Genomic DNA, 72089 nt, shown 5'->3' with positions numbered 1-72089 from the left:
AAACCAATCTTTCCTTCAAGTGTTCTTCCTAGTTACTGTTATTATATAATAATATAGGGACAACAATGCAGTCCACATCTGCCATCACAAGAAAACTGATAAATTTAAATATTCTAAACTACAATATTGGTACATCACGATAACCCAAAATTTCAATTGGCGTTTCATATACATAGGTTTGGTCTTTAAAAAACAAAGCCTTGAGATTCGAGAGAAACCAAGATGGCGGCATAGGTAAGCACCTAAACTGCTGCCTCGCACAACAATTTCAAAACTACAACTAAAAGACAGAATGGACACCATCCAGAACCACAGGAAAGCTGGCTGAGTGAAAATTCTACAACTAGAAGGAAATAGAAAAGCTCACAGAGAATTTGAGGTACAGCAAAAGGTCTTTGTGTGCACAGAAGGAAGGGCGGCTGAGAGCCTGGCTGACTTTCTCTGGCGGAAGGGGGAAGGAAGCCCCCGACCGTACTGAACCCCAGTTCTGACTGCACTGAACCCCAGTCCCGGGCGAAACCCCGTGGACCCAGGCTCATACAGGGGGAGTCTGGTCTGTCAGGTAGAGAGAAAGGCACCCAGAGACTCGGAGACCCTGGGGAAACCCGGGGGAGCCCCGGTGGGCAGCGGTCTGCAGGCACGCGTGCCAGTGTACACAAAAGCTGCGGAGGTTGCCACAGGCTTTCCCTAGTGGAAGGGAGTCAGAAGCTCCTGACTGCACTAAGCCCCAGTTCTGACTGCACTGAACCCCAGTTCCAGGCGAGCCCCTGGGGACCCACGCTCTTGTGGGGGGAATCTGGACTCTCAGGCGGAGACTCAGGAGCCAGGGAAGGCAGAGGTCTGGTGGCGTGCGCGCGCGCCAGGGCAAGGCTGACTGGAAGCCAAGACTGTCTGCTCCGCCCTGAGACCCAACCCCATCCAAGCTGAGCACAGAGGCTATTGCAATTTGGCAAGTCTAATCCTATAAGGCTGTCTCCAGCACCGAACCTCTCCCAGCGTAGACACAGCTGATCCTCACAGCCAACTGGCCTGGAGGTCAATTCCTCCCAGTGATACCAACAACAATCAAGACTTAACTACAACAAGGCTGTACACACAGTCCACAAAGGGGTGCACCAAGAGTGTCCACCTCAGGTTAACTGGGGAGGCTGACCCACTGGGCCATATAGGAAACCTAGCACACAAATCTACCCTACCAACTCAGGGAAGCAGTGAAAATGCGATGTCAAAGAAACAGATCACAAACGAAAGAAATGGAGGAAAACAAACGACTGGATATAGAATTCAAAACCACGGTTATAAGACTTTTCAAGAATATCCTAGAAAAGGCCGATAAATATAACGAGACCCTCGAAAATATGAAAAAGGACCAACTAGAAATTAAACATACACTGACTGAAATAAAAAATATTATACAGAGACCCAACAACAGACTAGAGGAACACAAGAATCAAGTCAAAGAATTGAAATACAAAGAAGCAAAAAACACTCAACCAAAAAAGCAAAAAGAAAAAAAATCCAAAAAGTTGAAGATAGTGTAAGAAGACTCTGGGACAACTTCAAGCGTACCAACATCCGAATTATGGGGGTGCCAGAAGAAGAGAGAGAGCAAGATACTGAAAACCTATTTGAAGAAATAATGACTGAAAACTTCCCCCACCTGGTGAAAGAAATAGACTTACAAGTCCAGGAAGCGCACAGAACCCCAAACAAAAGGAATCCAAAGAGGACCACACCAAGACACATCATAATTAAAATGCCAAGAGCAAAAGACAAAGAGAGAATATTAAAAGCAGCAAGAGAAAAACAGTTAATTACCTACAAGGGAGCACCCATACGATTGTCAGCTGATTTCTCAACAGAAACTATGCAGGCCAGACGGGAGTGGCAAGAAATTTTCAAAGTGATGAATAGCAAGAACCTACAACCAAGATTACTATACCCAGCAAAGCTATCATTCAGAATTGAAGGGCAGATAAAGAGCTTCACAGATAAGAAAAGGCTAAAGGAGTTCATCACCACCAAACCAGGATTACATGAAATGCTGAAGGGTATTCTTTAAGAAGAGGAGGAAGAAGAAAGTAAAAACAAAATTATGAACAACAAATACATATTTATCAACAAGTGAACCTAAAAATCAAGTGAATTAAAAACCTGAGGAACAGAATAATCTGGTGAATATAATAGAATCAGGGGCATAGAAAGGGAGTGGACTGATAATTCTCAGGGGGAAAAGGGTATGGGGGGGTTCAGGAAGAGACTGGACAAAAATCATACACCTATGGATGAGGACAGTGTGGGGGAGGTAAGGGCAGAAGGTGGAGTGGGAACCGGGTGGAGGGGAGCTATGGGGGGGGGGGGGAGAAACAATTGTAATAATCTGAATAAAGATTTATTTAAAAAAAATAAAAGTTAGATTCAAGTTCTCAAAAAACAAACAAACAAAAAAAAAAAAACAAAGCCTTGGCAACCAACTTTATTCAAAAGCTTTACTATCAATTTTGCTTTGACTTTTAAACGTGTGAGATTATATATATGACATTTATTTAGTCTCTCCACTCATCCCAAGGCAGAGAATAATTGTTCCTTGAAACCCGAATAGATGCCAATTCTTATTTAAGCAAGTTTCCTGCTTTATACCACACTTAATGACCAAATCAAGTGGAGACTAAAATGAACACAATCCCTTTCTCACCTCAACTAATTTTGGAGAAACAACGAGGTTACATAGGAAAAAGTACAAAGAAACCTCTCGTCTTGAATGTGGCTAGACCGAGTGACTTATATATAGAATGTGGCAAAAACAACCGAGTAGATTAGAGCGCAGAAAAGTGGTGTCCCCATCTAGATGGCTCTCTTTCCCTTGCTCTATTGGAGCCTTACTCTGGGAGAGGTGAGATGTATTGTGGACAGGCCCACATGCCAAGGAGCTGGGGAAGATCTCTGGCCAATAGCAAGCAAGAAACTGAGGTCTCCACTCCAACAATCTGTGACACACTGAATCCCGCCAACAGTCACATAAATGAGCTTGAGAAGGATCACCCCACAATCACAGCCAACACCATAACGGCAGTCTTCTGAAAGACTCTGAGCCAAAAGCACCCAGCTGGACAAAGGCCAGATTTCTGACCACAGAAACTATGAGAAAATAATGTTTGTTGTGTTAGGCCATTAAGTTTTGGGACCATTTGTCTCACAGCAATAGATAATTAATACAAATACATCCTGCTACATTATTTTACAGATGAAGAACCTGAGGCCCCCGAGGGAAAGGTTCACAGAGGTGACGGGACCTGCCAGAGGAGACTCAGTTAGCTACTGAGAAGGCTAGGACCAAACCTTCAATCACTTCTGTCCATTTCCTTTTTTCTATGGCCTGGGGTGAGTATTTGCTGAACATATTTTCAGGAGGATATGGCTTAGCTATATAAACACTTAGTGTAATCAAATGTTAATATTTATGCCAATAGCCAATATTAAGGATAAAAAAAACTATGCTCATCTGTGGTTTATATTGCTGTGGGGTCAGGTGTCACTGTGAACTCAACTTCAACTAGCAGTTTTTGCTTTTTTCTTTAAAACCCCACTCAGATGAAACTTCAGTATAACAGGAAAAGAGAAGGTTTTGAAAGGGGTGTTGAACACAATGGTTCCTGTATGCTCCCCAGAGCTCAACGATTTCTTCCTTAAAGTGCAAAGACAAAGACCAAAGAGTGGCCAACTTGAATACACAGTTCCCGTAGTGGAGCTGAGCAGCTACGAGGAGAAGTGGGAAGAGAAGCAGAGCATATCTCATATAAACACACGAGTAATCAGTATGTGAAACCCAGGAAAGTACTTGTAGAGAGAAGCTCTAAAACATAACTACCTGAATTGGACAGAAAGCACACAAGAAGAAGGAGACCCAAGCCACAAATGTGCCCCTTTAAGTTGGAAAAAAAATGTATTTCAATTATCATGTCTTAAGTACTTAATTTAAAAGATAAATACTTTAAAGATAAAAACATCTGATTGCATTTAAATTCAGCTAAGTTGCTGTAAGGAGGCACACTCAAAATTTAAGCTCACCAAAGCACTAAGAGTAAAAGTGTTTGATTAAACAGATACGTGAGAAGAATGCTAAACAAAGGCTAGTATAACTGAGTAATATCAGACAAATAGACTTGAAGTAAAAATTCATTATTAAAGAGACATTGAGACACTACATGATGATAAAAGGTTCAATTCACCAGGAAATTTTATATGTAAATAATAATAAGGACTCAAAATATTTATAGAAAAAAAAATTTTTTTGAAATATGGAACACTTCACCAATTTGCATGTAATCCTTGTGCAGGGTCCATGCTAATCTTCTCCGTATTGTTCCAATTTTAGTATATATGCTGCCAAAGCAAGCACTTACAGAAAAGTTTTAAAGACTGACAAGGTACAATTGAAAAAGATGGTAAACATGATGAAGTATTTTTAAAGAGCTCCCTTTAGTAGCTGATAAAGCAGACAAAAAGTAAAGATATTTTACTTTTCACATAATGGACATATAGGCTCCTGCACAAACACAAAGAGAGGAACTGAATTGCTCTCAGAGGTGGAAGCCAGATCCTGAAGACAGTTTAAGATGTAATCAAGCTCTGCTCTACCCATGTCCTAGACTCCTCCAACCCCAGTGCTTCTTCCACTTAAAAGAGAAGAGAAGAAACAAGCAAGTATTTCATGCTTAAGTCAGACATGACAGATAAAGGAAAACTCTAGAGCCCAGTCTTATGCATGAACATAAATGCAAAAGCTTAGAAAAAAAAAAAAAACACTCGGCTTTTTCGGAAATCAGCAACATAGTCAATAATGACAGAGTAGTATTCTTTCCAGAGATATAAGGATCCTTTAATATTAAAAAAAAATCCACTTGTGTGTCCCTCACAATAACTTATTAAAGGAAGTAAACCATATAATCATTTAAATGCATCAGTTGTTCATGATAAAATTCTTAGCAAATTGGGAACAAACAGTAACTTCCTTAGTTGACTAGTGGGTATTTACCAAATGGTGAAATGTTAGAAACATTCCCTTTAAAATCAGAAGAAAAACCTATGTGACCCGTGTTTATGAATTCCTGTAACTAAAACTATATTAGAGGTCCTAACAATACAATAGGACAAGAAAAGAAAGAAAACTTATTATAAAACTGGAAATATAAAACCAAATTATCATTATTTTCAGACGTAATATTTAGATAGAAATCCAAGAAAAGTTATAGAAAAAAGTCGAAAATAAGTTAATTACTATTTTATATAAGACTAGAGGCCTGGTGCATGAATTCATGCACCGGTGGGGTCCCTTGGCCTGGCCTGCGATTGGGTCAGATCGGGGCTGTTTTGCCCAGTCCCGATTGGGGCCGATGGCGGCTGAGGAGGGACCGAGGGAGGGCTCCAGGGTGTGTCTGGCCCATCTTGCCCAGTCCCAATCGGCTGGACTCCAGCAGCAAGCTAACCTACTGGTCAGAGCATCTGCCCCCTGGTGGTCATTGTGCATCATAGCAACTAGTGGAACAGTCGAACAAATGATCGAATGAACAGTCGTACACTTAGCATATTATGCTTTTATTACATAGGATCCTTTATTTTCTTCTTAAAGTTGTAATTTTTTTCTGAATGCAAGGGGCAAAAGGTTAACAGTTGCCACTATCAAGATGGGTGAGTCTCCAGGAAGAGCAGGTTTCGGTATGTGCACAAGTGTGGGAGATCAAAAGTTCAATTTTGATATGTTTGTTTTGAGGTACTTATTAGACATCCAAGTGGAGATGCTGAATTGGCAGTTACATAGATAAATGTGGAATTCAGGGAAGTGATTTAGGGTAGAGGCATTCCTCTGATATGTAGGCACATAGGGGTTACCATTTATAGACATGACACTGGATGAAATCATCAAAGGATTGAGTGTGGATAGACAAGATATTTATAACATTTAGATGTCATATAGAAAAGGAAGAATCATGAAGGGGTTCAAAAGGTACAAATTTCAAGTTATAAAATAAAAAAGTCATTGGGGATATAATATACAGCATGGTGACTATAGTTAGAAAATTATGTATTCCATATTTGAAAGTAGATCTTAAAAGTACTCATCACAGTAAAAAACAAATTTTGTAACTATGTATGGTGGCAGATGTTAACTAGACTTAGTGTAGCGATCATTTTGCCATATATACAAATATTTAAATCATCACTTTGTACACCTGAACCTAATTTAATGTTCTGTCAGTTATACCTCAGTTTAGGAGAGAGAGGGGGAGAGAGGAGAGAGAGAGAGAGAGAGAGAGAGAGAGAGAGAGAGAGAGAGAGAGAGAGAGAGAGAGAGAGAGAAGCAAAGGAGACTGAGAACAGTAGTGGATTGTATCCTCTGAAGAAAGGGCGTTTCCCTAAAAATGACTCTCATGTAAAGACTTAGGCACTATCAGCAGCTATAATTGAGCTGAGAATTTCTTCTCCTGTTCAGGTTTAGGCTACCCATACTTTAGTTCTTTTTCAATCATCCATCTTGCTTCAAGGTATGGTGTTCATAAATTATGTTTCTGTGGACTGATGGCTAAAGCTGGTGACTCACTCAGGCCCAGTCTCCTAGCACCTGTCTTAGACAACACAATGAAGTGTTTGAATGTGACCCAATAGACAATAGGTGCTCAAATTAGGTAGAAATATAATAAAAGCAAGACATTCAAGACAGCAGTTTCAATCAGGCATATAATGGAATAAATGGGATTCAGAAGAGATGCTGGGAGGCTACTGGAACAATCCAAGCATGCGGTCGCAATGGCCTAGGCAGGGGTCCTCAAACTTTTTAAACAGGGGGCCAGTTCACTTCCCTCAGACCGTTGGAGGGCCGGACTATAGTTTAAAAAAAAACTATGAACAAATTCCTATGCGCACTGCGGGCCCGGGACGAGTCGGCTGCTAAGCAGGACAGGCAGCGGCACCCGGCGGGCCGGATAAATGTCCTCGGCGGGCCGCCTAGGTGTGATCGCAGTGAGAATGGGAATCAAGTGCTTGTTCTGGACAACATTGTTAAGGAAAATGTTCTAAACTAACTAAAATTCATGAAACACTGGTCAAAGGGATAAAGGGGAGAGAGAGCCAGGCAAAAGTTCTGTTTCTGCCCCAGAGACTAGAAGCACAATGGAACTACTAACCAAAATCTCATGGTTGAGAAGGGAGAGCAGATTTGGTGAGGAGTTCAATACCTCACAGCATTTATTAAAAGCTCTTATAATAAAACACTGAAGAAACATTACTGAAACAGTAATGACATCTGAAGTTTACCAATAGCCAGGAACAAGATGGGGTGTGGAGGGAGAGGGAACAGACTTAGGATGAATTGGTCCTCTAGGCGGGCTTCCAAACAACCCATTTCCTAACACACAATGACAGAAGCAAGTAAATGGGGATGGGTCAACTTGCTGCAAGCCTGGTGTGTCAAACATCCTGTTTAGGTATAACATGTCTGGACCACAACTTCCCATCCCTACTGACGAAGCAGCACGTTAAAGGACCTTTATCATCTCTCTCTCTCTCTCTCTCTACCCCTTCCACTCTCTCTAAAAAAAAAATTCAATGGGGAAAAAATATCCTTAAGTGAGGATTAACAAAAAATAAAAATAAAGGACCTCTATCATCAAGCTCCAATCTACCTTTCAGTCTTAAACATTATCTTCTCTCTGGCACCCACCCTATATCTTGGCCACATGGGACCATTCACTATGTCATATATGTGCCCCACAATTTCCTCTTCTGTCACTCAATTTACATCATCTCTTGTATCTTGAAATCACTTTCCATTCCTCCCATCTCTGTCAAAATCCTACGTATCTCTAATTCCAGGCTTTCACATTCTCCTTGATAATAATCTCTTCTGTTTTCTGATCCCAAGAGTATTTTTTTTTCAGATTGTATGAATTTTTGTTTCATTTCCCAGTCATTTACTTACTTAGCTTATCTCCTCTACTAGAATCTATGAAAAGAGGCCTGGTGCCTATACTAGAGGCCTGTTGCACGAAATTCATGCACGGGTAGGGTCCCTAGGTCTAGCTGGCAATCAGAGCCAATCAGGTTCCCCCCACCTCTCCGCCTTCCTGCCTCCTCCTTCCCTCACTCCCTTAGCACCCTGCCACCACCGCTGGCCTCTTACCATGTTCTGCGCTGCCCCCCGGTGATCAGCGCACATCATAGCTAGCGATCGAACTCCCATTCTCCCGGTCAAACTCCGGAGGGGACACTTTGCATATTAGCCATATATATATAGTTTAAGTGAACATAGCTATAACCCCAAATACTAAACTTTGTGGCATTTGGCCCCCTACTGAAGTGGTTTTGTTTTTGTTTTTCTTTCTCTTTTGTATCTTCTTTTTCCTTTGTTTCTAAGCCTTTTTGTCTTTCCTTGTTTCTCATTACATGATTGCATTCAGCCTCTAGCAGCCGTGGGCAAACTACGGCCCGCGGGCCGAATCCGGCCCGTTCGGCTGTTCTATCCGGCCCGCGGAGCCAAAAGAGCAGAGGGTTCTCTTGCTCTCCCCTCCCCTCCTTTACTTTGAATTTATATTAGTTCACACAAACACTCCATCCATGCTTTTGTTCCGGCCCTCCGGTCCAGTTTAAGAACCCATTGTGGCCCTCGAGTCAAAAAGTTTGCCCACCCCTGCATGGCTGCTCTGAGCTGCTGTGTATGAAAAACCAACCTCTGATACCTGACTCCTAAGTCTTCCAAATTCTAAATCTATCTTTCTATTCAGCCTCGTTTCCTCCTACTCCAAGCAGGCAAGTCTCTACACTAATCCAAGAGAAGGTCAGGGTAAGATGCCAGGTGAAGGAAGGGGAGTGAACACCACAATAGTCTTGGTAAAGTAAACTGGTCTAACCAGGATGACACCTACCATAGCAGGCTTGCTCCCCTCTGTGCCCTAACAGCTGGTCAAGGCACTGCTTTATCCTGTACTGGGGATTTCCTGATTACTAACTATCTATCAGATTGGATTTCTCTTGCCTTCAACACAGCCTCTGGGCTTCCTAACTCATTTTGTCCCATCACTCTGCTCCAATTTGCAGTTCATAGTCATTTTCTCTACTTCAATTTATCTGGCTCTGTTTGCCTTATCCACCTTAACCTCCAGCTTCCTCAGAGGCCCAGCCCATCTAATCCTATGTCTTATCTCTAATCTGTTTGTTCTTTCTTTGCTGCCTTAGTTCTCTCTGACTCAGCATATATGCCATTTCAGTCAATACCAAAGGCTCAAGTTGTAACAGTTTCTATAGTTCCCATCTCTGTGACTTTGTCCGTGTTATGGGCTGAATTGTATCCCCAGAAAAGATATGTTGAAGTCCTAATACTCAGTACCTCAGAATGTGACCTTATTTGCAAATAGGATTGTTGCAGATGTAATTAGTTAATATGAGATCCTACAGGAATAGAGTGGGCTCCTAATCCAATATGATCAGTGTCCTTAAAAATGGGAAATTTGGATGTATTTACAGAGAGAGAGAGAGAGAGAGAAGAGAGAGAGAGAGAGAGAGAGAGAGAGAGAGAGAGAGAGAGAGAAAGAGAGAGAGAGAGAGAAAGAGAGAGAGAGAGAGAGAGAGAGAGAGAGAGCGCCATGTAACAATGGAGGCAGACTTTGGAGTGATGCAGCTTATAAGCCAAGGAATGTCAAGAACTGACAGTCATCACCAGCAGCTAAGAGAGAGTCAAGGAACATATTCTTTCTCAGAGCCCTCTAAAGGAACCAACCCTACCCACGCCTCAATTTTGGACAGCTAGCCTTCAGAAGTATGATAGGGAAAAAATAGAAAATGTCTTTTGCTGTTAGAATCTTTATTTTAGATAAGCCAAAACATCAACTCTCAAGCACAGCACAGACTGTACCAGCCCACTGACAACAGGATGGCCACAGAGTGCACCATGTGCCCACGCATCACCTGCAATGAGTATCCTTTGTGTCTGACACAGCTCTGCCGTTTCAGTGGACTTCACTCAAAGGCTGCATTTTTATTTCATTCATGCTCTAAGTGAAAGGTGACTGATATTATAGGTTCAATGTACACTGAGTGGCCAGATTATTATGATCTCTGAATGCATAATAATCTGGCCACTCAGTGTATATCCTATATAATAAAAGGCTAATATGCAAATTGTCCCCTCGACCAGCAGGCAGGCTGGCCAACCACCCATGTCCCCTCCCCCTGGACAGGCTGGCCGGACCCCACCCATGCACGAATTCATGCACCAGGCTTCTAATATATATATACACTGAGTGGCCAGATTATTATGCGTTCAGAGATCATAATAATCTGGCCACTCAGTGTATTTTATAATCATTACATTCAGCTGGACTTCAGCTCCTGATCAAGAAACCCTGCCCTAAAGCAAACATCCAGATGCCTACACTATCTTAATCTGGTACTTATTACCTCTTCTTTCAAAGTATGGCTCTTAATACTTTGTCCTTATTTTAAATGTTTTATGCATGTGTGTGACTTTATTGTAGATCCTAGATAACCTTTTGGAATTGTGAAAGGAGGGATACTGACAGAGAAAGGCCAAGAATAGAGGCAGTAACAGAGTCAGAGAAAACCAGTAACCAAGTAGTGTTGCCAGCTAAGAAACAAAACCAATATAGTATAAGGTCAAGTCTTGCCTGGGACATACTTACACTAAAATACTATTCATTGTTTATCTGAAATTCAAATTTAAGTAGGCAGCCTGCACTTTTATTTGCTGAATCTGTCAACCCAAAAGCATCTTCCAGCACTTCCTCTCCTAAAGCTGTTCTATCATACAAAGAAGGACAGAAGATTAATTTGCCTGAGCCACCAAGAACTGCATTGAAAACTCTCTGGGAGTGATAAAGAGAAAACAAAAACTATGAAAACAAACAAAAAAGCTCTCTAATAGCATAACCTCCTCAATGAAAACAAGACCCAGAACTCAAACCTTTGTGGGCGACTGGTCCGGGATGCAGTTTATCCGCTCCAATTCATTGACCACGGGGCACTCAGGGGGGGTACCCATTCCAGAATCTGAGATTATCCCAAAAGCAAATAAAAAATTACCATTAGACAGACTTAGTATCAGAGACATTTGATATCCCTGTAGTTCACAACCACTCCCATTATATGAACTCCACTACTGATCGGGTTTCTCTCCGATGTCCTTGCAATGCATTCACTTCATAAAGCCTCACTTTGTTCCTGCTGACTGCATCCACCTCCATGCACACCTGCATCACCTTCTACCACCGAGGCCCTCCCCTATGAGACAGTGCATTAAGAACAAGGAGCCTGACCCGGTATTTGATCAGAAACTAAGTCTTCCTCTTCTAGTCCAGGGGTCAGTAAACTATGGCCTATGGGTCAAATCAGGTCACAGCCTGATTATTGAATAAAGTATTGCTGGAACACAGTCACACCAGTTTTTTTTATCTATTGCCGATATCTGCTTTTGTGCTACAATGACAGAATGAAGTAGATGTGACAGAAGACTGCCTGGCCCAAGTAGAGCAAGCATGTCAAACTCACAGCCGGTGGGCTGCGTGCCTCATTTATTTGGCCCTCAGTTCTGCTTGCTCAGTCAACAGGCAGTTCCTTATGGGTGCCAAGCCCCAAGACCAGGATGGTGGCATCCTGTGTAAACATAAAGTCTCCTAAAGGGAGCCCTCTGATCTAGAAACTGGCAGCTAGAATCTGCCCAGGGCCTTGATTCAGATTTTAAAAATTAGTAAAATTTAAAAAGGCACATTTAATGCATTCTAGTATGGGGAAGCGAGATTTCTCTAAGACACTGCAATAAATTAATAATGACATTAAGTTAAAACAATGAGACTTTCAATTAGTTTTCATTATTCCAATTCAAAAGTGCTGGATTAAAAGAATTTCGTATTTGTTCCGGTTTCTGCATAACGTTTTGAGTTCCATCTTCAATCACAGAATTTTAAGGAGTGAACAAACTTTGAGGTTATTCCATCAAACTTCCTATGAAAGCAGAAATTGGCAGGACTGGGAATGAGATGAAGGGCCAAGGTTTCCTCTAGCCACAGACTGACGGAGCTTTCATGGACTGAAGGGTAAGAAAGCATAAATAACAACACAATCCATCCTCTCTTTTAGAATAATACAGTTCAATAGACTTTTAAATTTATTTTTTCAATTATAGTCTACATTTAATATTATTCTGTATTAGTTTCAGGTGTACAGCAAAGTGGTTAGAAAATCATGTACTTTACAATAAACTTTTAATATAAAATAACACTGGTAGTTGTTATTTTTTTTTAAGGAACCAAACTTAAAATACTTTAACTTCTTATTTGACTGCCTTCCCTATAAGGGTATTATTCATTATTACTAATAACAGACCTCGAATAAGTCAATGAAATTTGGAAAATATATTTCATGTTAGTTGTGGAATCCTGCACTATGCAAATTGGGAAATGAAAGTGCCAGAATTTAGGCCGAAAGTGAATCCCTACTGAACTGCCACAGTTTGCTTAGGTGCTCCCCAACACACACTCACACTCACACACATTCATACATACACACACTCACAGCAAAGAACACAAAGCACTCTTCCCTGCCACTTATGAGGATTTTGCTCTGTTAAGAGCAACATGTGGAGGAAGAACACCAGAGTTCCTTGTTACCTTTGGATTTCAAAGACTCTTTGGCAGAAAGCACAAAGAGAGGAATAGTGATGATAAACACAATAAGCAGGAGAGCACTGAGCATAAGCTCCAACGTAGTAAAATCTTTCAGCTTCGTTCTTGCCATCTATAAAAGGAGAAAACAATTTTAGATTTGAAAAGGATTTTAAATTTCCTATATCTATTTATCCTATATAATAAAAGGCTAATATGCAAATCAACTGAATGGCGAAACGACTGGTTACTATGACCACCGGGGGGCAGACACTCAATGCAGGAGCTACCCCCTGGTGGTAAATGTGTTCCCACAGGGAAAGTGCTGCTCAGCCAGAAGCCCTGAGCCAGGCTCACAGCTGGCGAGCACAGTGGTGGTGGCAAGAGCCTCTCCCGCCTCCATGGCAGCACTAAGGATGTCTGACTGCCTAAGCTGTCAGTCAGACATCCCCAAGGGCTTCCAACTACGAGAAGGCCCAGGAACCACCCCCCCTCGACTCTGACTGCACGAATTTCATGCACAAGGCCTCTAGTTTAATATATACAGCTAGTAAGTTTTCTTTAATGGAAAAGCCCAAATGTATTCCTAAGTAGATGAACAACAAATCCCATGTACTCATTACATAGAACAAAAAATTATCAACTCACGGCCAATCTCATCTTCATTCCTACTTACTTCTCTCCCTAACCTTGCATTATTTTTAAGCAAATCTCAGATTTCATAAGTTTTCATTGGAAAATGTTGAAGTATATTTCTTGAATAAGAAATTTCACAGAAGCCGAGACCGGTTTGGCTCAGTGGATAGAGCGTCGGCCTGCGGACTGAAGGGTCCCGGGTTCGATTCCGGTCAAGGGCATGTACCTTGGTTGCGGGCACATCCCCGGTGGGGGGTGTGCAGGAGGCAGCTGATCGATGTTTCTCTCTCATCGATGTTTCTGGCTCTCTGTCCCTCTCCCTTCCTCTCTGTAAAATATCAATAAAATTTATTAAAAAAAAAAAAAAGAAATTTCACAGAAGATGAGAAAAATGCTATCATACCTAAATTATTTTTTAAAAATCCCATAATCATGAACTATCTAGTCAATGTTGACATTTGCATCATTGTCTGATTTTTTAAAAATATTTTTTATTGATTTCAGAGAGGGGAAGGGAGAGAGAGATAGAAACATCAATGGTTCATAGGTCAACTCTCAACCACTGAGCCATACTAGCTGGGCTGATAATTTTTTATAGTTTGTTGTACTCTCATAAGGATGCAAGTAAGATTTATATATTATAATTCATTTATATTTAAGTGTTTTGTAATCAATAGTGTTTGGTTTGTAGATTTTACCACAATTTGGATTTTATCAATTGTATCCCCATGCATGCTAACATGTTTCTCTATAAACTATTAGATCTAGAGTTTTGACCATATATAGATTTGATTTTTTAGCAAGAATGGTGCATAGGTGGCATAGCATCTTCCAGAAGGAGACATAAAATCTATCAGATTCTCCTTTCTTTATGTTAACACCCATTGGTGAGCATTCCTTAGATCCATTATATCATTAGGAGTTGTGAAATAGTAGTGCTGTAATTCTATCATTCTTTATTTATGAGAATTATGCCTCACATGCAGTCCTTTCCAGAAATTTCCTTCAGCACCTTCATCTTAGGACATTGTCCTTTCTTAGGGACAGTTCTGATTCTAGACTGACTTGTGGCCCTGACCTGTATCAGTAGCAAGTAATAGCAAGCCTCTCACTCACATCTGTCCTTCCCATCATTTTCCCTAATGTCTTACTGCCTTTAGCCCCTCCTTTCTCTGACCCTACTACTATCATTCTTTAAAACGCTTGTCCTTTGCAGGTCAACATTCCATATTCTCTCTCAAACAATAACTAAAACATACCATTTGGTCACTTGTGCCAAATTCCAACAGCACTTTTTAAAATATAACGTTTACTATCTTTGAAAGGGAAAACTTGGCATCTCCTGCCATTGGCTTACCTAAGATCTGAGAACCTCAGGATAACCTGCTTACCTAGGACAGCAATACCCTACATTGACTGCATTCTATATTTTCAAAGATACTGAGATATAAGAATAGCCAAGCTTAAGTTTTCCATTGTGCAGCTAAAAGGACTGAGGTGCTTTAATGACACTTGTCCAAAGTTCAGGACAAGTCAGTGGGACAGTTAGTGGCCCGGTCTCCCACCTTACGGATCTTTCTTATGATCTCACGGACTGTTAGGTAAGGGCACATCTGTCTTTCATGTTTTGTGCAAGAATGAATATCTATGAACTTAACACTTCTCCAAAAGTATGAGAAATCATATAAAGCCATATTATAGTGCAGAAATGCGCCACTCAATAGGAAGTGAAGCCAACAACAAGTATCGATCAGAATGGAGGGAGAAAGTTCTCTTAGTGCCATAAAAGATCTTATATATAGAAGAAATAAATAAATCTATTGTCAAGTTGGGTGGTGTAATGGAACGATTTCTAAAATGAGTTTCATTGACCTGCCAGCTTCTTGTATCCCCTTAAGTTGTCTATAGAATCAGACATAAAGAAGCATTTGAAGGAAACGGAGGGGAGAGAAGAGAGAAGTAGAAGAACAATCTATGTGAATGGGGTCGTTGGTCTTGAAGCCTGACAAATGTGTAATGGCTTCATTACTTGTGATACCAAATGGTGTTATCTGCAGTCTAATTCTTAATAATCATCATAGCTAAAATTTTTTGGCTTCTTTGTCCAGGTATTTTCCCAGCATTACTAGTCATCATTATAACCCTGAAATTCAGGTATTATTCATCTTCATTTTATAAGAGGAAACAGAGGTCAGAAAGCTACAAAACTTGTCAGTAATCACAGAGAAATAGTGGAGCTGAAATTCACTCCCAGTCTATGCTCCAAAGGCATGCTTCTTTCCATGACTACATCAGAACACACCTCTCTCCCACACCCACCATCTCCACTTAACCAGAATCGTGTTCCTTCAGGTCAAACAATATCTCCTCCAGGACTTCAAATTAATAAGCCTTCGTCCCTCTTTTTCTCCCAGGCACTTTATCTGCATCTATATTTATAACTAACTTTTGAGTTACTAACGGGCAGTGAGTAAGCATGTCCTACCCTCTCTAAATTACCCCTCTCAGCCTGAGAGCTTGCGATACTGAGTCCCGTGCTCTGTGAGTAGCTGGGCAGTGGAACCCAGGCAGAAAGCACAGTGCCTTCTCCGGCTGAGAGTTGCCTCTTCTAGAAACCCAGACCACTTTCAATTAGCCTAGTGATGCCAGCATTATTTCCATTGTGTTCACAGCATGAAAAGTGTTAGGAAGAACTCTACAATGCCTCACAGAATACCTCCTGGCTCATGCTCCAAATGAGTATTTGCTGATTTGGGAGCAAGACTGAGTGGAAACACCTCAAACACGTTTGTGTCCTATATGCACTGCTGAGATCTCATTCCTCTTTCCCAAGAGGTAAGGGAAGGATAAAATGAGAAACTGTGCCTTCATCCTAGGACCGGCACCAGTAACCATGAGAGTACAAGCAAAAATGAAAGAACAGGAACATTTGGACTTAAAAAATAATGTACATTAGAGGGTTGTTATTTATTTTACAAAAGGATCCAAGTCAAGTTTCCTTCCAAGCAATCATTTTGAAGTACCCAGGAGAGGTCCATTGGTATCTCCAGGGAGGTTTTCTTCAGAATATACAGCCACCTCCCTCTCCATAGGACCTTTGCAACTGTTACTCATACCAGTTTGAGCCTTTACGTGAGTTGTAACATACAAGAAGCAGTTGAAAACCATCTCTTTATAGCTAAAATATACACTATTAAATATACTTTCTGGAAAACAATACTCCACAGCCTCTTCATAAGCCCAGGCACAGCTGAACATTGGCCCCTTCCTCACCCACTCCCTGAGCTCTCCTGCTCTGAGCTCAGGAGTGGTCTCTCTAGACAGGAGTGGTCTCTCTAGACAGGAGTGGTCTCTCCAGACAGGAGTGGTCTCTCTGGATGGAGTAGTGTCTCTAGGCAGGAGTGGAATCTCTGGATGGAGTGGTCTCTCTGGGCAGAACTGCGCCTGGCCCCAGTAGAGACCCACTTCCCCGAGCTGATGAGGAGCTCAGGCAGTCTCTGTTCTGATACACCCAGCACAATGGCCCTGTCTGCTTTTCTTTTTCCATTTCTTTTCAGACATTTATTTTGCTGCATCTTTATAAGAATGTCAATTTGGAAATTTGGAAAGGAAAAAAGGTAAAATCCTATGATCACTCTACCATCTTGGACCCTTCTGTGGAGGTTTTAAAAGTTCTGAAGATGACTTTAATATTTAATTCCCCTCTACTCCTATCTGGGAATCACTTCGGGAATTTTGAGTTCATCAAGTCATTTAATAATATTGTATGATATTAGCCTATGGGGGGAGTGGCCTGTATAAATTGAAGACAATGAAATAAGAGATTAATATGAAGTAGGAGGCAATAATAAAGAAAAATAAAATAACATGTTTGGAGAGAGTAGTGGGGGAATGATTGTCCCTTTGTGAAAGTTTTTAACCCCATCAAAGCGCCCCTCCTAACACCTCCAGTATTTCAATGCACCCTCTCTACTCCTGGCTCACTTGTGACCTAGAATAAGTTTTCCTAAGGCTTTTCCCCCATTGGTGTATCTACTTCCTTAATTTACAGCACCTCTCTTCTCTCTCAAATTGTGAGTTCCCAGGGTAGAAGAGTTATAACTGCTTATTTCTCTTAATTTTCTTCCTAACTACCTACTAACAGTATCTCAATACTTATTGACTGATAATATTTTATTTACCAATTAAACATTTACAAAATACCTACATACTTCCTAATTATAGTATCCATGAAAGTATTTTAGAGAATAAAATGATGGTGCCTACCTTAAGTGAGTTTAAAGTCCAATACTGTTATTTCCTTCTACCCAATACAAGTGATGTAAGTTAGAAAGAGTACTCTTCCTTGAGAACTAGAAGACCTGAATTTGATTCCTCATTCTGCCAGATGACCTTGAGAAATTTACTTAAGGTTTCTGGTCCTCAGTTTCCTCATTTGCAAATTAAAGAGGTTGAACTGGAGGATCTATAGAATTTATATTAAAAGCTGGTATGAGTGAATCACACAAATTGCTTGCTTTTTTACTCCTCCAACTCACAAAAGAGTCCTGCTATTTTCCTTCATCATATTCCCATGTTCTCCTTCTCAAAATATCGAACATGCTAAGTACAACATGAGAAGACCTGAGCGCTCCCATTTCTTGCTGCAATGGCCAAAAGAATGTGCTTACTACTCTAGAGTTTCAGCTTTCTCCTTTCCATGAAAGGAGAATTAATAATACCTACCGTTACTATTGCCTATTGTCACTTTATTGTGAAAATCAAATAAAACCACTTTAAATAATAAAGTATTGTGTGCCATTATGTTATTATGTACCATAGAGAAGATAGTGGGTGCTGGATAAGAAACAGCATGTTCCTAAGAAACACGTCAACCCCACATTCTGTGAGTGTGGCACTGGACCTCACTCAGCACTTTCAAAGGGCAAATGCGTATTCCTGGCTGCTGCCCTCATGAACCTGTTCCCATATGAGGGCTCCTATCTGCTTAAGTGCTTTATGACTGCACGTGTCAGGTGACTCACGCATTATCTGAGACACAGAATAAAAAGCTAGGAAGAAATAGGAGGAGCTTTGAGCAGTCTTGCCCATTCAAGGTCCACTTTCTCCACCAACCCACCCACTGACCCTCTTCCAGCCTGCCTGTAAAACCACACCATCTTTACAAAAAACACACACACACACAAAAAAAAAAAAAAAAAAAAAAAACCCACATCTGTCCTAGCCAGTTTGGCTCAGTGGATAGAGTATCGGCCTGTGGACTGAAGGGTCCCAGGTTCCATTCTGGTCAAGGATTCGATTCTGCCTGGTTTGTGGGCTTGGTCCCCAGTAGGGGGAGTGCAGGAGGCAACCAATCAATGATTCTCTCTCATCATTGATGTTTTCATCTCTCTCTCCCTCTCCTTCCTCTCTGAAATCAATAAAAGTATATTAAAACAAACAAACAAACAGAAAAACACATCTTCTCTCTTCTTTTCTCAGGCTTTAATTCAAAGCTCCCCAACTTGAGAATCTGAAGTCCACAGCTCAACCTTATTGTTTGATATTTCCTCACAGCTTCATTCTCCACCTCATCGATGTGTCTGTACTCACACAACCTCCACATTCTTCTCAGCCTTGCTCAGTCCTTTGTCCAAGGAGTCAATGAAAAGTTGATTTGTTTCTGATGCACTGGATGAGAAATTGCTGTTTGTCAATGGAATGCCCTCTTACCATAAGGGAAATGGGGCTGGACCCTTCTCAACAACAAGGATTGCCTTGTTTTTCCTAAAATCAATTACCCAATTCTGTCTAATCTTTCTTACCTGCCCTGTCTTCAGTACCTCACCTTCTTATAAGATATCCCATAATATTAACGTTGCATGTAAAATTCCATAAAGATTAATACTCTCCCGTGTCTGGTATAATTAAATTATAAGGTAAAGAGTGATCTGATGTTCACACAAAAAGAGGAGGTATCAGAATGCTCATCAAAGTGACCATGTCTTTTTTCTTTGGTGGTTGCTAATAGCTGTGAGATAAGTGATTATTTAAATTTTTTCCTTGTGTTTGTTAACACACTGTGTTAGACACTCTAAAGAAAAGGCACCCAAACATTGCTAGCCAAATGGTAAACACCATATGCTCAATGAAGATTTGGCAGGAACTGCTAAAATTATTTCCACCCACAGTTCGGAATTCCATTTATAGAAATTTAGCCCATTAACATATATGCACATGTGGGAAGCAATGCGTGTACAGATAAAGGTTTTCATTGTAGCAAGACATATAATACATGTAATAGCAAAAAATTTAAAATAGTATAAATATTCATAGAGAGAAAATAGAGTAAAATATGCAATAAAATAAAATTTAAAAATACCCAAAATCATGATGTGGTGATTTAAAAATAAAAAAGTCCACAAATTCTTTGATACTCCTCCTTTCAAGAGGGGGAGCCAAGCCCCCCTCCCCACTCACTGAGAGTGGGCTGGACTTAGCAGCTCACTTCCAACAAACAGAACATGGTGGAGGGAATGGAGTGGGACTCCCAAGACTCGATTATAAAAGGCATTGCAGTTCCCTCCTCCTTCTTTCTCTTGGATCACCTCCTTGCTCCTTTTTGGGTTATTTCTTGGAGAAGCCAGCTACCATGTCATAATAACACTCAAGGGTCTATGGAAAAGTCCAACAGCCAGCAAGTAACAGAGGCCTTTAGCCATCAGCCACATGAGTGAGGCCTCTCAGAAGTGAATCTGCCAGCCCCAGTCAAGCCTTCACATGACTGTAGCCCAGGCAACATCCTTTCTGCAACCTCATAGGAGACCTAGACCTAGAACCACCTACCTAAGCTGTATTCTTAAGCCATAGAAACTGTGAGATAATAAATGTTTATTGCTTCAAGCTGTTAAATTTTGGGATAATTTGTTATTCAGCAATAGATAATTAACATGGTTGGGTCAATATGACTTTTGAATAATGTATCAATTGCATTTAAAAGTATCTGTTTGCCTCTTATTAAAAGTCCTTTTGTATCATATATTCAAATGTGGTTACCTGCTCTATGGTGCAATCATAATTATTTCTAGCTATAAAAGAGAAACATTTTCTTAGCCTTCAAAAAAAAAAAAAAAAAGCCCTCAGCAGCATCTTCTGATTGACCTTCCTTCCCAAATTACAAGGATACAATTTAGGAAAAATCAAGATCAAGAAAAATGGCAAAATGCAAATAGAATAGGAAGTCATTTAAATAGCAAGCCTTAATCGTCATCAATCTGTGAATATCTATTCATGTGACAAACACAAATTGTGCAAATTTAAGGACAATGATCATCACAGCTAATGATGTTTGTGTGGCTGTGGGAAGAAATTTCAGAATTTGTTGCATGCAATCCTCATAACATCCCCAAGCCAGTTACGGCCACTAGCCTTGCTTTCAAAGGAGGGGGAATTAAGCTTCAGAAAGGTCAGATCACTTGTCTGATGCCACATAGCTGATAAGGAACAAAGCCACAACTTGAACACCTGCCCTGTGACTCCACAGCCAGACTCTTAACCATTACTCATTGTTCTGTGCTATAATGTCCCCACTGTATATAAGCTAAAGTTTTTGTGAGATGTGGTTTTATCAAATAACTAGAGGCCCGGTGCTCAAAATTTGTGCACTGGGTCAGGGTTGGGGTTCCTTCAGCCCAGCCTGCCCCTTCTCACAGTCCGGAAGCACTCAGGGGATGTCCTACTGACAGCTTAGGCCCACTTAGGCCTCCCTCTGCCAGAGGCGACCAGCTGATCAGGGAAAGGCACCAGCCCCATCACCCCCCCCCCCCCCCCCCCCCGCTGCTGCTGCCTCTGGCCTCCCTCTGCAGGAGGCGACCCAGCGACCAGGGGAAGGCAACTCCCCCATCATGCCTCTGCTGCTGCCACTGCCAGCCACGAGGCTGCCTGAGCCTCAGCATTCACAGCCACTGCGGCTTGCCTGAGCCTCGTCCGGCCATCATTCCCTGAGCCTCGGGCCCTTGCAGCGGCAGCAGCCATCGGCGGCTTGCCTGAGCCTGGGGCCAGCCCTGGGCAAGCAGCAGCTGCTATTGTGTCCCCAATGCTGCAAGTCCCCATCCCCGTCCCTGATGCTGCAAGTCCCTGCCTGGGGCCAACCCTAGGCAAGTGGCAACGGCCATCTGTGGCTTGCCTGAGCCACAGGTCGGCCCTGGGCAAGCAGCAGCCACCATCACGTTCCCAACGCTGCAAGTCCCCGCCCCCATCCCTGACGCTGCAAGTCCCCGCCCACCCGCGCCTGCTGCACATGCAGCCTGCTGATCGGTCATTACTGTGATGGACCAATTTGCATATTACCCTATTATTAGATAGATGTCTGGATCCTTAGCCAAGTACTTAGAATGTGTGTGGTACTATGCGAAGCACTTATGTGCATTATTTCACTTTGTCTTCGTAACCACCTTACAAGCCAGGACTGCAATTTTCCTGCTTTATAAATAAGTGAGCCTGACAGAGGCTAGATCAACTAGGTCCAGACCTCAGAACCAGGCTTCAAACCAAGCAATCTGAATCCACAGCCAACTTGCACAATGTGATACAAATGCAGAAAATCTATATATTCATAAATGATTAAGGTTTTAATTAAGCGGAGGTAGAATAGAAAGATGCCTAAGTCCTTCCAAAGACAACCATTTAGTTAGAAGGCTTATGGAAAGAGAAGGAAACAAAACTCCTGCAACATTTGCCTCCGTCACACCTGGGGGATTTAGAAGTGGATTTGTAATCATCTAGTATACTTCAGGTATGGCCACAGGCCTGTTTTAAATGATCTGCAAGGCCAAGGAGAATGAGCTGCTGACACACCACATTACTCATTGGGTTATCAATGCTATGTCTTTGGTGGAATGGGAGATCTCACTGAAGTTTATTTATTCACACATCAATTATTTATTAAGCTTCTACATTGTGACAAGCATTCTTCCAGAAATTGGTTATACAACAACAACAAACAAAAAAAAAACACATAAAAATTATTGTGTTCTTATGGGTACCCAAAAGAAACAGTAAATCAAATAAATATACAATAAGTTAGACTGTGATAAATGATATAGATAAAAAGAAAGTGGGGGTGGGAGAGATGAGGAATGGGTGGATGAAGGTTGCAATTTTTAAAAAATATATTTTTTATTGATTTCAGAGAAGAAGGGAGAGGGAGAGAGAAATACAAACATCAATGATGAGAGAAACTCATTGATTGGCTGCCTCCTGAATGGCCCCTATTGAGAATCAAACCCGCAACCCAGGCATGTGCTCTGACTGGGAATCAAACCCGGGACCTCTTGGTCCATAGGACGACACTCAATCCATTGAGCCACCACAGCCGGGGAGGGATGCAATTTTAATTAGGCTGTCAGGGAAATCTTATGGAAAAGGTGCAAATTATTATTGTACATAAATTGTGCATACTCCGATAATAATATTTTCCTCTTGAATTAAAGCAATTATATGAATAATTGCCATGCCTCATTTTCCTCGTACTGCTATAACTATTTTTAGGCAAAGCAGATAGGTAACCCAGGTGGGGGCCCAGATTATTGTAAGGGCCAGGTAAATTCATTTGGAGAAACTGGATAATCCACTCTCCTCTTTCCTGGATTACAGCAGTATCTGATTCATTTGTGGTGAGCTAAGCCTTTCTTTTGAAAATCCTCAGTAACACAACACAAGAGATATAGTGGAAAAGAGATGATTAGTTTTACAGAAACTAAGAATAACTGGCAAAGAGGACGCCAGCAAATCATGGCTAGTCCTCCAAAATCCGGGGCACAATTTACTTAGTTGGTCCATTGTCTCCAGCTACTTAGAGAATAGGAGGGAAAGAGTAGCTAAGGGCCTTCTTTTTCCAAGTCTGGTCACATCCAAAGTGCAGAGATCTGAAAGCTAGCTCTGAACCTACACAGCTGTGTGACCTTGGAAAAACTTCTTAAGCCCCTTGGGCCTCAGTTTCTCCTTCTGCACCACAAAGGGAATCATCTCTAGAAGACAGCTGTGACCTACTGTGACCCCAGCACCAGGTGTGCCAAGGCTTATCTTCCTCATCACATTCAGCCTGCTGCGCCCATTTTAAATGAAAATTGTATTCTTCTAAGTCCTTCTACCCATTAGTGTTCCATGCTGATGGAGCAGTTTTGTAAAGTTAGTTACTTTATCAGCTCATCGAAACTCACTTGTGAGAGAATGCAGAAAAAAATCACTGGCATCTTGGGTAAGTATGAGTGAAATAATGATGAGCTATCTTAAAAGTAGGGGTAAGGGACAGAATGTCCTTCCATTTCATTCCGTCCCTGATAGCACCTTGGCCGGACCCAGCACAACAAACCGAAGGCCCTGCCCTCTCCCGCCCTCCTCGCCCACCACACATAAACTCACTGACACAGGACACCAGACAGTTTGGAGATCAGGAGGTCCCTTCAGTTCAGACTCTACACCAGGAACCTATTGGGAGCTTATTCTAGTGAGACCTATGGCTTTGACCTGGGCCTCCCTCTCTTTCCCCAATAGTAATTCTTTCTCCCCCTCATTGGCCAATTAGAAGTGCCCACATGTGTCTAGCTAGACTCAGATAACTAATTTTAAGTTTATATCAGAGAGGGATCAGCAATAACCCATTACCTTCCCGCCTTCCCCTCGGTGCTGCTGTTCCATTTCACACAGGCCTGCCAGTCCAGATACTGCCTCTTCCCCTCATGCCCTCCTTCCACATGAAATCTCTCACGTTCCCCACTGCACACTGCACACCAGCACATGCACACATCCCAATACTTCACACGCATACCCTTGGGCTCTTCCCTATAGCAATCCTTTATTTGATTAATAAAAGGCACAAAACTCACAGGGACATAGATCTCTCAAGTTCCTGACTACGATGAATTAATTCTCTAATTGCCACTCCTCAATCACAATCCTACATCCTTATAGAAGGAACTTCCCAAGTGCTCTAATCTAACTCCCAAATTTTAACTGCTTTCCCTCACTTCCACCACCTCATCTGCCCAATCAGAAAAAATTTCTACCAGCTACCTCCCCCCGAATATTAAACCATTCATCACAACACACACACACACACACACACACACACACACACACACACACACACAAAACCAATGCAGGTTTAGCTAAAACAGAGTTTGTAGAATCAGCCTGGGTCCAGAGAAACACACTCATACAAGTGTACATGCACGCAGACACGGATACCCACAAGAAAAAAGATGAGTGCATTGAGTTCTGTTTTGCGTATCTGTGTGTGTAATGTTGAGACTTGTTGGTGTATTTTTTGATCATTTAACAAATTAAAAAGGGCATTTTGACTAAAGCAGATCAACTCGAGTCCACACACACGCATACACATCTACAGCCAGAGTGAGCAGTTTACTAACGTACCTTGTCACCGCCCAGCGCAGCTCCTGCTCCGTCTGAAGGGTGACCTGGCAATAACCGCAGAGGCGCACACAGTCCACAGAAAGCAACCTCAGCCCTGGTAACTGGTCACTGTGCTGGTTAATGGGTTTCAGATGCAAATGACTGCACAGCTTTCATTCCCGGGATCAGATTTACTAGTTAATTAGTAATCGTGGTCCGGCCCTGGGAGAACATCCCTGAAGGCATGGAGTGAGCTGTGGCCACCTGACTCCCTCAAGCCCTCCAGGTACTGAATGCTATTCAGCTGGGAGGACACTCCATGTGCCTCCTGAAAGCGCACAGACTGACTCGATGTGCAGACAGATGATAAAGGGCAAAACATAAATGACCCTGGTGTCCCAATGAGCCTCCCTCCCCCCCACCACCCCGTCTCTCAGGGACCCCTAAGCTCCCAGTGACACTTAGTCATGCAATCAGCTGATTTTGTGTTTAAAGGAAATACTTTTGAAAATGTTTCAAAATAGTGGTCTTTTTTCCTTGCCTTTGTAGATGTGTCTTTCGGCTTTGCTGCGCGTGGAGGCCCTTTGGCAGCCTGGTGGAGAGGCCCACTCCGCAGCAAAGCCCATACATTCAGAGTTACCTCACAGGCCCATCAAGTCTAGCTCCTCATTTCACAGATGAGGAAGCCAGGACCCAAGAATTTCGTGAGGTTTGCATGAGCATAGAGACTAAAAGGTCTAATCTCAAGTCAGGCGGAGCTGAATTCAAAGGCCAGTCCTGCTTACCAGCTGGAGCAGCAGAGCCGAGGAAGCAGTAGTTTCCTCAAGTTCATGACCATAAAATGGTTACCTATCCAGTTACATTGTAAAGATTAAACAAAATAATGCAAGTGAAAGACTTGGTTTTACATAATAACTACTCAGTAAGTGTCAGTGATAATAATGGTTATTGTTATGCATCTGCCACAGCTGTGAATGGACTCCCACCCCAAGGCACCTCAACTATGACAACATTTCCTTCTCTGTTAAGTCAGGATTCTCCAGGCAGGAGGTACGCACCAATGTCTCAAGAAGAAAACCTCTCAAGCACCTTGGTTGTGCAGGGCTTTGTACTACACACATCTGTGATGCTGCCTGGCTGAAGCAGGTTAAAAGGTTAGCCCCTGGCTTCAAAAGAGAGATGATTCAGGCCGAACCAACGAACAAGGTCTGTGGCACCTGGAGTGAGTGGTTAGCTGTCCTGATGACTAGGCCTTCCTGGGCAGGAGGATGATCCCGGCAAATGTGAGACTCAGTAATGTGATGACAAAGCCTCCCGTCCCCATTCCTTACTCAGATCTCATGATCCCGTGTCTGGGTCCTGCACCCACTGCTTCTCCATTTCCACCCCCTGGATATACAACAATAGCCTCTTCCTAAACATCCGTCAATTCAACATATAGTTATTATATGTGTACTATGCCCAAGGTGCTATCCAAATAGCAATAATAGCAACATTTCTTTTTTTTTAAAATATATATATATATATATATATTTTTTTAAATATATTTTATTGATTTTTTTACAGAGAGGAAGGGAGAGGGATAGAGAGTTAGAAACATTGATGAGAGAGAAACATCCATCAGCTGCCTCCTGCACACCCCCTACTGGGGATGTGCCCGCAACCAAGGTACATGCCCTTGACTGGAATCAAACCTGGGACCCTTCAGTCTGCAGGCCGAAGCTCTATCCACCGAGCCAAAATGGCTAGGGCTTTTTAAATATATTTTATTGATTTTTTTTTTTACAGAGCAGAAGGGAGAGGGACAGAGAGTTAGAAACATCAATGAGAGAGAAACATCGATCAGCTGCCTCATGCACACTCCCTACCGGGTATGTGCCCGCAACCAAGGTACATGCCCTTGACTGGAATCGAACCCGGGACCCTTGAGTCCACAGGCCGACGCTCTATCCACTGAGCCAAACCAGTTAGGGCAATAGCAACATTTCTGAAATGCTTACTAGGGCCTGTGTATTATGTTAAGTGATTCACGCACAAGGTTCCATTTCCTCCTCATAACCACACTACGAGGTACACTAAGAGAAATTTTCCCAAGGTTATGTAATTAATGAGAGGTGAAACCAGAATGCAAACCCAGGCAGTCTGCTCAAGCCTGAACTTGAACACAAAAACACAAATGTGAGTGATATCTCTGAAATAGGAATTTTTAGGGGTGAAAAAAATTTAGGGAATTTTTAAAATTAAGGGGGTCCATGAAAAACACACAGGGCTACAGAGTTGCAAAAGGTTACATATCCATAAGACAAGGAGCAGGGAGCCAGCAGAAGTGACATTTCCATAAGATAAGAAAGTTGGAAGAGGCAGAAGTTACATTTCCATAAGACAAGGGAACTGGGAGTAGCCAAAGGTCTATATTTACAAAATAAAGAAGGAGGGCCTCACATGTCCCATGTGACATTTGACCTTTGAGCTCAGAAGTTGCTATAGTGACCAAATCAAAGGGGAATGGTGGCCAATCAGAGGGGATATTGAGGCACAAAAACTGCAGCCTTTATAAACCGGGGAAAGGAACTTGGTGGGACTCTTTCCCACTCCCCACATGGGAGTCTGTGCTGTGAGATTCTTTCCCCTTCTCCACGTGGGAGTCTGTACTTGTTCTTCAATAAATGTCCACCTTTGCTATACCATCTTCCTTCTGTGGATTCATTCTTAGACTCCGATGGACAAAGAATCCTGGGAAGCCATCCTTCCCAGGGGAACACCGTGTGTTCCAGTACAAAAATCCCATATCCCCTAGACCCGTGGTTAGCAAACTGCGGCTCGCAAGCCACATGCGGCTCTTTGGCCCCTTGAGTGTGGCTCTTCCACAAAATACCACGGCCTGGGCGAGTCTATTTTGAAGAAGTGGCGTTAGAAGAAGTTTAAGTTTAAAAAATTTGGCTCTCAAAAGAAATTTCAATCGTTGTACTGTTGATATTTGGCTCTATTGACTAATGAGTTTGCTGACCACTGGCCTAGACATCCTCACAGCCAAGGGAATGTAAGAAGTCACATGACTATGATACAACAGAAAGACAGCACTGACAAATGCTATTGGAAAAATAACACACACAATGCGGAGGGACAGAAAAGAAAGGCTAGATAGATGGGAATGAAAAAGGAAGGGGGACAGGAAAGACAATGTGGGCCAAGGGATCAGCATAAATAAAGCACAGAGGCCAGGAAGATCAGGACCTGTTTTAGAAACTGCAGCAAAAAGATACAGACAGGGAAGACTGCTGTGAGCAAGTCACAGACATTGTTGGAGAAGTACAGAGTTGCATCGTGCAGATTCTAGCCTGTCAGTGAGAAGACTTCCATAACAACATGGGATCCACTGCAGACAAGAAACTTCCCAGAGCTGCCATCAGCATGGAATAGATTTCCGAGCTCTCTGGCGAGTACTCAAAATGCTGGATTATCTGTCTCTTTGAGTCTTTAATCAGAATATGACTTCTCCCTATACCTCCAAATAGAACGAGTGCTTTTCAGGAGGAAACTCTGGAAGCTATACAGTCAGCCTGTCCATCAGAGTGACACAAATATATGGAATTCTGAAGCCCAAAGAACCAGTGAATCCCATTGTCAGTCCCGAGTGAGGACACCTGCCTCTCCCTGTGCCAGCCTTCCCCAAGCAACGCTTTATTCAGGCTCTTGCTCTGAAACCTAAAATAGCCAGGGTTTATTCTTCAGGGTAAATTTCAAACTCTTCTTTCTCTCTTTAAGGCCCTCTGTGTTATTCTTGACTCTACTTTTGCAATATTTCTTCACTACTCATGAGCCAGCTTGGTTCACTGCTGCTTCTGCATGTCTGCTTCAGTGCTGCCCTCCACTGGGAGTGTCCTTGTCCTCTGTCTTCCTGTGCAAACCCCTTTTCTATTGCAAAGCCAAGTTTAAGACTCACCTTGTCATGAAATTTCTCCAAACACTCAATTTGTGTTGATGTTTCTCCTTTTCTGAACTACTGGGGTGATAGTATATCCCAGAACATATTCTCCTATTTTATAGGTGGGCATACCCCAAAGTGCTCAAAGGGGTGCTAGCCACTCCTCAAGTCCCTGCCAGCTGAGTTCTTCCAACTCTTCCCAAAGCCGGACCCCTTGAGGAGCCTATTCTGACCAGTGAGTGGGCCGAGAAGGGACAGTGTGTGTTCTCATCCTCCTGGCACTGAATAAAATCCGTATAGGAAATAAGATACTCATCCCTCTGGACTTCACCAGCAATAGTCTGTGGGTGGGTTCGATGACCCTAAAAGTCTATTAATCTGAAACAGTTGACTATAAAATTGAAATAAAGATAAATCATTTTTTTTGCGTCGTGTTTCACTATTAAATTTTCAGGTGGTGATTTAGTAGTCCCCCGAGTTTGAAATGAAACTCGCCTGAACTTTGCTATCCAAGTCTCTACTTGCTACAGGCCTTGGGCAGTCATTTAGATTTTCTGAAGCTCAGCCGCTTTCTCTGTATATTAGATGTGATCATATGCACATCACAGTCAATTTTCCAGTCCTGTCCCAACTTGTCTTTTCTCAAAATAAAGTCAAACAAAATCTAGCAAGCAATGTCATTAGCTTAATTTCTGCTAAGAATTGTTTCTTCAGTTCATCAACTCCCAGAAACGGCCACACTAGCTTGGGCTGGAGGAGGTGGTCTCTTCCATCCATGGACCACTGATAGACAAGCAGAGAGCATCAGAGCTTCCTACACTGAGCTGATTCCACGGGCCAAGGGAGGCAAGCCCAGCCTAGCCCATCACTTTGTTCTATGTGGCTCTTTAGCATGCTCTCTCTCTCCCCCTCCACACACACTACTTCGCTCTCACCACACACATCGTCTATACCGCTTCCTGTCACAAATCACCTCTAACAGTTTCCATAAAGCCTACAAACTTTAAATTGTACCTCTTTCTTTTTATTGCAGCCACGTTGGTTTTCCTTCCAAATATAAGCCCTTCACATCAGAGGCTACCTGGAAAGGGAGAAATGGAGTTGCTTGGGGCAGGAGTAATTTTTCTGCCCAGAAATGTCCAGAGGAAGGTAGAAGTAGAAGCTACTTACACTGATCATTGCAACATTTCCTTCTCTTGTGAAATATCTACCTGGTATGATTCAGCAGTTTTACACTGCCTTCTATCCTTCCCTACGTGTAATCTCCATAGATAGAAACACATGGGCACACATGTGAGTCCAAGGAGAGAGTTATTAGCAATAACACATTACCTGGTATTCACATGTTGGTAACATATGTTCTGGGATATGTTATCACTATAGTAGTTCAGAAAAAGGAAAAACATCAACACAACATGTGAATCTATATCAGCATTTTAATCTATATCAGCTCTTTAATTGCAACCCTATATGACAGAGCAGGTATTTTTAATCCCCATGTATAAACAAGGAAACAGAAACTAAGAACAACGATTTGCTAAAGGTCATTCAAATAACGGCAGAGTCAAACTTATACTAATTTAATTTTAATCTAGTAATCTAATGTGCATGAAGCCTGAAGTCAGTAAATCTAGAAATTGCTTTATCAGCCTAATATTAGTTCATTTATTTTAAAAATTCAAAATTCACACTCCACTATGTCTCCCAAAGTGGAAACCCTCTGATCCTATCAGTTATCAAATTCTACCATCCTCACCTCATAGATGGCTACTTCTCTTTAAGCCCAACTTGTGTACTAGAGTTTCCCATCTTTTCCTCCATGGTTCCCCTCCCCCACAGCCAGAGAACACCTGCCCACTCCTGTAAGGGAGCCCAGCATAACCCTAACCCACTGGTCACAGGGGACTGAACTGGTACTGGAAAGTTGACCCAACCTGGATTCTCCCTCCCAAAAATTAGTATTTGGGACAAAGAGTCTGAATCATGCCACATGGGGCACCAAGTCTGTGGGATCATGTCATAGTACTGAGAGGCAGAAATCAAAGAATTTTACTGAAAATACGTGTTTTCCCAACAAAGAATGGAACAGACATGTAGAAATTAGCAGAAATAAGAGACCATTCAAACCCAAAGAAGGAAAATCAGAGAGCCTATTTGCCAGTATTTTTTCTATTTCTGGAAGGCCAGTGTACAAATGAATTTCATGTAATCCTTGAAATTCCTGCTTCTTGACCAAAATACTACCTTTGTTATTACTACCACCACCACTTCTACTACTAACCATCACCACCACTTCTACTACCACCACCACCATCATCGTCTTCATCATCATCCTTTCTATCACCCAATTTCTGTGAGTTTCTCTGCCTAGTAGCCATGCTAGCCCTGCTCTGATAGGCTCTCATTGTCTCCCTTTGTCCAGTGGAAATATTGTCACCAAAAATCTCTAAACTCTCTAGCAGAACCTACAAGCAACACATATCCTCCTGTGATCTTTGTTTTGCTCTTTTTTACAGTTACTTGCAATTATAGGACCTTCAAAACCCCACAAAGTCTCTGGATTGTTTGCCATCCCCATAGTATTGTATGTTGTAGGCACATTAACCTAGGGCTATAAGTGACACACTGAGAGGTATATAACACATGTTCTTGGGAGTTCAATTTAAACCAAAGTTCATTGGAGAAGAGCAAGTAATTTGAATCAATATTTGGAATTATGAGAAATGTATCAATATAATGCAATAGCATACAAATTTATATGAGTTTTTTCAATATAAAAAACTAAATTTTACAGAAATGTTCCCATGTGATGATCCCCTGGTAAGTATGTTTCTCCTGATACCCCACCTCAGGAGGAAAATATGAAAGAAACATCATAGGAAATGTTTTCAAGGCACTGACAGAGTCTATGTATGGCTGTAAGACATATACTACACCTCTGTGCTCTTACAGCCATACATAGACTCTATCATGGTAGCTCTCTTCTGTGGCTCAGCCTCATCCCTCAACCTACCCTCTGTCTATTCTGCTCTCTGTGAATCACCATGTCCACACTGTCTCCCCTGTCTCTGCTAGACAGAGAACCTCAAAGTGCCAGTCCTGAACAATGTTCTCTTGAATTTTTATGTTAGAGAGAAACAGAACAGGACTGGTTATTGTTCAATGTCTTACAGCTCTATCAGCTTTTACTTAAAACCTCCTCTTCCTTAATTCATGTTAGTAGACAAAATGAAGTTTAAGAAGGGGTCCAGAGCTCCCTGTAAAGGAATCTCTACCTAAAGGTCCCTGCTGAGGAAAGTGATCTGATGGATGTCCCTAATCCCAAGATTCCATGTTGGTTCTAAAGCTGACTGTACCGGGGATGGGCACCTAATGCAAAGACAGCCAATCCTTAAACTGGCCTGCATCTTACGAAGCAGCTTGCTCTGTGACCACTAGATGACTTGATTCCCTTTCTGAATGTAAGTCACAGAAGATCAATTAGTCATTGATGAATTAGCAGGATCAATTAGTAGCAACAGCAAAATCTAAGGATAGAGAGGCAGAAAGAAGAGCTGCACGATCTAATCTTTAACCTCATCTCCCCAGATGAGTACCATTAAGCCTACCTGCTTTTGACTATTATGAGTGGACAAAGTATGCTTTAAAACACAGGAAGCAGAGACAACCTTCCTTTTGTTTTCTTTCCTGCACTTTCTATTTCCTGCCTCTTCGTGATAAGCAAGCCTAGACAGAGAGCAGGCTGAGCTCCCCACCCCACTTCCTGGCGTCACATGCTTAGAAGGTTAAATGGATTCAGGCCCTTCTTACCAGCAAGTTATCAGTTAGCAACTGCATTCAGTTTCCAGTATTAGTGGCCCAAGCATTGTGACTTCAAGACATAAAAAGATTACCTTTCAACCATAATGCGCAGCCTGGAACACAGAGTTGCTGGTGTGGTTTCAAGCACCCAAAAGATGTCAGGGTGAGAGCTTTGAAATTCTCTCTATTTTCTGTCCTGGGTGAAGCTCCAGCATAACATCTGAGTTTGGGCACAGAAAGAAGAAAAGGCAACAGGGGCTTTCTAAGAAATCCACCCAATAACTTCTTGAGTCTCATTGGCCATGCTGATCTGCAAGAAAGATAAGAAATGAGCTGAGAATACTGATTTACTGAACAATGCAGTTCCCTTAGTAATGTAGAGGAGAGAATTGATATTGTGTAGGCAATTAGCAACATCCACCATGAACAGAATGGCAAGTCGGATGTGTAGATTCTGCCTACATCCACTGCATGTTCCAACCTAACTTATTTGGGTGCTGCTTTAGCTTTTAATAAAATAATACCCTACACTCCAGTTCACTGCTGCTCTTCTCAGGTAACAGGAGTGATTGACAGAGCTGAACTGGGGAACTCCTGGGACTCTTTTCTCCACATCCTCACCAACACTTGTTTTCTTTTGTGTTTTTATAACAGCCACTCTATCACGTGTGAGGTGGTACCACTGGACAGCTTCCGCCTGCCCCCCACCTTGAGGCATATACTACACCTCTGTGCTCTTTAGTTCCTCTAATACCATTTTGTTTACCAGTGTGTCTTCAGTGCTCATCACAACATCTGAAATATATTATGTTCTTAATAAATGTTATCTAATATATCCATTGGATATATTTAAGCAAGTCATTGGAAACACTTAGGCATCCTAAAGGAACAAGGTTTGATATTACTAGTAACAGTGCTTTTGTGTCAAGTTAACCAATAACAATTTTAAAAAATCAGTCTAAAGAATTCATTTCCAATATCCAAAAAAATAAATGGCAGCAAAAGTCCAAACACATATATTTTGTGCAATTTTTAACATCCATTTATTTGCAAAATTCAAATGACTGCAACTTTTTATCACATCTGATGAGGTATTTGTTCCTGCCACTGCTCTTAGCATTGCAATTAATTGAGCTGTTCTTAGCTTCCTGAGAGGACCAGTTTTCAAAAAATAGCCAGATGGTAAATACCATCCACACAGATTTTTTATATAATGGCAAACACCGTGTGTACATAAATTAAATGGAGGAGGATACCTATGAGGGTTTTTGCTACTTCTCTCTAAAAGAACTATTGAGTATTGAAAGATTATGGTGAGATTTGCTATTCACAATAAATCACTTAGATCAATGATTTTATTGATTCTTCACATAAAATATTACAATCTTTACATAAGTGATTTTAACTCTGTGTTTACACATCTCTGCTTGTGCAACAGAGCCAGTGTTTTACATCTGGGTTCTTTAGTAAAGCAAATACCTTTCCTAAACTTCTTTGGTACAATACTGCCACCTGGCGTCGTAAGAGAAAGGGAAAACATGCTTCAGTTGAAAGTACAGAACTCTGTCTCATTATTTGGCCATTTTAAAAGAATGAATGATCAAAATGAGGGGGCTACAAATATGATGAGTTAAATACAATTTCAATGCTATATGATCATGTACAACGAAGGGCTTGTGAATATCTGTATATAAATAACTCATAATAAAACAGGAGCTTAATAAAACATTTTAGTAATTACTGATTTAAGTCACATTACTTATATTTATAAAATATATTTTTATTTTATTTGTTTTTTAGAGAGAGATGAAGGGAGAGTGATAGAAAAACAGCCAATCACTGCCTCCTGCATGCCCCCTACTGGGGATTGAGCCCACAACCAAGGCCTGTGCCCTGACCAGAATAGAACCATAACCTCCTGGTTCATGGGTTGATGCTCAACCACTGAGCCACACCACAGTGATATTACTTACAAATGAAAATAAGGAGCTTTAGTTAACAGTAAACATAAAAAAACAGAAACAGACTCATAAATACAGAGAACAGCCTAATGGTTGCCAGAGGGAAGGGGGGTTGGAGGACTGTGTGAAAAGGGTGAAGGGATTGGGATTGAGAAGTACAGATTGGTACTTACAAAATAGTCATGGAGATGTAAAGTACAACACAGGAATATAGTCAATAATAATAACTGTGTGTGGTGCCAGTAAGGTACTGGAAATATCAGGGGGAACACTTTGTAAAGTATGATTGTCTAACCACTATCCTGTACACTTGAAACTAATACAAAATTATATTGAATGTAAACTGTAATTTAAATTTTTTTAATTTAATTTTTTAAATATATTTTTATTAATTTCAGAGAGGAAGGAAGAGGGAGAGAGAGATAAAAACATCAATGATGAAAGAGAATCACTGATTGGCTGCCTCCTGCATGCCCCCCACTGGGGATCGAGCCCACAACCCAGGCATGTGCCCTTGACCGAAATCTAATCTGGTACCTCTTAGTCCCCAGGTCGACACTCTATCCACTGAGCCAAACCGGCTAGGGCTTAAATTTAATTTTTTAAAAAAGCAAACATAAAAAACAAAATACCTACAGAAACAAATGAGGCAACTCAAATAACTCTCAGGTTAAAGGAATATGCAGGAAAAAGGACAGAAATAATAACTAACATTTATTATTTTTTCATCCATAAACATAATGTATTTACTTATGCTTCTTCAATATCTATTAATAAACTATAATTTTTTCAAGAATTTCTTGTATATTTTCTTAGATTTACTCTTTAATATCATATATTGTTTATTATAGACTAGAGGCCCAGTGCATGAATTCGTGCACCAGTGGGTCCCTCAGCCTGGCCTGTGGGATTGGGCCAAAACTGGCTCTCTAACATCCCCTGAGGGGTCCCGGATTGTGAGAGGGCACAGGCCAGGCCGAGAGACCCCATGGGTGCATGATTGGGGCCAGGGAGAGATACAGGATGTTAGCCACCTGGGGAGGGACCACAGGAGGGCTCTAGGGTGTGTCCAGCCCATCTCACTCAGTCCCAATTGGCCAGACCCCAGCAGCAAGCTGACCTACAGGTTGGAGCGTCTGTCCCCTGGTGGTCAGTGCACTTCATAGCGAGCAGTTGAACAGCCTTAGCATATCATTAGCATATTACGCTTTGATTGGTTGAACAGATGACCGGATGATGGGACACTTAGCATATTAGGCTTTTATTATACAGTAGGTCCTCAGGTTATGTCAGAGATCCATTCCTATGGCATGACGTAACGCAATTTTCATTGTAAGTTGGAACCCACCTACATAAGCACCTACGTAACTCACATGGAGCACATACACATACTGTTTCACACAATGAAGTGAAACAGTAAAAAAAATTTAAAAGAAAGATAACAATTCCTGACCTTTACTTGTGGTAAATAAATAATAAAAAACATAAAGCACATACGTATGTAAATACATTGAAATGATGAAACTTTTTTTTAAATAAATAAATGGGAGATGGCACCGTAACCACAAATGACATATGTTGAGTCTGATGTAACCTGAGGACTGTCTGTATAGGATTATAAATTTTGGGCTTTTCTTAATAAAATTGCATATATTTAGCATGTACAACATAATGCTTTGATATACATAGTAAAAGGATTACTATAGTTAAGCTAATTAACATTCCATGTCCTCAGTGAGGGGTGTGTGTGTGTGTGTGTGTGTGTGTGTGTGTGTGTGTGTGTGGTAAAAGCCCCTGAGATCTATTCTCTTAGCAAATTTCCAGTATTTGATACAGTATTAACTATAGCCATTATATTGCACATTAGATCCCTAGAACTTGTTCATCCTACATAATTACAACTTTTTACCCTTTGACCAAACCTCCCCAGAAGTAAGAAAGCTCCATCTCTTAGAGGAAATGTTACCAGACAACAGATCATTTAGCTTCTCCCTTCAACTTCATTCATTCCACAAAATAAATTAGTGAGTGAATGAAGCACGAAGGACAAAAAAATAAAAGAACCGGAAAAGTTAAGTTACCTGTAAAAAAAAAAAAAGTAAAAAAGAAGCACTGGATCAAGGGGGAATGTTATAAAACAACATTCAGTCTCTAAATGATCAGTTATCCAGTCTCTGTTGAGTCAGATTTTTTTTCCCAGAGCTTGCAGAAGTGAATATGAAATCAGTCCATATTCCTTTAGACCCACAGGTTGAGAACCGCTGCTATAGAGCCTAAGACCATCAGGAAAAAAAGATATTTACATTACGATTCATTAACAGTAGCAAAATTACAGTTATGAAGTAGCAACGAAAATAATTTTATGGTTGGGGGTCACCACAACATGAGGAACTATATTAAAGGGTCGCGTCATTAGAAAGGTTGAGAACCACTGCTTTAGAGATTGAGGAGAATTAGAGATGCTGGAGAGACAGAGATCGCCAAATACTTGGAAATGTTTCATAGGGAAGAAAGCTAGACTTCAGAAATTGCAGCCAAGTATGTTAGAATATAATCCTTAGGAATGTTAAAACGTCCTAGATGTAATTTTTGAGAGTGTTGTAGGCTACCGATGCTTCATTTGTGAAAATTTCATTCATTTAAAAAATATTGACTGAGTACCTTCTCTGTGCTTTCATGAAGTTTACATGTTTTAGGGGTATGGGTTTAGGCAATAAATAATTAAATATATGCCAAAATATTCAGCAGGTGACGTATGACAGGAAGCACCCAAGATCTGGGTGAGGAATATCATTCATAAGATGTTCAGGGAAAGTCTTTCTTATAAGGTGACTTTTGAGAAGACATTTTGAGAAGAAAATGAGATACTGGAGTATGTAGAGGAAAAACATTCAGTAAAAATGAATGGTCCTGAGGTGGGAGGGTGTTTGATGAGTTCACAGAGTATGAAAGAGGCCCATTTGAAGCAATGACCTCAGATGACATCTGAGAAAGGACAGAGGCCCTGATTATGTACGTGGTACCTATGGGTCATTGTAGGGATTTAGCTTTAATGATGAGAAAGATGGGAGGCTCTGAAAGGTTTGAACATAGCAATGGCATGGCCTTAGTTATATTTTCATAGAATCATTATTGTTTCTTTGGGGTCAGGGAGTGGGCTGGGAAGCAGAGTGAGCATTAAAAGGCTTTTGCAATAATGAAAGCCAGATTTCCTCCCTGCTCTCTCCCTTCATGGCAAGACGCTGGTCTTGTTCATGGTAATACTCCTCTTGCCAAGCACAGTGCCTGGTATAATAATGATGGCTGAATGAAATATCTGACAATGGCAGTCATAACAGTCATACACTGGTGCCTGGGAGGAACTATGCACTTGTCCATATTAAAAACAGTCTATAATTAGAGTCATGCCTCAGAGGTGACAGAAGGCATGCAAATGGAAAGAGGCACCATATCCAACCATATTCATCAAGATATATGATTTGCCTGCTGCCAGTTCCCTTTAAACTCATAAGCAAATCCTACTCTCTTCTCACCCATGCAGGTCCAGATGGGCATGCAAAACTGGGCTTGAGTAACTGAGAATGTCTTGTTTGCATCTGTAAAGCTGTGCCATGGCCCCCTGTGAAGGCTATTGCACAGAAACACCAGGGTTTCTTAAAAGCTTCTGCATCACCCAAGAGATACAAGCTTCATTCTTCTACTCGTATGATGAGCTTTTGTGTGTATCCAAGAGATAGTCTATAGCAGCAATTTCCCTCTCAGTTTCCTGCCAGAACTTTCTATGCATTCACTTTGGCATAGATCTAGAGCCAGAGCTAAAGGCCTGGTTCAGTATATAGACTTACTTTCCTCTACTGGGTGGTATGTGAGTCTTAGGTTAGCCAACTAAGAAAAGACATCATGTTGACTCTGACTCCCATCTTAACAGTGTCCTATGAAGTCAAGAGTGTATTTATGGTCCTTTCAGTCCTGGAGTTTGCAGTGGGGATTCTGGTCAATGTCTTCATTTTCTTGGTGTATTTTCAGGATGTGGTGAGGAGGCAACCCCTGAGCACCTGTGATCTTGTCCTGCTGAGTCTCAGCCTCACCCGGCTTTTCCTGCATGGGCTGCTGTTTCTGGATGCCATCCAGCTTACTCACTCGCAGCAGATGAATGACCTGCTGAGCTTCAGCTACCAAACCATCATCATGCTCTGGATGATCACAAACCAAGTCGGCCTCTGGCTCGCCACCTGCCTCAGCCTCCTCTACTGCTCTAAGATCGTCCGTTTCTCTCATGCCTTCCTGCTCTGCTTGGCCAGCTGGATCTCCAGGAAGATTTCTAGGATGCTCCTGTGTACTGTCCTTTTCACCAGTGTATGCGCTATCATCTGTTCTTGGGACTTTTTTAGTAGATCTCACTTCACAGTCACAACTGTGCTATTCATGAGTAACAATACAGAATTCAATTTGCAAATTGCAAAGCTCAAGTTCTTTCATTCCTTCCTCTTCTGCAGCGTGGGGTCCATCCCACCTTTCTTGTGTTTTCTGGTCTCTTCTGGGGTGCTGATTGTCTCCCTGTGCTGTCACATGAGGACAATGAGGGCCAAGACCATGGACTCCTGTGACCCCAGCCTGGAGGCCCACATCAAAGCACTCAAATCCCTCATCTCCTTTCTCTGCCTCTTTGTGGTGTCATTATGCGCTGCCCTCCTCTCAGTGCCTTTACTGGTGCTGTGGCACAACAAGATTGGGGCCATGGTTTGTGTGGGGATAATGGCAGCCTGTCCCTCAGGGCATGCAGCAATCCTGATCTCAGGCAATGCCAAGCTGAGGAGAGCTGTGGACAGCATTCTACTGTGGATTCAGAGCAGCCGAAGGGTAATGGCAGACCACAAGGCAGATCCCAGGACACCAGGTCTATGTTGAGAGTGGACATGAAATGGGTCCTTCATGAATACACCTTCAGTTGTTCAGAAGCCTATTCCAGCTTCTTCTGCAAGCCATAACTGAGAAGTCTCTCCTCTCTACATCAATGAATTCACCCAAAGCAAAGAAGAATAAAATAATAAAGCTTTACATATGGCCTAGGCAAGTAGAATGACATTGGTTCCCTATGTTTGTTTTGATAAAATGAATAAAATAAAAAGGTGAGGTACTCAGGGAAAATGCTTTGTATACTATAGCTTGTCAGTGCATGGTATGAGTCAAACCATGAGAAATCAGGTCTTCTGAAATAATATCTAAATCCCAAGATAGCATGGTTAGCTTTTCACATGACTGCTAAACCTATTTCTTCCCTTTTTTAAAAATATTTTATTGATTTTTTATAGAGAGGAAGGGAGAGAGATAGTTAGAAACATCGATGAGAGAGAAACATTGATCAGCTGCCTCCTGCACCACACCCCCCCCCCCCCCCGACCCTGGTCACAGGGGACATGCCCGCAACCAAGGTACATACCCTTGACCAGAATCGAATCTGGGACCCTTCAGTCTGCAGGCCGATGCTCTATCCACTGAGCCAAACTGGTTAGGGCTAAACCTATTTCTTAAAGCAGGTGCTATATAGTGTTTGAAAATATTCACCACTATGGCAATTACAGAATCCTCCTCAAACTCCCCAGTTTTTATGGAAACATGAGAACAAGTATGTTACCACTTCACTTCAAGAGATACTTCATTAAAACTTCTACAGGAATCAAAAGATGGGGTCATTTTGTCTGAAAATACATTGACTCAGAAATGTACATTTAACATACTGCGGGGCACACATCTACTCAGTAGGCACCCTGGACACCAGCGCTTTGTGTGTGCCTCTGGCTCTGCTCCATTGGCCCTTGAAGAAAGTACTTTGCTGGTTCCAAACATTGGTCAGTCTAGTTGGGGAAGCTGCCAAAACAGTCTATCTAAAAGGTATGCTTATAGCAATTCAGCATTCTCTATCTGCCTGCACAGGAACCTAGCCCACAGGACTTTCCTCAAATCAGATCCTAAAAGGTTCAGAAGAGAAAAAGGTGTCACAGACATAAATCTGACAGACTTCAAAGACATAGCAGGAAATCCACAGAATCTCCTACTTCTTTTTTTAAAACATTATTTTTTATTGATTTGAGAGAGGAAGGGAGAGGGGGAGAGAGATAGAAACATCAATGATGAGAGAGAATCATTGACCAGCTGCCTCCTGCACACCCCACACTGGGGATTGAGCCCACAACCTGGGCATATGACCTTAACCAGAATCTAAACCAGGACTCTGCAATCTGCAGGCCAATGCTCTATCCTCTGAGCCAAACCAACTAGGGTGAGGCTCATACTTCTGCTAGCTGTTGGCGCTGCTATGGAATGCTTCCTTCTCTCAGGCACCTAGCCTTGATAAATCCAATTCCTCCTCTCAGTTTTCCCAAATATACCTTTAAATCACCTGCAACTTCAACTTTTCTTGGTGGACACCAAAGTTGTCCAAAGTTTCCCTTAAAGGCAGTAGTCCCCACTCTTGGCTGCACAGCAAAATCTCCTGGGAAGCTTTTTAAAATCTCAATGCATGTACAGGTGACATACTAGGTCAATGAAATGGAATCTCTAGGCATCATTTGTAACGCTCCCCAGGTGATTCCAGGGTACAGCCAATGTTGAGAACCTCTGTTCTAGATGCCCTTTGTCATGACCTGGGTGATGTGGCTTTTTTAATTCCACTTCCCCTAGAATATTTGGAGGAATATGATCATAAAGGAAAAAATTAGAGGACATCCTTATAGAGTCTTCCCTCTTTTTGCGTAAGTGCTCTCTGGACAGGTCTGCATGACATTTTACTGATTTCTGTGGCTTTAGGTTTAACATTATATTTTGATACAATTTCAAATTTATAGAAAAGTTGAAAGAATTCTTGTAGACCTTTCACCCATATTTACCCATTATTGACATTTTGCTCCATTTTTCTCTCCTCTTCCTCTCAACCCCATCCTGATACCTCCAGTTCTAACCGAATTATCTGTGATTTGCTTCATTCTTTTCTTTTTACATATTTTAATTTCCTCTAATATGAGAAATATCTTCCATTTATGCTCAATATATTTGCATATTTGCTTACAACCAGAATACATAAAAAAGTGGTTTCAGAATTGGTATCCTATATAACACTGCAAAAAGCAAAAAGACTAAACTTCAACATTTTTTACAGCAGTTTTTCCATTTTTAGATAAAATTTGCATTTAGCAAAATACGCAGATGTTAAATGTATGACTTGGTGAGGTTTGATAATATATACACTCATGTAACCAACACCCCAAATAAGATATGCAAAATTTTCATCAGCACAGAAAGTTCCAGGATTCCTCTTCCAGTCAATCACCACCCACTCACCAGGGGCAACCACTATACTGATTTCTTCCCATGGATTAGTTTTGCCTGTTCTTGTATGGAATCATAGTGAATACTTTTGTTTTTGCTACCTTCACCCAAGAAAATGTTTTTGAAATTCATCCTTAATAGTATGTGAGTCACACTAGTTTATCCACTCATTAATGATGAACATCTGTATTACTTACAGTTTGAGACTATTATGAATAAATTATTATAAACATTCTTGAATCCATCTTTTTGTGGCCATAGTTTTGATTTCTCTTAGATAAATACCCAGGAGTGGAATTCCTGTGTCATAAAGTTGATGTTCATTTAACTTTACAAATAACTGCTGAAGAGTTTTCCAAGTGATTCTAGCATGTTATGCTCCCATTAACAGAGCAAAGAAGTTTACATTCTTATCAATATTCGGTATTGTCAGCATTTTGAAATTTTGGCCTTTCCAATTCTAGTGGAGGCGAATGCTATCTCATTGTGATTTTAATTTGTATTTCCCTGATAACTAATTATATGAAGCACCTTTTTAATGTACTTCTTGACCATTTGTATATTTTCTATTATAAAGTAGCTATTTGATGTTTGAACTTTTTTTATATTGAGTTGTCTTTTATGTATTTTTTGTAGAAATTTATTGATTTATAGCATGTGTGTGTGTGTGCTTATTCTAGATACATGTCTTTTATCGGACAGATTATGTATTGTGAATAGTTTAACCCAGACTATGATTTGCCTTTTTATTTTCTTAATTATGTCTTTTGATGATCAGAAATTTTGAGTTTTAATAAAACCCAGTTTATCATATTTTTCTTAGTGCTTTTTGTGTCCTCTCTATGAAATATTTGCCTGCCTCTAAAATGCAAAAATAATGTACCAAGATTTCCTTTAGAATTTTAATAGTGTCCACTTTTATGTTATGTTTATAATTCATTTATAATTAATTTTTCTATATAATGTTAAGTTGGATTGAACTGTATTTTTCCATATGTCTATCCAGTTATTCCAATACCATTTTTTGAAGATTTCTCTTCCTCATTGATTGATTTGACACTTTTGTCAAAAATCATCTGACTGTATATTATGAATCTCTTTCTGGTCTCTATATTGTGTTTCATTTGTATATCTGTCTCTCCTTTCACCAAAATCTCACTCTCTTGATTATTGTAGGTTAATGTTAAATATTGAAACCAAATAGTGTGAGTTTTCCAAATTTACTTTATTTTTTCCCAAAATTGTTTTGCCTTATCTGAATTCACAAATTTGGGACCAATTTGTTTATTTTTTTTAAAGCCTGTTAAAATTCTAATCATGTTGAATCTAGATGTCAACTTAGGGAGACTTGACTTCTTAAAAGTATTCAGTCTGACAAACTATGAATATGATATATCTGTTCATTTATTTACATCTTTAATTTCTTTCAACAATACTTTATAGCTTTTAGTGTAGAGTGCTTACATATCTCTTGATAAAATTAACCTGAGTATTTAATACTTTATGTTATTGCATATGCAATTTTCATTTTATTTTCTAATTATTTGCTGCTAATATATAAAAATAGCATTTATTTTTATATATTAATCATGTGTCTTGTTACTTTCCTAAATTAATGTATCAGTTCTAATAGTTGTTTGTAGGTTCTCCAAAATGTTATACTTAAACAATTGTGTCATCAACAAATAAAGACAATTTTTTTCTTTCTACCCAACCTTTTTGCCCTTTATTTATTTTATTTAACTTATTTCATTGGCTGTGAACTTCAATACAATATTGATTGGAAGTATGCATCCTTGCCTCAGTCCTGATTTTAGGAGAAGACCATTCACTTTAAATATAATGTTAGCTATGTTTAAATATTATACTTACATACCTAATATAATGTTGATCCCTTATTGATCTCTTTTGTCAGATTAAGAAAGGCTATTCTTTAAAATATATTTTTATTGATTTCAGAGAGGAAGTGAGAGGGAAAGGGAGATAGAAACATCAATGATGAGAATCATTGATCAGCTTTCTCCTCCACGACCCCCTACTGGGGATCGAGTCCGCAACGCTGGCATGTACCGAATAGAACCAGGACCCTTCAGTCTGCAGGCCGACGTTCTATCCACTGAGCCAAACCAGCTAGGGCTAAGAAAGGCTATTTTTATTGCTAGTGTGCTGAGAATGTTTATCATTAATGGGGATTGGATTTTATTAAAACCTTTTTCTGTATATATTGAGATGATTCTATGTCTCTTCTCTATTTTGTTAACTGATTTACATTGAATAATTCTTGAATGTTAAATAAATCTTGCATTCCTGGATAAACCCCTATTTAGTCAAAATGTGTTATTATTTTTACTAGAGGCCCATTGCTTGAAATTCGTGCACTGGGGCGGGGGGTAGGATCCCTCAGCCCAGCCTGCACCGTCTCACAGTCTGGGACCCCTCACTCCTTACTGCCCGCCTGCAGCGGAGGCAGGAGAGGCTCCTGCCACCGCTGCTGCGCTCGCCAGCCATGAGCCCGGCTTCTGGCTGAGCAGCGTTCCCCCTGTGGGAGTGCACTGACCACCAGGGGGCAGCTCCTGCGTTGAGCATCTGCCCCCTGGTGGTCAGTGCATGTAGCAACCAGTCGTTTCGCCAGTCATTCCACCAGTTGTTCCACCGTTTGGTCAATTTGCATATTAGGGTTTTATTATATAGGATATGTTGGTCTATTTGACTTGCCATTGTAAAGAATTTTTGCATTTATATTCAGAAGTACTACTAACTTGTATGTTTTAAAAATATCTTTGTCAAGTTTAGTATCAGGATTATTCTGGCCTCACAACACAAATAGGAAGGGATTCCATTGTCTTAATTTTCTTTAAGACTTTGTATAAAATTGGTATTAATCCTTCCCTAAATGTTTGGTAGCATTAATTAGAGAAATCATTTGGACTTGAAATTTCTTATTTAGGAATTTCTTATTTTTTAAATTATTATAATTACAATTTGTTTAATAATTATAGTATTATTAATATTTTATATTTGTCCTTGTGTTTATTTTGGTAAGTGAGCATAAATTTAATCATAATATTCCTTTTTTATCATTTTAACATTTATAGTATTTGTTTTTCTAGACCCTCTTTCATTCCCAATTTGATAACTTTTGTTCTCTTTTTAATTTATCATTCTACCTAGAGATTTATCAATTTATTGATATTTCCATACTTATTTTCTTCTGCTTACTTTCTATAATTTACTACTAGTAGCCCTGCGCACGAATCCATGCACCAGTAGCTTTCTGCGGGGCCTGGACACTCCGCACCCACTGCCCAGAGGCTCTCTGCAGCCCAGAGGCCCATCCGTGCCCCTGCCTGGTCAGATGCCCATCCATGGCTGGGCACAGAATCTTGCCTCATCACCACGGCGACAAAGCAAGCATTCTGCCAGGCTGCTCACGCTGCTCGCTCTCAGTGGCTGCCCCATCCCCCAGGACTAGGGGACTCTGATGGTGCTGAGAGGACTCGTGGCCGCCATCTTGTGGCTATGGACGCCGCCATCTTTGTGATTGAGTGATGTTAATTTGCATATTACCCTTTTATTCTATAGGATTTCCTTCCTTCTACTTTCTTTCTTTCTTTTTTTTTTTTTTATAAATGCATCTCATTTATTTAGATGTTTAAGCTCTCACACTAAGTTTTTACAAGCTGGTGAACACTGACAAATTATTTCTCCCACAGAACTATAACCACACATTCCCAAACAGTATAAATATATGGTTGAGCTAACATCAGTACACATCACCATTTTATCAATTACATAATAAAACAAATTATCAAGTATCCAAATATTAAGTTACACAGCTCAAAAGGCATATAAAATATCAGATGTCTGCTCAATTCATTAGCAGAAACCCACTTCTTTTTTTTTTTGCAAGAGGGTGGGAAGGAAAAAAAAATCACACTTCAAACAAAAATAAGTTGGTAAACTTCAGAATGTATAAAAAAATACAAGAATTCAGAATTTTTATAAGAATAGTTTTAGCTACAACAAAGCATGTCTACCTTTAAAAAATATTTACCAAAGAGCATATTCTACATGTTCCACACAAGACAAAGGCAACATCTTACTAAAATACTTAATATCCCCCTCTCATTCTTTTCTCAGGCCCTCCCTAAAGTTGCACATTAAGTGCAAACATTAAAATTAACTGTAAGACTTTTTGTCTGGAGACATTAAAGACATGTGCTTCTATACAATGCAGATTTTCAAAATGGAGGCTTTCCATAACAGCACAAAATGAGATTTATAGAAAGACATGAAATAATAACTAAGACTTTGTATAAAAATCAAAAAGTTGAGCAAACCTGATGTATACTTGTATGAATGTGGGAGATGTAAACATAAAGTAAGCAGGCAAATAATCATATAGGCCCTACTTTCTATGTTTGAAATGACTGAAGGGATAAACCACATAAGGTCCAGAGTTCCTGGGATTTTAGTTCTGTATGAAACTAAAATATACAAGTATTGTGCTGGATATTTTGGCACCTAATCTCTCTAAATCTTTTGTATATCGGTAAGATTCTGACATGGGAATAGATTTAAAGACATAACTCAATACTGCATGATTTCAGGAAAAGTAAATGGGTACAAATGATAAGCAGATTTTAAGTTCTGAATAGTAAGAATCTTTTGCCAAGTGTCAAAATAGGTTGATCATAACCCAAACATAGAGGTTGCAATTCTGTCAAGCTTGTGGCCTGATAAAACTGCTGTTCAACCCTCTTTTGGAAACTTCATTAGACTTATTCACCAAGCCAACATGTTGTCTAATATATATGACAAATTAGGTCCTATCTAAAGTTCCACTTTCAAGGAAATGGCATCAGGCACCTGTTTTATTGAATGCAACAGTTGTTTCTATGACGACTAGAGTCTTTGAAGCACAGCCGCATTTTAGGACGATACTTCTCCAAATACAGAAGTTGTTTGCTGTTAAAAGCTCCACACCACTTTTGTCTTATGAACTGTACTGCATCTTCATATTTCATTCCACCTTCGATTAATGCTAGGGCAACAAGCACTGGAGCTCTTCCAAGGCCTGCAACACAATGTACAGCAATACAACAACCAGGTTCTTCACGAAACTTAATTTTTACAAGTTTTAACCAATCATCAACAATCTGGTTGGACGGTGGTGCACCATCATTGGAAGACCAATCAAGAACATGTGGTAGTTCATCTCATGGTAAAATTCCTGAACATGCAATGAAACTAAAGCAGTCATATTTTTGTGCAAAAAATTAAAATTCAAAGTTATCAAGACTGCATTATAAAATTTACAAAAGCCTCCATTAATCAAAAAAAGTAGGGTAATATCATGTAAGGAAAAATATCCTATAAGTAAATTACATCTAGAAAATTTTTACTTTACAAAATTAATTTTCATTTGTAATGCTAACAGCAAGACACCCATGAAAAACACACATGGTGTCTAAATAAGACAAAGAAAAATCGTTTGGGCAAAAATAAATAGGATCCCAAATCAATTATATAGAAAAGATTCCTTTATTAAGTTTTGGTCGAGTATATGTTTGTATATTTTCAGAAAACAACTCCAAGACCATGTGGATTCCTACAACAGAGAGGAATTGACAGGTCTGCTCCAACCACGAAGACAAGAGGAGAAACAGTCCAGAGATGGAAGACGCTGACGACGCCTTGCCACGCTAGCAGTCAGCAGCTGTGCGTCGCAGCACGTTGCCTAGGACCAAACCAGAGAGGGTCGGACCTGCATTGCCACCATGTGCCCCCCAAAATATCCAGATATCATTGCTGGCATGTACACATAAGGAACTGTTTGACATTGAAACGGGGACTCAGAACTATTGGACATTGAAATTGGGACTCAAACATTTTTTGTTATTATATGTTTATTTCTAGTCTGCAGAGGCAAGATTTTTTAAAGGAAAGAAATGGGGTAAAAATAGATACAGAGGCAAAGAAGCATTGAACAGACTATCAAACTACAGTGGGAAGGCAGGGGAGGTTGTGGGCAGCGGGGGGGCTGTAAGAGATCAACCGAAGGACTTGTACGCATGCATATAAGCATAACCGATGGATACAAGACACTGGGGGGGGGGGGCAGGTAAAGGCATGTACTGGGGGGTAGGGGAGGCTGGGTGGGAGGTCAATGGGGGGAAAAAAGGAGACATATGTACTACTATTTGTAATACTTCAAACAATAAAAATAAATAAATAAATAATAAGTAAATAAATGAACATGGATGCCTTCTTTTTCCACAAGAGTAGTGTCATAAGTTGCTTCACATACTCTTACTATTGTGGTAACACCATACTTCTTAGGTTCCTCTATGAATTTGTTTAAGGTCGCATTGGTTGGATTGTGTGTAATAAGAAATCTCATGTTCTTGTATGTGACTTCCACAGGAGCTGGGTGGTTCATTCGAGCCATGATAATTTAGTTAAAAAACACTCAATAGGGTTATGAAATAATTTAAAAATTGAATACAGAAACAATGCAAAGAAACTGAGTCTAATTCAACATACTCCACTTGAAATTCTCAGTGCTTTGAGTGAAGTTGGGAGTAATGGGAAATGAAATGAACCTAACAAGAAGCAGCAAGTCTTCAATCCAGTAATACTGAGGCAAACAGAAAGGAAGTACACTGAGGTTTACCTCACCCAGGTCAGAACTCATGAAATGCTCTGCAGTTTTCAGTTCAGCACTTCTGTGTCCAGGTTAACAACTCATATGGGGGCTTCTTGGTGGAGTAGTAATGAATTTCTACAGTTCACTTGTTGGCATAGAGGTCGTGCTGTGCCTGGCAATAATCTCCACTGCCCTTCAGAAACTCCATAAATGTGTGACCAAGAACACCACAGAACTGAGGAATATGTTTACTCATTGAAGACTGTGGCCTAATCATACAGCCAGACCCAAGGTGGCAGTGCAGACAGTGGTGGGGGCACCACGCTACCATGCAGTGAACAGCTCCGGGAGAGTGCGCAGCCGAGCCCTCCTTCCTTCCTCCTTCCTTTCTCAGGTTTAATTTGTCCCCCTTATATAGCTTCTTAAGGCAGAAAATCAGATAATTAAATTTAAGGGAGAACAGACAGCAGTACAGTCATATTAGTGTACTTTAATATTCCACTGCTATCACTGGATAGGTCTTCCAGACAAATATATCAATAACGAAACAGTGGTCTTGAACAACACACTAGATCAGATGAATTTAATTGATATTTACAGAACATTTCATCCCAAAACAGAAGAATATACATTATTCTCAAGTGTACATGGAACATTCTCAAAGATAGGCCACATGTTAGGATACAAAATAAGTCTATACAAATTCAAGAAGATTGATATAATACCAAGCATCTTCTCAGATCACAATGACATGAAACTAGAAACCAACTACAATAAAAACATCCCCAAACATTCAAACACATGGAGGCTAAATAGAATGTTATTAAACAATGAATGGGTTACCAGTGAGATCAAGGAAAAAATAAAAAATTACCCAGTAACAAATGAAAATGAACACACAACAACCCAAAATCTATGGGGCATAGCAAAAGCAGTCCTGAGAGGTAAGTTCATAGCATTATAGGCTTACCTCAAGAAGCAAGAAAAAAATCTCAAATAAACAATCTAACCCTACACCTAAAAAAAAACTAGAAAAAACAACAACAACAACAAAGCCCAGAGTAAGTAGAAGGAAGGAAATAATAAAGATCAGAGTGGAATAGATGCAGAAATAGCATTCAATAAATCCAGTGCCCATTTATGATAAAAGCTCTCAGCAAAGTGGAAATATGGGGATCATCCCTCAACATAATATGGCAAACTTACAGCCAACATCATACATAGTGGGCAAAAACTAAAAGCATTTCCCTTAAGATAGAAACAAGACAGGAATGTTCATTTTCACCACTCTTATTCAACAGAGTACTAGAAGTCCTAACTACAGCAATCAGACAAGAAGAAAAAAATAAAAGGCATTCAAATTGGAAAGCAGAAATAAAACTGCCATTATTTGCAGATGGCATGATTTTATACATAGAAAACCCTAAAGAGTCCACCAAAAAAGTGCTAGACTTAATAAATGAATTTGGCAAATTAACAGGACACAAAATTAATATCCAAAAATCAGTGGCATTTTTATGCACCAATAATATCTATCAGAGAAACTATAAAAAAATCCCATTTACTATTAGAACAACAAAAATAAGGTAGAATAAACTTAACTAAGGAGGTAAAGACCTGTATTTGAAAAACTATGGGACATTGGAGAAAGAAATAGAGGAAGATACAAACATGTAGAAGCATATACTGTGTTTATGGATTGGAAAAATTGATAGAATTAACATCATTAAAATGCCCATACTACCCAAAGAAATCTATAGATTTGATGTAATTCCTATTAAAATACCAATGGCATATTTCACAGATCTAGAACAAATATACCAAAAATTTATATGAAACCAAAAAAGACGTGAGTAGCCCCAGCAATCAAGAAAGAAGAATAAAGTTGGAAGGATCATAATACTGGATATAAACTATATTACAAAGCCATTGTAATCAAAACAGTCTGGTACTGTCACAAGAACAGGCATATAGATCAATGGAACAGAACAGACGACCCAGAAATCAACCCAAGACTTTATGGTCAATTAATATTTGACAAAGGAGGCAAGAGCATATAATTGAGTAAATAATTGGTGTTGGAAAAATTAGATGGTTACATACAAAAAAATGAAACTAAGCCACCAACTTACACCATACACAAGAATAAACTCAAAATGGATAAAAGACTTAAATATAAGTCACAAAATCATAAAAAATTTTGAAGAAAGCAGTCAATAAAATCTCAGACTTCTTGAGTAGCAATATTTTTGCCAATATATGTCCTAGAGCAAGGGAAACAAAGGAAAAAAAGCTTCTGCTCAGCAAAAGCAACCCACTGTATGGGACAACATATTTGCCAAGAACACATCTGATAAGGGGTTAATTTCCATAATATATAAAAACTTATACAACTCAACACCAGGAAGACAAAAAGTCCAATTTTAAAATGGGCAAAGACTTGGCTGGTTTTGCTCAGTAGTTAGAATGTTAGCCCATGAACCAAAGGGTCTCTGGTTCAATTCCCAGTCAAGAACATGTACCTTGATCAGGTTCGATCCCCAGCCCCCTGGTTGGGGCACATGCAGGAGGCAACAGTCAGTATGTCTCTCTCTCTCTCTCTCTCTCTCTCTCTCTCTCTCTCTCTTTCTCTCTGTCCCCCTCCTCCCCCCTTTCACTCTCTCTAAAAAATCAGTGGGAAAATATCCTCTGGTGAGGCTTTTAAAAAAATGGGCAAAGGAAGGACCTAAATAGATACTTCTCTAAAGAACACATACAGATGGGCAATAGACATATGAAAAAATGCTATACATCACTAATCATCAGAGAGATGCTAATTAAAACTACAATGAGGTATCACCTCACACATGCTAGAATGGCTGTCATCAATAAATCAACAAATAACAAGTGCTGGCGAGGATGTAAAGAAAAGGAAACCCTAGTGCACTGCTGGTGAGAATGCAAAATGGTGCAGCCACTGTGGAAACAGTATGGAGTTTCCTCAGCAAATTAAAAATGGAACTGCCTTTTTACCCAGTGATCCCACTTCTGGGAATGTATCCTAGGGATCTTGAAACACCAATCAGAAAGAATATATGCACCCATAAGTTCCTAGAAGCATTATTTACAATAGCCAAAATCTGGAAGTAGTCCAAGTGCTCATCAGTAGATGAGTGGATAAAAAAATCTGTGGTACATTTACACAATGGAATACTATAGAGCCATAAAAAAGAAGGAACTCTTACCCTTTGAAACAGCATGTATGGACCTGGAGATTATTATGCAGTCAGAGAAAGACAAATATTACGTGATCTCACTTATACATGGAATCTAATGAACAAAGTAAACTAATGAATAAAATAGGTCCATAGGCGCGGGTGCATGGAACAGACTGGCACATCTCAGAGGGGTGGGAGCTGGGGGGAATGGAATGAGATTAACCAAGTAACTTAAATGCATAGACCATGGGCACAGACAATAGTGTGGTGAAGGTCTGGGTTGGGGTAAGGAGTGGTTGGAGGGGGGGAAAGGTAGGGTGGAAATAGGAGACATCTGTATTAGTGTTAACAATAAAAAAAAAATTAAAAAATAATAATACTGAATAGTCACCATCCTCATATGGCATATGGTTTAGAATGTGAGTGGCTGGACCAGAGAGGGGACTGCGCAAAGCTGTATGACAGTGAATGGAGCAAATATAAGACATGAGGACCTGCTCACTAATATCAGTGACTTCAGGTGGATTTCTTTACTTAAAATTTTCACTTAGAATTGCAAAAGTGTGGCAAGGGAAGTACAAATAATTTCCAGATACCTCCCACCCATAATCCCTATTTGGTAAGATTTTACTACATTTTCTTTCCACTGTATTTCAAGGAGATTCAGATACAGAGAAAGGGTGAATCTGTGTTGAGGCATTTTGCTTTCCAAATTCTCCTAAAAATGTTCCCCTGTATCAGAACCCCTCTGGCAGGAACCTTCCTATCACAAAGTCCATAGCTTCCTTCCCCTCCTTGCCCCACCCTCTCCCTTTGCTAAGAGCACAAAAGGGGAAGAAGTGTGCGCTTGGGGATGCTGCCAAGACAGAGAGACTGTGTGAAGAAGGAAGGAGTCCCCTGAGCAGAAGGAGTGCATTCTCAGGAGAAAGGGCTCTGCCCACCACACCACGCATAAGACCACCAGGAAGATCCGCACTGCAAACCAATCCAACCTTTCAGGGAGAGAGCAGGTAAGTGTATGTCCTCTCTGCACAGATTGTTGGCTCTTCTCCAGTGCCAAGACTTTCAGGGACACCTGTCCTATCTATCAGCTCCTGACATAGTCTTTGAAAGACTGAGGCTTCTGACAGCTGAAGTCAGGATGGCCAAGACTACTAACTAAGGCGCTAAGGAGCAAGAACCATTTCAAGGCTAAGGGTTTTCAAAGTCCAGAAAAGGATTTAGTTCATTATACAGAATTTAGGAGGCCACAAATGGGAACAGGGTTGAGGCCCAGAGCTGAGAGATGGGTGAAGGAGAGACACTGTATCAAGTTCAAAGGCTCCCAACCAGCGCAAGATCCTATTCATATTTGGGCCTGTGCTGGGTCTCCTCCTTGTACCTGTCAATGGCATGCCTGCCTTCAAGCCCCCCTCCTAAGAGTGCTCTGAGGAAGGCATTGGCATATGTCCTAATGAAGAGAAGTCTTGTCCCCAGACACTGACGGGGGTACTGTGCTCTAATCCCCACAGGCCTCCTCATCTCATCATCATGAACTGGTGGTGCATGATCATCTCTGGGCTTATTGTAGTGGTGCTTAAAATTGTCGGAATGACCTTATTTCTGCTTTATTGTGAGTATTTGAGCAATCTCTTACCCCAACTCCATGTTGTCTTGTTTTTGGATCTTTTCTCAGAATGCATGGTTAAATGTATAGGTTAAGTGCCCAAGTCTTTCCACCTGAGAGCAACTGACAATACCCCTTCTCACTTCCCAAAACACACAAAGGGCCAGGTTCCTTGCTCTACCTTGGAGATGTAGAATGGACTGAGTACCCCACACAAAGCTTTCATCGTATATCATTAGTTGGGTAATCTGAGCTGAAACACTCAGCAGTGCTTGCTATTGTTGCTAAAATCTGAAAATTCAGCTGCAGTTCATCCTATTGTTGGAGCTGTAAGATAAGATAATGGGTTTTTTTCGAAGGGAGGAATTTCCTCCTATGTACACAGAAATGAATTCATCTAAATGCTTAGAACAAAAAACCTCCTATCAAGGAATTGTACTGCAATTGCAGCAAGTAGAATCTTCTCCAACCCCAGAAGCCAGTAGGGAAAATAAATGAGGAAGGAAATGTAGTTTAGGAGGCAGTGGTTGGGTAAGAAGTGTCTTCCTTATGACCCAATCCAAAGGTACAATTTGTATCACATCAAAGAACAGGAAGACAATACAAATATAAATAAGTGAACATATTCACAAAAATCATGTACGTACATGTCTTTGTGGGCCAGAGTCAGACAGTTCTATATTTTCCATTAATAGTCACAGTTGCCCTATCCAGTTTGGCTCAGTGGATAGAGCATTGGCCTGTGGACTGAAGGGTCCCAGGTTCGATTCCAGTCAAGGGCATGTACCTTGGTTGTAGGCACATCCCCAAGTGTGTAGGAGGCAGCTGATCAATGTTTCTAACTCTCTATCCCACTCCCTTCCTCTCTGTAAAAAATTAATAAAATATATATTTTTTTAAATAGTTACAGTGACCTAACAACCCCTGTGGGGATGTTTGTTTGTTATATTCATCCTGCAGTTGGGGCTGAGGCAATAGCTGATTTTCTTTGCAGTCCCACAGATTTTTGGCAAAAGTGATGACAGCTTCAGTCCCACAGGTAGCTATGGAACAGGTAATGTGCATGACAATAATCTCTTCTCCATAACGTTCTAATATGCTCAATTCTCTTTAGAAACCTTTCTCAAGGACTTTTCCCAAGAAGTTCTTTGGCAGGAAATGTGCATAAATATCTGCTAATTTATAATATATATATACATTCTGGGATGTACATCCAAGGTATAACATGGTGACTACTGCATTCTATACTTGACAGTTGCTAAAAGAGTAGTTCTTAGATGTTCTTACTGCAAATAAAAAGTGGCAATTCTGTGAAGTAATGAAGGTGTTAGCTAACCTTATTGTGGTAATAGATTTTGCAGTATTTTTGTATTAAATCATCACACTGTACAACTTAAACTTACACAGTGTTATATATCAATTATATCTCATAAAGCTGAAATAAAATAAAATAAATTAAATGCAATACAGTCAGCAAAAAATCTTCTATTTCATCCCCTTCCTTTTATAGTTGGGAAACCAAGACTAGCCTGAGTGAAATGTCTGGTCCTCAGTTTTCCTCCTGGGTCTGAGGAGGGGAATTAGTATGGAATCACTGTGATGTAATGTGAAAGTATTTAGTAAACTCTGACATGTTGTACACCTAAAGGAACTGTTATAAAGAAGTCCATTCCCACACACACAAAAAATTGTATTCAGATCTTTTTGTGTGCCAAGCACTACACTAGACCAACCAGAGAAGAAAAATAAAAACAGAACATATTCATCAACTACAACACACAAGGCACGATGCCAGAGCTATAGAGGATAAAGAGATGGATGAAGCACGGCTCTCCTTCCTCAACCCACCTCTGCCTCTCACTCCCTCTTAAGACACCTACTACTTTGTACATCTTTAAGAGAATGATTGTTTCTTGTTTGTCCCAGACAAGCAAGACACTCAGTACACTGAGTTAGTTACATGGAGGAAATACTCATGAAATATTTATGGAGTTCTGTTCAGTTACAATCCCCACACCAGGTTATTACATATCTCACACACACACACACACACACACACACACACACACACACACACACACACAACAAAAAACCTTTGAACTGGAGACTGAAATAAAAAGTGAGTGCTAACTTGTATGCTTTATTAATATAAGTGTAAGTAGCTGTCTGGGTCTATTAAAGAGGTCTTCAACCGCAATGGACAAATAATTGGGCCACTGAGGATACATTTTACTGCCTCTGAAGCCACTGCAGCTTCCTGCTCAGGCGGCCAGTGTTCCCAGGAAAAATGAGGCCTCTTAGAGGCCTATAAATTCCCCTACTTATATTCAAATAAATATTTGCCTCTTCTCTGCCCATAGGAAAGCTCTGGAAGTTTGCCTGCCTTCTTGTCTGCCCATAGCCCTGGCCCTGAAACTTGCTCCAGTTAGCCACAGTCCTTAGCACTGATGACTTGTGATCAAAGAAGGCTCCAAAAAGTTGCTGATCATGAGTTTTCATATAGGGTTTGAGGCACCAGAACTGGAGAAAGCAGCAATGACGCTGTGTAGATCCTGGAGGGGAAGAGGTCCAAACAGTTCTTTGGATATAACAGTGTCAAATGTGAACATGAGAAAGGAGCAGGAGGTTTCCTTCTGATACTAAATCGATCCATTCTTCCTGTCTCCTGTTCTTCCTCTCAGCATTTCACACCTACTATCACACCAAAAAAAAAAACAAAACAAACAAAAAAAAACATGAACTAGAACTTGGGGTGCGGGACATGACAAATAATGGTAGTAGTTTGATGGAAGGTTCCAAGAAAAAAAGTCTCTGAAAAATTCTAGTGCAGAATGACCAAGAGCCCCTTGTCACCTCCACTGTCCAGAGACAGGTAGTCACAGGAACTTGAAGCTGCTTTGAGTTTTGTGTTATATTCATCACATGCCTACCTTCAAGTTTTCTTTTCCTTTCAGTCCCACAGACTTTCGGGAATGGTAATGACAGCTTCAGTCCCACAGAGAGCTCTGGAACAGGTAAAGAGCATCATTATAACTTCCTCTCCACCCCCAGGTTCTTATGTAGTAATTTCTTAAAGACTTTTCCCGGTGGCGCTGGAAGCGGGACTCATAAGATTCAGTACACAATGGGAAGCAAAGGAGAGTTCATCCTGCTCAGGCTCTTGATCATCCTTTCTGTCCTCTGATTCAGGTCATAGCCTTCGGTGCTACACCTGTCTCAACCCAGGTGGTGTGTGCACTGTCGTCAGCAACTGTATAGTTAATTTTGATGCATGTCTCTACGGCAAAGCCGAGACACGGACATACTACCAGTGCTGGAAGTTTGATAACTGCAACTACGACTACCTCTCAAAACACTAAGGAGAGAAGACTCTGCAGTATGAATGCTGCCAGAAGGACCTATGTAGCAAAAGCACTGGGACGAGCATAACAGGGACCATCACTCTGCTGGTGACCCCGCTGCTCACAGCATTTTGGAAACTTCTTATCTAAATCAATACCAGGAGAGATTCTCCTCACTCCCAGCTTCTGTGTATTCCTTATTTCCTTTGCTGCCACAAAATCTTTCTATTTTCTTACTGGATCCTGTTGGGAAAGACCAAACCAAAACTAGCTTGAGCAACTTGGATAAGAGAGAGAGAGAAAGAGAGAGCGAGAGCAAGAGCGAGAGAGCGAGAGAGCGAGAGAGCGAGAGAGAGAGAGAGAGAGAGAGAGAGAGAGAGAGAGAGCGCTGGAAAATCAGTCCTGTTTGCAGAGAAGGCCCCTCTGAGGGAAGAAGTTTAGAAGTGAAGCATGTGTCATATTAGCTGGGTTAGTTGCATGCTGCTTCCTCTGCTCGTTGCAGTGATAGCTTAACTAGATTCTCTGCAATTGACACTTATTTCCCCGCTTGTTCCTTGGATGTAGTTACCGGTATGATCAGTGCTTTTCGTGAGGTGGGGGGGGGGGGGTGCGGGTTGGAGCAGAGGGGTTCTTTTCACCAATCTCTCTCACAGGGGATGCTTCCATCCCCTCCTTTTATGGCCCCTGTGTTGCCATGTAGGCATGATGAATATTCCAGATGTGGGCTGTCAGGGGCAATGAGATTCTAAATGCAGAGTGATTAGAATGAGTGTTACATTCTCAACTAGAAGGTGTCTGGCAGAGTAGGCGGTAAGCTTTCCAGGTGGCAGGGCAGAGGCACCAGGTCTGCCTTTAGAGAGGTACCAATGGCTGAAATCTGAATTTTCTTCTTTTCCTAAATTTTGTATGGGCTTTGCAGTCTTTCCCTAAAAAACAGCTTAAACATGTCAATTAATGGTGTGTTAAAACTATTCCCCTCCCCTTTTCATATTTTCGCTTTGTCACACAGTTCAAGACTAAATATTTGAACTCTTTGCTACAAGTGATTTACAGTATCGTGTGCTTATTTTGAGTATTATCAGTGGGAATACCCTTATGTGTATGTGTATTGTAAGAATGCAATGGGAAGTTGTCATCACGAACAGCAACAGGCCCACAAGGATGTTCTACCTGCTGACATCAAGCCTGTTGACTCCTAGCTGCCTTAGCACAGATCATGTGATGTTCATTTGTAAGGGCTGTTAGCATCCTTACAAATGTCAAGACTTTGAGAAGCTCTACCAGTTTCCTAAAGAGAGAGACCCCTTTTCAGGAGGGCAAAGTCTTGCCTTTTTTGTGTGTGTGGATGCTTGTGAATAATTCTCAAGATCTGGTAGACTTAATAACATTTATATTCTTATAACCTTGTCTGCTTTTAATAGCATAGCCTCACTTGCCAATAAAAGTGAGATTTCTTGATTAATGTTTTTTTAAAAAGGCCTTGATTATATAATCTGCAAGAGAAAGTGGAACAAATGATGCCTTTTTGAAAATAAAATATAATAATAAAAAAAGACTTTTCCCATTGCCTCCTTTCTTATGAAAGATTTTTGCTCAAAGGGACCCATAAAGACCTCCTAATTCATTCCCTTCATGTTATACATAGGGATACTGAAATTAGACTGGATGAAATTTCTTCCTGAATTGAGGATGATTTGTTTGAATATAATTGTTATAAAGAAACCCATGTCCCACTATATTACGACTCAGTTCCAGGGCTCTCACCTGCAACCACTATATCATGCTCTCTTCTCTTGGATTTCCTTAGTCTGCCCCAGCAGTTGGAATTTTCATCAAGGAAGATGCTTTTTGTTGTCCACCTCTGAAATGCCTTGGAACAAAAGCATGGACATGTGTAAAGAGCAAGAATCGACTTTGGCCATTGTCAACACGCCAGAGAAACTGGTGAGAGCATGAAAAAAATACAATAATGCAGCCCACCTGACACCAGTCTCAGTGGGAGGAGGGGTGGGACAATTTGACTGATGGAGCTGGGGTGAGGTAGGGGATGAAGAGGTGGCTCTTTGGGAGCTCAAGCTCCTTGTTCTGAATCTGGAGCTGGGGTAGCAATGGGATGTTCTCCTCAGGTCCATCTGAGCTAGTGAAATCCATAAGGCACAGAAGTAGACTGTTATCCTGAGGATGGGTCGGGACATTTAAAGTGCAGGGAATGACCAAATGAGCTGATGTGTATTAAAGTGCAGGGAATGACCAAATGAGCTGATGTGTATAAAAGTTGTTTAAGAACTATAAAATACTTCAAAGATGTAAGCTATTAATGTATCATCCCAGTCTGCCTCATTAATAAGGAAGATGCCAATTAACAAAATGAGTAAAACACAAATAATCCTATATAACAAAAGGCTAATATGCAAATTGACCAAATGGTGGAATGACCAGTCGCTATGACACACACTGACCACCAGGGGACAGATGCTCAATGCAGGAGCTGCCCCCTGGTGGTCAGTGCGCTCCCACCTTGGGAGTGCCACTCAGCCAGAAGTTGGCTCACGACTGGCAAGCACAGTGGTGGTGGCGGCGGCGGGAGCCTCTCCTACTTCTACAGCAATGCTACGGATGTCCAACTGATGGCTTAGGCCCGCGGGCTCCTGGACTGCGACAGGGCATAGGCCAGGTTGAGGGACCAGCCCCCCCCCCCCCCCCCCGCCCCGCAGTGCACAAATTTCGTGTACCAGGCCTCTAGTAAGGTCATAGACTTGGGATTGCATTATACAATTATGATAATAAAAAAGCCAACACTATGCAAAAAGCTTTGTTTTAGTATCTCCTTTTATGCTCATAACAATTCTGAGGAGGTATTATTAGCTGTAGTTTATATATGAGGAAATTAGGGCACAGAAAAGTACTTTGGCCAAGGTCATACACCTACTAAAGGACAGCAGATGGAATTGAGATCTCTCTACCTCCAAAACCCACACTCTACTCAATTTAGACCCTAATATATTTTATTTTGTAGTTACCTCTTCACATCCTAAGCATTTGCTAAGTGCTAGACATTATGCTACATACAGGAATAGTGCTTCTTTTCCTCTATCCCTTCAACCTTCTTCTAAAAAGTCCTCCTGTTATTGAGAAGAATTTGTAAGAGGGTCTTCTGTGAATCTGGGATGTAGATGTCCAACAAAGAGCTACTAAGAACCCCCATGGGAAGGAAAAATACTTTAACATAGAGAATCAGAAGCAAGAGAGTGGGGAGAAAAGAAAAAAAGATGAAGGGAATGGAACAGAAAGTCAATATTCTCATTGCCTCTACCAACTCTTACGTTTTGTGGCATCTCAAGTGTGATCCTTGGCATTCTCTACTACTTGGCATTCTCCACCATGCTAATCACAGAAAAAGCTCATAACAGTAGTGGTTTGCTGATGATTCTCAAGTGTATCTCCAGCTCAGCCTTCTCTAGACCACAAAGCATATATATATTTAAAGTGCAGGGAATGCACTTTGATGTTTCAAAAGCATCACAAACTCACCATATCAAAGTGAGTCATTATATTTCACTCCAACTGCTCTTCCTCTTGAATTCCAAATACTTGCAAGTAATTGTGTCACCCAAGAGCAACGCAATTGTGTCACCCAAGACAGTTTCTGGGACTTGATCTTTTCTATTCTCTCCTAAATTAGTTACTAACCAAATCCTTTCCTATATTCATATAGCAATAATTCACCTCTCATCTGGATTTCTTCAAAATTCTTCTAACTCCTCTTTTTATCCCTAGTTTTGACCTATCTTACCTATCCCCCACAGAACTGATATAATAAAATATGTAAGGCTTTTAACTGTCTGTGCCATTTGCCAAATTAAAATGAGTTAAAATCCAGCTTCCGTAGCATGACATATAGTACAGCCTCTGCCTTCTGCCAAGGTTTGTGTGCCAGCCCACCTCCCTTCTAGCTCTGCACCAGCCACATTGAACATCCTCTAGTTCCTCAAATGCTCCAGGTTGCTGTGCAGTCTGCTGTGATCTAATGCCCCCTCTTCCAGAAAGGACAAGTCCTGACCCATGTTTTTGCCTGACAAACAGCTATCTCCTCAAATTCATTTCATATATCACTTCACCTATAGTCTTTCTGGAAAACCCCAAATTCATGTAGAATTGATCACTTCTTTCTGCCTGAGCCAGATCTAGCACGTATTTCCTGGGATATCTCACTACACTGGTTGACTCATTATCTTCTCTTACTAGGTCTGTGGATCTTCAACATGTTGGTATGACTGAGGTTTTAGAAATGGTGGTGAAATCTATGCACCTCTACCCAGAAACATTACATAGGCACAGTATTTTGAATAAAATTCTAACAGCTTCATAGGTCCCCTTGGAAACTATCCATGGTTTCCAGCAAAAGGGCTAAAGGTTAAGAAACCTTGTTTTAGACCATGGGTCAGCAAAATTCTTCTTGAAGAGCTAGATAGTATATATTTCATACTTTTTAGGTCATAAGGTCTCTGTCACTACTACTTTACACTGCCATTGTATCTCAAAAGCAGCCATAGACAATATGTTTAAAAAATGGGCCTTGGTGTATTCCAATAAAACCTTATTTACAAAAATGGGCTACAGTCTAGATTTGGCCCACTGGCTGTAGCTTGCCAACTGCTGCTTTCGATAATAATTTCTTTAGGAGAAATGAATTTGTTTCTATATCCCTAGCATTGTACAATGCCTGGTATGTAACTGACACTCAAATGTTTGTTAAATGAGTAAATTTGCTAATTAATTTTTTTAAATAATAAAATTAGATATGTTGAGGAAGGAGAACATTGAGAAAGGGGGAATAAAGGCAACAGCCATGGGGAAGAGAGACTATCTAAGTGGACTCAGATATCCACTAATTGTGGAAGGTATGTGAAGAGTACAGAAGAGGCCAGGAGTTCCCAGACTTCTGGCTGGGGTGATTTGTTGTTCATTAATTAACTATGATGTCTTGGATTAGCATCAAGTTATGAAATACTCAATAAACACTGATTATTTCTCATGGAATTATCTGCTTTAGCAATACACTTTAAATCTCCCTATTTTCTCAAGGAATTCACTTGACCTCAAAAACCTTATTCATTATATAAAATTTCTGGCAAGGAAAACAATCCTATGCAGAGAGAATCAAATAAAGGTGCATTTGAAATTGCCTTTTTTGAGATAGTATACCCTTCCTTTTCCATCACCGTGGAATGTGTTAGAAATGAAAATCTTTAGAGCCCTACAGCAGACCTATGAAGATCTACTGCACCAGAGCCCAACAGCCTGTGTGAAAAGAGCTCCAAGTGGTCCCGATGTTCTGTGTAGACTGAGAATTACTTCTTTAGGATTTATGTTGAGTGTCATCTGCAGAGTCCTCTACCAGCCTTCCTTGTTCCCAGAATCAGATATGATCATGGACCCACTAACCCAAGGAAGCAAGAGCAAAGAACCTCCTGTTGAACTGTTTGCTTGTTTTTTAATTTCTAGAAGTTCCTCCAGAAGATAACTGGACCTGAGAGGCATTTTATTGGCTTACTATACCAGCATGCAAAGAAAAGTTGGCAGTGGATCAACAACTCTGTTTTCAATGGCACGTATGTGAACAACCCACATTTTTCTAGGGAACTTTGTTCCCTTCAGGAGTCCAGATCTGAGATTCAGTGGACTTGTCCTGGAAGAGCACAAAGCTGAGACCTAGTTCTCTGTTCTGTTTCTCTCCTTTCTTCCAACCCATCCATTCCCAGAGATACATTTTTTGGTAATTTTTTTATTATGGAACATACCAAACATTTCTAAAGAGAGAGAAGAATATTCATATAACAAATTATTTTGTTCAAATTAGGATCCAAACAAAACCACATATATACCATTTGTTTGATCTAGCTCATAAGTCTCTTTTAACCCACAGATCATATTTTATTACTAAGTTCTGACAAGTTTCCCAGATGTGGCTTTTTTATCCAAAGAAAGATAATCATAAGCAACTTGTCTCTGTCTTAAAGTTATAAACTTTAACTCCCAGGAGCTATCTGTCTTAAAGTTATAAACTTTAACTCCCAGGAGCTATCCTGTCTTTCATTCCGTGGACATAGCATTGGTGGAGAACATTGCCAGTGTACATCTGAAGAGGCTGAGTCAGATAGAAAACAAGTCCATTCCCTGCCTGTAACTGGGCTTCCCACAGAAGAGTGGAAATTAATATTCACTGTCAACTAAATGCCAGGCACTTTACACATGTCATTCCTGCACTATCCACAATGATGCTACAGAAAAAAGCTTTTGTTAATCCCCATTTCACAGACAGTTGGATGGAGCATAAGTGACTTAGAAGTGTGTTGAATGTCACCAAGCTGGGAATTGATGGAGCCATGTTTTGATCGCACATACACTTGATTTCATAACTCTTGACCTTTTCATGAAGCCAGACTCTTTCCAGTCAGACTGAAAGGGCCTGACTGACAGAAAAAGAGGCGGGAGAAGGTCAATGAAGTATTTCTTTCCTAAAGCCACCTGCTGCCTAGGAAAAGAAATATCTTCCTCCTCAGTCCTCCTGCTGTGCACATAGTACCTTCAGTACTAAAACATTATTTCTGGGAGGAAATGGAACAAATGGCCCATACAATGCTTCTGACCAAACACAGACTGAGTCAGTCCAAGACTGTGAATCCATAAACATTCACATGAGAGTTGACAGGAAAGGGTCAGTTTAGAGATGGATTTGGGGATAGGAGGGGGACTGGAATCAGGATAAGGCAGGGCTGAACTGATGGGCCTTAACCATGTTCTTTTCTCATTCAGTATTATCAATCAGCTTCAGGATTTCCACTGTGTGACCATAGGCCTAACAAACACATTTGATGCTGCATCATGTAACATCCCATACCGCTGGATCTGTGAAAAGCGTGCCAAATGATCAAGTTCTCTGTGGTCTCTGACAAGAACAACCAACATACTTATGAAGATAGTGAAAGAGAACATTGACAATCAGGACTGATCCAAGAAATAGATAATATCAAATTACTGTGTCTTCTATGGGTTACTGGCTGAGCTCCCTAACCAGTCCTCGGGGCTAATGCACTGGCCCCTTTACAGATATACTTGCATGTACACAACTGAGGCAAACTCCCCATTCTGAGCCAGTAATTCCTCAAGACCCCATTTCCTGTGAGAGTTGCATCTGTGATTCTTTTTTATCTGAACTGGTCATGTAGTCAATGATTCCTTTGTGCATCTGTAGACTAGAAGAGGCCTGGCTGTTTGGGGGAATGAGCTTCTGTATTCCACAAGGAGAGTGGATACTAGCCATCTCCAAGAAACACGATCAGTTTTGTGGAGGCAACTCGGTTGGTATAAAGACGGGTATTTTTCTGTATAACTGAGCATTTCTCATTGGTCAACAGGGCGAAGCCTGTTGCCAGGGTCTGTCTGATCCTCAGAGTACATGGCCGTACTACCAGGGAGAAACTGCAGACTGAGCAGGTGTGAACCTTATTTAGAGAGTAGCAAGGGTGGAAGATGGATAAACTTTGCTTCTGTGCCCTCATCTCTGTTCCCAAGAGACCCCTCGACACACCCTTCATCCCCGCCCCTGGTCTGAACTGAGGCCAGGCTCTGGGAAGGACTCTTGGAGCCGAGCTTGGAGCAGAGAGAGTGTTGTTCCAGGGAATGAGGAGGAGTCTTGGCAGGCCAAGAATCTGCTAGGAAACCCCTTTTAAGATAACCCAACAGTCAAGATGACCAAGCTGACTGAATCTCTGTTCAACAAAGCTCTAAGAGAGACTCAAGCTAAAAATGTTCTTGGTCTTGGCCTGAATCTCCATTTTAACAGATTCTGATTATCTGATCATATTTGTTGAGTATATTTTAACGAACTGAGGTAGTCTCCTGGGCCCCAGTGATCACAACATATTCCTCTTTGCAGTTCTGGAAAAGGAAAAATACTTTAACATAGAGAACCAGGAGCAAGAGAGTGGGGAGAAAAAAAAAAAAAGACCCTGCCAAGTACAGCCTTGCACTGGTTGACATCACACTGAACCCAGACTATTCCAGCTGATCAAGAATTAGAAAAAGGGGAGGGATGCTCAAGGAAACATTGGATGGAGGCAAGGAGTGGGCATATAGAAGAAAGGGCACACCAGGAACAAATGGAAATCATGCAGAAGGAAGTAAGAGTCCATTTGGCCTGATGGGAAGGAAGGCAAGAAAGAGGTAGAAAAGTCATGGGGTATCCTGTCTGTTCTCTGTACTCAACATAGGCTACAGACCCTCCTCAGTGCATGGAAAAGAGAAAAGAGATGCCCGTGGGTTTTCAGTAGCAAGAATTAAACCATGAGAGACTGTACAAAATAAAGGAAATTATAGTCACCTAAGTAAAATGCTTACCACTTATGTCTAATAATATAAATGTCATTAGATGGATGTCAAATTAAATTATTGTCAGTTTTATTTTTATTACACCACTAAGCTCTGTTCCTATGTTACTAAGCTTCATAGTTTTTGGTTAATTAGCATGCCACTTATTTATAATTTTAAAAAATGAGATAATTAGAACTTGCTTGAAGGAGATTTCCAGAAACAATTTGTGTTTGGGGTAGAGAGGATGTTGCAATCATTAGTAGTCTCATGGTGTTCGCAAAGACCAGTGCTGCAGTTGAAGAGGGAGAAAAGGCTAGGTGTGTGGTAAAAAAACACAAAAACAGAATTCTAACCAAAGTTAAGCCCCAGAATTCAGACAACAGAGAGAAATCCACAACCATCTGTTTTGAGAAGGGAGAACTGTGGTTGCCACACTTCCTATGCGATGACAGGAGAGATTGCAAACTTTTAGAGTCCGGAAATGTAGACATCTAGTGATTTCCCTAGGAGACAGACAGCTCAAATTTTCCCCAAGATAAGGAGGTGCTCTGCCCCAGTTCTAAAAGTAGTCCTGTGAGCTGGGCTGGGGTGCGGGTGGGGAGTATATAGGAAATATGTGGACTATGGTTTAAGTTTATTACTGGGGGCAGGGGTGATCAGATATTAGGATAGATAAATGTCACCTTATTGGGTAGCAGCAGTGTGGTTTTCATTTTTTTTATTATATATATTTGTAACCCTCACCTGAGGATATATTTATTGATTTTTAAAGAGAGAGGAAGGAATGGGGCAGGGGGGGAGAGAGAGAGAGAGAGAGAAGAAAAACATTGATCAGTTGCCTCTCATATGCTCCCCAACTGGGGTTGAACCCACAACATAGGTATCTGCTCTGACCTGAAATCAAATCCACAACCTTTTTGGTGTACAGGACAATGCTCTAATTAACTGCCCACCCAGTTGGGCTGTGGTAGAGCTTTTAAAAAAAAGCAATGTAAATCTAATAAACCACTGGATTAGAGTTTTGACTCTGCTTCCAGTATGGTATGGGAATCTGTATAGAATTCTTATGCTTTCTGTGTCTTAATTTCCTTATGTATAAAATGGGGCAGTAATATCTCTCTCAAAAAAATTCTTGCACATAATAAATAAGATCCCCGCTATGTGTCTCAATGGTGATAAACAATAGGGGAAGCCCTTAGTGGAATATTTGCAGTTGAGACCTTTATCTTAGAATTGCCTCTTCAATTTGACTTTTCATTCTCTTTATTATGTCCTTTGATGCACAAAAGATTTTAATTTTGATGAAGTCCAATTTATCTATTTTTTCCTTTTGTTGCCTGTGCTTTTGGTTTCATATCCATTAAATTGCTGCCAAATTCAGTGTCATGAGTCTGTTCCCTATGTTTTCTTCTAAGAGTTTTATAGCGTCGGGTCTTATATCTAGATCTTTGATCTATTTTGAGTTAACCTTTGTATATTGTATAAGGTAACAATCCAAATTCATTCTTTTGCATGTAGATATCCAGTTTCTCCAAGTGCCAGATTTTTAATCTCTTAAGATTGAAAATAATGTTCTATACAATTTTTTCCTTTTTTAATCTAATTAGAAACATATATCTAGATTACGGAAGCAACAGACTATAACAATGAAATAAAATTACTACATGTAATATTACCCTACCTTAGACAAACATAATTTTATACCCCTGGATTGAAGCTAGGCATTGTGGTAAATTATATTATTGTTCACAAATTCACTGTCCGTCCCTGCAGGAGGACAATCCTTTCCTATCCTGCTGATAGCAGGCTTGGCCTTGTCACTTGCTTTGGCCAATGAAAGCTGACCAAAATTTACCATACACCATACTTTACCCCACCTCCACCCCAGTTGGAGGCTGCCCCATTAGCCTGGACTATAATGAGGACACTGAGGAGCAGAGAGACAACTGACCCATAGTCAAATACTGGGAACAGAATAAACATTTGCTGTTGTGAGCTATGAAGATATTTGAGGTTGTTTGTCATCATATCTTGATGCAAGAATGAATATCAAGTAGTTCACATAAAGATATACAATTAGCATTGCACAAGTTAGCAGTGTAGGTTATTTAGCATACTGGTTAAGCAGATGAACTCTGATGCCAGACTGCCTAGGTTTGGATCCTGGGCCCCTACATATTAACAATGTGACCTTGGGCAAGTCTCTCCTATCTCTGTACCACAGCAGTGTTTTCCTTAGCTTGCAACTTTTATGTTAAAAACTAAAAATATTTTCCAATATATTTTGATTTAATAGGAAGCTCCATTTACCAAGTGTCTTCCAGTTAGAGAAATATGTGTATGTAAATAAGTATATATTCCTGTATAATAGAAGAAATAAATACATAAATTCATAAATTAAAAAGGGTGAGAGGTTGAATTACTGCATCCCTAAGACACAAAAGAAATGCAATTATTTTATTTTTATAGGCAATACGCACATATGATTACACAAATAATAAAAAAAAATCTTAAAAGGCATGCAGTGAACAGTCTTGCTCCCTTCCCCATTCTTTGTGCCCATCCCCCTACCACAATCCCAAAGGCAACCACCTATTAGTTCCTTATCATGCTGTTAACAAGCAAATATAAATATAAATATGCAGCAGGTCCTGGGCATTTTGTTACAGTGTTGCCACAGGAACTTAACTCTCATTTATATCAATTCACTTATGGCAAAACTGGCTTTATACTACATTATTTTGCCACTGTTCCAAGGACCTATCAACAATATTAAGTGAGGACTTACTGAACATTCGTTTCTACTCTGTCCTTACACAAAAGGCTGAATACTGAAATTCAATGTACTTTGCTTTTCTCACTTACCAATATAGCTTGGAGATCATTTCTAACCACTGAAAAAAGAGCTTCTTTATTCTTTTCACAGCTATATAATATTTCATTGCACAGATAAACATAATTTTTTAACCAGCCACCTATTGATATCCCATTCAATTACTAACATTACAAAAATGTTGTAGCAGATAAAACTGTGCTTACGACATAAGCAATGGAAACAGTGGCTGGGAACAGAGTGAGGTAGATGAGGGGGAGGGCAAGGTTGGGAAATGCAGGAAATGAGGCATGAGGACAGCTCAATGAAGAGCTGGATAATAGCACTGTAAACTTGGGGGTTGTGAGGGGCACAGGAAAAGGAGAACTAAGAAATACAGTGGAGAATCAGAGCCACAGGCAGAACCTACAATGACGAATCAGGAGAGAACATGGGCAGGAGAGGAAAACAAATGACGGGGACAGGAAGCAGAGGGTGGTGTCATGGACCATGAGAGGGCTGGAGAATGTGGGAAAGAAACTCCCTCTCAGCCTGGGAGCCAGCTTGGTTTGTCACTTCAGCCCCACATAGCAGCTCTGTTGCCCCACCTCCTTTGTGACAGGCAGCATGATCTGGGGTCTGTCAAGTGAGAGAATACCTCCTTACCTAGCTCTTCCTGAGAAAGTCCACAACTTAAGAGGTGTGTCTGTATGTAAAAGTCAAACCACCCTGGGATTGCAAAGGTGCCCAGAATTGTGGAATGAGTTCCTTCTCTATACTATGCAGAGAAGAAATGAGACAATAGGACTTTGGGAAAGGAAACCAATGAAATACATTTGAGCCAGAAAAGAATAGGGAGCTTTACATGTAGGACACAAAGCACAGGACATATGGGAAAATGATTCAAAACCTAGAATTAAGTAGTCATTCAATTCTGCAGTTGGAGAATATTTTTTCTAGTCTTTTCTGTTTAGAAATCTAAATATTACATTATTATTTTTACATTTAGTTTTTAAAAGTTTTACTGTGAAATATGTCATAACTTGAAAAAGCATATGTGTTGCCCTGGCCGGTTTGGCTCAGTGGATAGAGCGTCAGCCTGCAGACTGAAAGGTCCCAGGTTCGATTCCGGTCAAGGGCATGTGCCTTGGTTGCGGGCACATCCCCAGTAGGAGGTGTGCAGGAGGCAGCTGATCAATGTTTCTCTCTCATCGATGTTTCTAACTCTCTATCCCTCTCCCTTTCTCTCTGCAAAAAATCAATAAAATATATTTTTTAAAAGAAAAAGCATGTGTGTTTGCGCACACACAGGGTAAAGCAAAAGTAGGTTTACAGTTGTGAGTATGCAAAACGAAGAGTTTATTCTTGTATTATTATTTACTAATATTGTATTATTTTCATACAAACAACTGTGAACCTGCTTTTGCCCCACCCTATATATGTATATATATTAAATTGAATTTTAAGATAATAAAATTAACTTTTTAAGATAATAAAATGAATTTTCAAGTTAACAAACAACCATGTTAAAACCATGGCCATGACTTAAAAGACAAGACTTTTGTTGCACACAGACTATTTGATAATGATAAGATGCAGCTCCAAAGATAAGTAAGTACTTTCCAGTCTATTGTAGAATCCATAAGAATCTCCCCATGTAAAAGCCTTAGGGCATGAGAATCCTCCCGACCCCAGCATGCACTCTTGTCTCTCAATTCACAGGATATCCTGTCTCCAACTGTTCTGACCTGCCATCCTGTCTACTTCCCTGCTCATTTTTATCACCACCCCTTCCATCCTCAATGGCCTTAACTGTCTTCTATGCTTGTTATGCTATGCTCTGCTAAACACTTTTAAACAGTTACAAGAAAGTATCCCTAAGCAACCCCACCCAGATATGGTTATTTCTTTCCTTTGTATTCTCCAAGACGAGGCTCTATTTGCATTGTATTCATTCTAAAGTGTGTTTTTTCCCCAGTTATATTTATCAGTTTGGGGTTGTTGTTGGGAAATGGGGTCTAACCAAGACATCTTATAAGAAAAGAGCTATTCTGAGACAAAGTAATGAGTCTTTCCCTAACTTGCTGGCTCCCTGGAGTGGAATACCCAGCTCTTTTCATTACTGTTATGATGAAAGCCATCCTTCACCTCTCATTCAATAAAGCTCTGAGATTTCTCATTTCCTCCTGAGATTTTGATGCCTCTGGTCCCCAGATGACAACAGAGAAGTGGGGTCCAGAAGGAACTTCCATCTGATCTGTATGGTCTCTACCCTGGGGCTAGAATACAGGAAAACCTGGTCCTTGTGAGAGAAGAGAGGGGGGAAAGGAATACAGAAATGTAGCTAACAGAGAAAGGAGATGAAATGCTCCATGTCAAGGTTGAACAATGTGAGAGGCTGCCTGTGTTCTCCCTCCATGCAACCTCCCTCAGCCAGGGGCACAGCAAGGTCAACTCTCCCTTATTACTTTAGCACCAAGAATACAGTCCCACTGCCCTCCCACATTTGAGGCTGGCATGATGATATGAGTGATGCCAGGTAAGAAAATGTCTCTTTCAAGACCATCCCTCGACACCCTGAAGAAGTCTCTGTATGATCATCAGCTCTGAGGTTAGTAAGAGGTCAGGGCTGTGGAGTAAGTTCACTCTCACTACTACCAGTCAAGAAAATCTACAGGGAGGTATTGTCACTGTTGGACCTTGGGGAAGAAACCTCAAGAAATGGTTGAAGCCTGAGGCTGGACTTGAGGTCAGTCAGAGAAGTAACAGAGGGACCTTTAGCAGTAAGATCTTGAAATCATAGGACAATATAGGGGAAGATGATCCCAGCACCTAGAATCAAACATTTAGGTCAGCTGATCGAAAATGAAGTATCCTTTTCCTTGCTTTTTCCAGTCAAAGATCTGATTGTTCTAAAAAAAAAATCACACACATTTTGTATATTTACATTTGACAAATTTATATTGTAAGACATATAACTACAGAAGTATAGATAAATGTATTCATTGCACTTAAAAGTTAATAAAGTGAACTCATATAAAGGAACCACCCAGTTACAAAATGGAACACTTCCAGTTTCTTAAAATTCCCTTGTAGATTACCGACTATTTGGTGATGAAAAGGATCATTTCAGATTTGAATTAGGGCTTTCAGATTACTCGGTTCCATGATGATGAGTCCATGATTGTCTTTAGGACAGAACTAACCCTTGAGGAGTTGACAGCAGCGTTTCATGACATCTCGAAAGGCCTTTATGAATTTGTCATTCCGAAGGGTGAAGATAAATGGGTTCAGAAAAGGAGTCACTACTAAAACCATCACTGATGCTACCCTGTTGTACTCAGCCGCTTGCGTTTGCTTGGGTTTCACGTAGAGGAACAGGCAGGTGCCATAGCCGATCACAACAACGGTGAAGTGGGAGGCACAGGTAGAGAAGGCTTTCCTCCGGCCAGAGGCTGAGGGGATCTTGAGGATGGTGGAGATGATGTAAGTGTAGGAGACAATTGTAGGGATCAAAGAACCAACAATAATGAAGACAGCCATTAAAAAAAGAATAAGCTCTGTGAAAAGGCTGTCATCACAGGATAGTTTGAGCAGCTGCCCTCGGTCACAATAAAAATGGTCTAACACATTTGATTTGCAGAAGGTCAGCTGAAATGTGGCATAGACTGGCCAGATTTGAAAAAGGAACCCAAACACCCATGACATAATTACCACCCAGATGCAGGTGTGGCTGTTCATAATGATGTTGTATCTCAAAGGGTTACAGACAGCCACATAACGGTCCACAGCCATCACTCCCAGTAATATCAACTCCGACGTGCCCAAAGAAAGGTACAAGTATAGTTGTGCACCACAGGCAGTCAAAGATATAGCCTGCATCCCAGGGAGCAACAAGCCCCAGAGCATCAAGGGGACGGCAACAGATGTGATCAGGATCTCTAGGACAGAGAGGTGGCCAAGGAAAAAATACATGGGGGACTGCAGACGTTTATCAACATAGACAGTCACAATGATGACTATGTTTCCCATTAATGTCACTGAATAGAGGAAGAGGAAGACAGCAAAGAGGATATTGTGTTGTTCTTTGGAGCCATAGAAACCAAGGAGATAAAAGTCAATGTTGCTAGAGTAATTCTTCAACATTTAGTCCTGTGCTGTTGCTCTTTGTGAAATCTAGAGAAAACACATTCACAATTTCAAAAGAACTCAGAAAACATCTCTTCTGCTCTTAGGTTCCACATCATGATCAAGTGGGCTCATTTCCTACTATTCTCTGTATAAGATTGATGCTAAATGTTTTATGAGAAACATAATATATGAAGACAGATGTATATGTCCAAGAAAATGAACAATACTCACCAATACCATATCCCAGACATAAAAACCCACCCACCCCAATA

At 40.6% G+C, this 72089-nt stretch overlaps 6 protein-coding genes across 10 annotated transcripts in view; 2 read left to right on the top strand and 4 right to left on the bottom strand.

Moving 5' to 3' along the window:
• MGAM (maltase-glucoamylase) overlaps positions 1-12801 on the bottom strand; it is a gene marked incomplete at its 5' end in the record, with an annotated part of 71291 nt that extends 58490 nt beyond the window's left edge. Inside the window, 2 exons of the mRNA XM_080664648.1 lie at positions 10973-11058; positions 12675-12801. Of these exons, the coding sequence (XP_080520774.1) occupies positions 10973-11058; positions 12675-12801 (213 nt within the window). The remainder of the gene's footprint in view (positions 1-10972; positions 11059-12674) is intronic.
• Positions 12802-38282: 25481 nt separating this feature from the next.
• TAS2R38 (taste 2 receptor member 38) lies at positions 38283-39290 on the top strand (the record flags this gene model as incomplete). The annotated part of the gene is made up of 1 exon (XM_080664690.1): positions 38283-39290. The coding sequence occupies one exon, from the start codon at positions 38283-38285 to the stop codon at positions 39288-39290; it is 1008 nt and encodes a 335-aa protein (XP_080520816.1).
• A 7292-nt stretch (positions 39291-46582) lies between these two features.
• On the bottom strand, positions 46583-48159 carry LOC308246347 (protein tyrosine phosphatase type IVA 1-like; the record flags this gene model as incomplete). 3 transcript variants are annotated; one of them, XM_080664537.1, is made up of 2 exons in its annotated part: positions 46583-46926; positions 47964-48159. In XM_080664537.1, 2 exons carry the CDS (start codon positions 48157-48159, stop codon positions 46583-46585), a joined length of 540 nt encoding a protein of 179 aa, XP_080520663.1. The 3 variants fall into 3 exon arrangements, with proteins under 3 accessions (XP_080520663.1, XP_080520664.1, XP_080520665.1); XM_080664538.1 differs by having other exon boundaries at positions 46583-46912; positions 47968-48159; XM_080664539.1 differs by having other exon boundaries at positions 48039-48159.
• Positions 48160-48499: 340 nt separating this feature from the next.
• LOC308246223 (uncharacterized protein) lies at positions 48500-48634 on the bottom strand (the record flags this gene model as incomplete). The annotated part of the gene is made up of 1 exon (XM_080664187.1): positions 48500-48634. One exon carries the CDS (start codon positions 48632-48634, stop codon positions 48500-48502), a length of 135 nt encoding a protein of 44 aa, XP_080520313.1.
• Positions 48635-52382: 3748 nt separating this feature from the next.
• Positions 52383-66255, top strand: CLEC5A (C-type lectin domain containing 5A). Of its 3 annotated transcripts, none has more exons than XM_080664653.1 (7): positions 52383-52564; positions 53066-53166; positions 54155-54214; positions 56115-56174; positions 58309-58445; positions 62007-62113; positions 63318-66255. In XM_080664653.1, the coding sequence occupies exons 2-7, from the start codon at positions 53085-53087 to the stop codon at positions 63430-63432; spliced, it is 561 nt and encodes a 186-aa protein (XP_080520779.1). In that variant the 5' UTR covers positions 52383-52564; positions 53066-53084; the 3' UTR covers positions 63433-66255. The 3 variants fall into 3 exon arrangements, with proteins under 3 accessions (XP_080520779.1, XP_080520781.1, XP_080520780.1); XM_080664654.1 differs by having other exon boundaries at positions 52410-52564; positions 54155-54199; positions 63318-66253; XM_080664655.1 differs by lacking the exon at positions 54155-54214 and having other exon boundaries at positions 52404-52564.
• A 4632-nt stretch (positions 66256-70887) lies between these two features.
• Positions 70888-71832, bottom strand: OR9A4 (olfactory receptor family 9 subfamily A member 4; the record flags this gene model as incomplete). Its single annotated transcript, XM_080664945.1, has 1 exon — positions 70888-71832. The coding sequence occupies one exon, from the start codon at positions 71830-71832 to the stop codon at positions 70888-70890; it is 945 nt and encodes a 314-aa protein (XP_080521071.1).
• Positions 71833-72089: the final 257 nt, after the last annotated feature.

The sequence above is a fragment of the Plecotus auritus genome (assembly GCF_963455305.1).
Source record: "Plecotus auritus genome assembly, chromosome: 4".
Taxonomy (NCBI): Eukaryota; Metazoa; Chordata; class Mammalia; order Chiroptera; family Vespertilionidae; genus Plecotus; species Plecotus auritus.
This window is presented reverse-complemented; position numbering and strand designations above follow the sequence as displayed.

Bases quoted from the DNA above. Each gene is read 5' to 3' on its own strand.
- CLEC5A (XM_080664653.1), top strand. From the start codon at position 53,085: ATGAACTGGTGGTGCATGATCATCTCTGGGCTTATTGTAGTGGTGCTT. The intron at 54,215-56,114 runs GTAATGTGCATG...TTTTCCTTTCAG, and splicing joins CACAGGTAGCTATGGAACAG to TCCCACAGACTTTCGGGAAT. The intron at 56,175-58,308 runs GTAAAGAGCATC...GGATTTCCTTAG, and splicing joins CACAGAGAGCTCTGGAACAG to TCTGCCCCAGCAGTTGGAAT.